This window comes from Vidua macroura, chromosome 5 (genome assembly GCF_024509145.1).
Source record: "Vidua macroura isolate BioBank_ID:100142 chromosome 5, ASM2450914v1, whole genome shotgun sequence".
Taxonomy (NCBI): Eukaryota; Metazoa; Chordata; class Aves; order Passeriformes; family Viduidae; genus Vidua; species Vidua macroura.
The window spans coordinates 65,663,901-65,735,989 of record NC_071575.1 but is presented as its reverse complement, the minus strand read 5'-3'; the positions used below and the strand labels follow the sequence as shown (position 1 = coordinate 65,735,989).

The 72,089-nt window shown below is 37.6% G+C and overlaps 1 long non-coding RNA gene across 1 annotated transcript; it reads left to right on the top strand.

The window, feature by feature from the left end:
* The first annotated feature begins 25,233 nt into the window (after positions 1-25,233).
* LOC128808225 (uncharacterized) lies at positions 25,234-31,773 on the top strand. The gene is made up of 3 exons (XR_008437412.1): positions 25,234-25,309; positions 28,685-28,801; positions 31,641-31,773. It is a non-coding gene; the product is annotated as an uncharacterized LOC128808225 (long non-coding RNA).
* Positions 31,774-72,089: the final 40,316 nt, after the last annotated feature.

Below are 72,089 nucleotides of genomic sequence, written 5' to 3'. Positions count from 1 at the left end.
GGATCTGTTTCATCATTTGGAAATGAAAACTTTTAAAGTTTAACCTCATTTAAGTTCTGCATCTTCTTCAGGTAATATTAAGAATGCACAAAGGAAAAGCAATGTTGTCTTTGTGTAAACAACATACAGATGAATAATCTGGTCCTCCAGGTGAACAGGATGTGAGACCGGGAATTTATCAACAACAAATAGCATCTTTTTATTTAAGGCAAATTTATGCTTAAAAGCTTGATCTGTAGAAAGCAAATGACAATGAAACTGTTGCTGTCTGGAAACTGAAATGGGTGCAAGAAACTCGCACAATTGAAAGAACAAGTGTAATAAAACTAGTTTGCATGACAGGCACAAATATCAATTCATCTGCCTGTGCAGGCAGCAGCATTTTCTTGGTCTCCCAGTGTGAAAAGCAATTTTTATCAGAAAACATCAAACTATTACCCAGATAATAATCAGTTAAGGTATTTGACACATCTGGGAAGCATCACAATTGTTATTTTCTGTATATGGCAACTCAAGTAGAGAGACCTATAATGAACAAGGAAGTTATGGGTTCTTTAAACTGCAGTCATTAGTCCAGTCTTTGGGTCACCTTTTCTCATCCTGAAGGCTAAAATAAAGGATGGAGAATTTTCTCATTCAAAATAAGTCTGGAATTGTGACAGAGCAGTGATGAAAGTCTGTTCCATGGTCAGCTTTCTGTCTGTTTCTGAATGAGGATGGTAGGGCACCAGCTAGGGGTGGTAGGTAGAATTAAGCCTAGACTTTACAGCCTCTGGAGGAAAACAGACATTTACACACACAGTGTGCACAACACATTAATCTCATTCTAAAGCAGGTTTCTAAATTGATCAGATGAATCATGCATTATTTTGCATATTTCCTTTATGGTCTATAAAAGGTAGCCGTGGTAATAAACTCAGATATAAATATTGAAGCTGCTGCAGGCTAAAATTAGCGAGCTGAAACACACCCAGGAAGACATATGTGCTCTCAAAGACCTAGAAATGCCCTATTTAAAACAAAACCAAAATAAAATCCGTGTTTGTTTCTACTCAGAGCTTATAGTAATGGCATAAAACAAGGGTACCCATATCCTTTCAGTATCCTTGAAGCATTTTTAAAATATGTGCTGTGAATATTTTAATATATTCATCTTCAGTTGAATAGTGAGTTCAGATTTCTTTTTCAAGTTTCAATGTTTTTGTCACCCTTACCACCCCTATGACTTTTCTAGTTATTTTCAAATACCATTGCTTCTATCTTCAAATATATAAAAACCATGGAAACATAAATCTTGACAGGATCTCAAGAGTGCATGTATTAATCTGTCCCCTAGATATGAGATAAGATGGGTATATCTTAACCATTTCTGTCAGATGCTTTTCGGAAAACATTTTCTTAAAAATATCCAGGGGGGTAGGTTTTACAGCTTCCTTAGGTAATCTGTCCCAGTGTTTTACTCCCTGGTAATCTGAATGTGTTTCTTCTTACACTTTTGCCAGTTGAACTAATTTGTTTTTCCCTTATCCCCTGTGGATGTAGAAGAAAGCAATTAATCATCACCTTTTTTATGATACAATTTAACATATTAAAGATAGCCAACCTGTCTCAGTCTCTGCTTTTCCTTCTGTAGACAAAAGGAGTCAAATAAACCTTTTTCTCCTATTGTTCCTCCTTCAAACTTTTTGGGCTATGTCTATCTTTGACTACAGTGAAACTTAAAATTTTACAATGGAACAGTGGTAGGTGAGCTTTAATCATTATTTCCCATATCTTACCTCTCACATGGTGTTAATGAATCCCAGAATGAGATTCACCAGTTTTGAATTTTCATCTCTCTGTTGACTTTCTCCTCAGAATGTGCTATCATTCCCAGGTCTCACGTGGCACATTGCTGCCTTGTGAGCTCCCCTCATTTTGTAGTTACACATATGAGTTCTTCTTCAGGGTGCAGTGCCTTTTACTTCTCATTATTGAATTTCATCTTGTTAGATTTCATCTTATTTCCCCAGTTTCTCAAGATAATTTTGAATTTTAATGTTGCCTTGTAGGTTGCTTGTGACCTCCCTCCTGGCCCTGCTTGAATTCATCGGTGCCTCACAGATTAGAAAGGAAACTGATAATATTACTGAGTTAATCAGTGTGTGAAATGGAAAGTTTAAAGCAACAGTAGAGAATGAAAAACATGGCTGGAATTAGTTGGGAATAAATGCCTTGTGGGTAGCTGCCAGCTAGGAGATAGCAATGCTTACATGAAGCTTCTCTTGACACTGTGTATTTTGAGAATATTTAGTACCTACTTAAGAAAATGATTATTTGCAAACAAAGCATAACTTTAGTCTCTAATTCCTTAATCTTATGCATGCGTACTGCCTGTGTCAGCCTTCTACATGCCAAAATGATGGATCTGTCTCAATTGGGTGACTATCCTGCAATGGGAGGCCTCTTGGGATGTGTAAAAATGTGTGTTGGTGTCACACCAAAGGAAAACAAAAAAACCAGTAACACATTGTCTAGCACAAAGCTATGCAGGTCAGAAAGTGATGAAGGTTGACTATTTCAGCAGGACAACTGCTGCATCTGAGACATTGATAGCATTGGTGGGAGGCACATACACAACATACCAATGTCTGAAGCCCAAGATCTATGCAACACACCTCCCGTATTTTATCAAGGATTTTACACAGACTGCAAGCTTTCCCATTTTAAGATGTGGAACTTGGACACAGTGCAGCTAGGAACAAAGTTTCCATACAAGTTTAACATAAAGTAATCAACTAAAGAGTGCATGCTGCCTGACTGAAGGAGATAACCAAAAGGCAAAAGGATATTAAAAGGGATAAAGATTGTATTAATTATATGTAAATCTGTAGATTACATCTTTTAATTTGGAAATGGTCTTCTGTATTGGGAACAGTGGGTCAGGGATTCTGGAGCTTCTGAGAGCCTGTAGTCAGACAATGGGTCTGAGATAGTAAACGTCAACAGATAGGAGATGCAGACCATGGAAGGTGCATCCCAAAATTATTCCAAAAACCTAAAAATCAATATTCCTTTATATAAGTCATTAAAGGAAATACTGAACTGATCAGGAATCACCTTATGGGTATATAGGAAATATAAAGATATACCTGATATGTGGTAGATAGGGACAGGCGAACGGAAAATCTCGGGATGTGACGGAAAGCAAGACCCTTCCTCCCTCCTTCCTGCTATAAGTAATCAATCACCCCTGAAGCATGCAGCCCCTCCTAACTCAGTAGTTTTCCACTCCTTACTAACCCTAGCCAGACCCACCATCCCCTTTTGACGTAGTAAAGCCCTCTTGACTATTTAACCCCACGAGATGAGATAATAAACACCATTTGACCATCCACCACATTGGTGTCTGTGCATGTCAGTGGACCGAGTGACCCGGGGAGGCCGGGTCGCCGTGCTGTATCCTGAAACCAGGTCGCCCGCCTTCTCATCAGAAGGCGACACTGATATATAAAGATATTCCTTATAGCCTAGCAATGAATCACTAAGTCTGGTGTGAGGATTTTTTTTACTCAGCTGATAGTGACTCTATCTCATACTTTCAGACCAAATACCTAAGCAGCTCTTCTCTGCCTGTCAGAATTTAATCAGGAATGGTTCTTCAATAACTTCTTTCATCTTCTAGAGAAAAGGTTGGTCTTAATAAATTTTTAACGACATATTTCTGTTCTATCATATTATTTTTCAAAAAATATATGTAATTCAGTTTCTTCATTGCCATGATACACAGCTTTTTTTGATAATTGCTTAAAACCTTTCAATATTTCCCTCTTACTAGGTAGTCTGCAGCATACTTCATACATCTGTTTTTTCTCCTTTTCCATTTATTCAGAAATATGTCTTTTACGTTTTGCTATCACTTCTTCATGAATGAGAGCAAAAATAAACTCTTTTAATATGTAGAAAGAAATACATCTTAAATTTCCCTCATATATTAATTCTTTTTGTGTAAACATTGCAGTTCAATGACTCACTCTAATGTGTCTCTTCAAAAATAATGCACAATTTTTATGGTATTTTAAGACTTCAATTTTTTTCAATTTTCTCTGTTATATGGATATTCCTGTACAGACATCTCAACTGCTCATCAGGCAACTCTCATTTTCCTCCAGCAGTTTTCAGCTAGCATCCATGTTTTTAGCATCCTCATCAAATGTTGTGCATCAATCATTACCAGGATGATGAATGGTGATTCTCTTAGGTACTCTTCCCTTGTTTTGTCGCTGGACATCCCATGCTCCTTATAGACCTTCCTCAATGAGCACTGGCAAGGAAGATCTGGGTCAGAAACTTTCTGTGACTTCCATAAGAAAATCTTCCATAAGTAACTCTAAAAGGTTCTTACCTGACAGTATAAGCCTATACAATTGTATGAATTTGGGAGAAGAGATAGAAGCACCTCTTGCTATTCTGATGTCTTCACCTTTTTTCTCAGAATTTTGTAGCTATTTCTAATTGTATTAGGGTCACTAATAATACCAATGTGGATAAGCAGCTTTGAGTAGCACTGATGTTTTCAAGGTCTGTGCAAGATCTTGAAGGTCATCAAATTCAGATGCTTGGGCATGTCAAAGCAGATTCTATTTGCAATTAAAATAGTGAGAATAACAAGAAGATTAATTGCTTTCTGTGGAGGTATTAAAGATTCATATCAATGTAACTGAGCTCATAATCTGGACCGCTGACAGGTGAGTTCATTTATAAGGAGTGATTTCATTGTCATTGTTCTTGCCACAGTACTTTCAAAAAAATGTAGTCCTTGATATACTTTCACATTTCAAATACATTAAAAATATGCATAAAATAATATAATTCCTCCTAAAAGATATGCTTAGTTAATTTCCCTTCATCTCAAATAAAAAGATTGCTTCTCTCTCCTTCATTTTCCTGTCAATATGCAATGAATAGGTGGAAATAAATGTATTCTCACAGATGTCAGTGCTGATATTGGTAAGTATGGATGAGTCTCCTAGCACAGTGGTGAACCTGGGCAAACTGCTTGATTTCTGCAGCCAGGCTACATCTCGTACTGGATGCAGTTAGCTGTCAATATCTTGTACCATGAAGCCATGCTGTGGAGGAAAAAGTAAAGTCACACAGTGCAAGGATTTTCAGCCTCTGTGACCTTTCTGCCTGCACTGTTCAGTGTCAGAGGGCAGTAATGTGAGCACTCCTTGGTATCCCAGTGTGAGCCTCCAGAGTCACATATGGATCCACTGTTACACTGGGAAATCCATGGACTTTGCAGTTATTGGTTCAGCTCTGGCAGCAAGAGAGGTAAACGAAAGAGTTAAAGCTTGTGTTAAATTTTACCTGTATCAGCAATATCATAACTTCAGAGAAAACTGTAATTCTACAAAATAGCAGTATTCAATATCAAAATTGCTGACCCAGAGTGTAGTCTTATATGAGGGGTTCTTACTTGTGCCCATTCCCAGTCATTAGGGTCTTCACTGTTGTGAACTGTGCATGGAGTAAGTCCAAGAGTCCTGGTAAGGATTTGGTAGGTAAAATTATATCAGCTTGAATTCAGCCACCACTGAAGAAATCATCTCACTTTCAGATTAAGGTTGCAGCAAAACACACAAATACTGTTGGTACAGAACAGTAATACATAATATCAAACATAAAAGAAGGTTGTTCCCAGGTGCTGGAAAATATTTGCTTTAATTACTGTCTTTTACAAAATCCCTTAAAACTGATTGCTTTAATTGAAAATTGTAGAAATAACATACATTTGGCAGGAAAAAAGATTGTTTTGTTTACCACCTCTGTTGTGTCTAAAATAACCACAATTACACAATCTATTGGTGAATGAATTATTCTTTTGTTGAATATTAGAGAACAGAGAGTATGCAGTTAAAACAAAACCAAATGTAAACCCACTCTTTATTATGCATAAAGGTTTTTAAAAACTAAAATGTATTTCTCCTATTCCCCCCAAAAAGCGCACTGCCAGCAATTTCACTTTATAGCAAAGTACATCAGAGATAAAGTCATTACGCAAAGAAGCAAATCTCCAACTATAAAGACTTTAGATGATAGTGGTATCAAGACTAAACTATTTGCATAAGCCTGAATCTTGGCCAGCAGATGAAAAATCTAACTCCAAGCTATTGAAGGCTCCTAGCCTTTACTGCAATTACAATATTTATATCATATTCTTTGGAAAATATTTGGAAAATATCCTTCATTCTTTCAAAAATCCTGTTTTGTATATCTGCATATTCTCTCACTCCCAGCTAGCTCCTAACTGAATGCTTGCATAAAAATTTAGGAATCCAGAAAAATATTAGGAGCATAGATATTAATTGCATCTGATCTTTTATGCTATTGATGTACTGTCTAAAATAGCTGACATAGGTATTTTGTGACATTTGAGGTGTCCTAGGATATTTCCTACAGCTGCTGCTCTAAAAGGTGTGGTCTTCCATAGGTGCCTATAACATTTTCAAAGACTGTAAAAATATTTCATGACACCATGAAGGGGTTTTTAGAAGATACCTTAGGTGGATGGCTGAAGTGTTACTTTAAAAAGTCAAGAAGGCTAAAAGAACAACTCCATTTTCTCTAAACTAGATATATTTGGCCACTTACATTTCTTAACAGACTCCACTCATCGTACTAAGAGATCTTCTTTATCTATAATGAGATCCTAAGCACTTAAATCACACTTGGACAACTACAGAGAGGCACTTAAATGTGTGTGACTTAATCTGGGTCTCACTCTAACTGTCAGATGCTGAGTTCAGTAAGGTTTCTGATTTTTTTCTCCCACTAGTCTCAAAAGCCAGCTATTGAAATTTGGCCAGTTTAAAAATACTGTATTTCAGTTTGGGACCAAAACCAACTGTATGGCTTAGCTTTATGTGTGATGATCCCCTATGAGTAAACATTGAGTTTATGATAGGTTCATTACTAAAGTGTTTTTAGGAACAGAATGTATAGAAATGTAATAGAAATAGTGGTGATGTAGCAGTCCCACTGTAGAACCAAGTTTTCTAGGGAGAGGTAACATTCTGCTTTAGACCTAAATGTCTTTCATGGTTAGAAAACTGGAAGTCTTGGGAAGACCTAAAATGTTAATGTGTTTCTAGATGAAAAGCATTGCGACAACAATGTGTAAGATGGTGTGGCTTGGGAGTTTTTGTTAACTTCGTTTTTTTTACAAAGTTCCAACTAAAGAACTACTTGTGGTGCCTCCAAGGGCCGTTTTTTCAAGACTTGCAATAAGTCTAGAGATCTGGTGGCTAAGAAAAATGTTTTGTTTGTTTTACCATCAAACTGTGGTTTTATAGATTGCTTGAGGTAATCCAACAATGCATACTTTAGGAACATAATTTCTGCCTAGGCTTTACTGAGAGCATGTAAATACTGGTTTTGAACTTGCCTTTAGCTTATTATGCATTCTAATGCAAATTTGCAATGGAGAAGGTTTTGTTTCTTCTTAATTAGGTTTATAGAACTTCAGTCTGATTTAAACCTATCCTAAAATAAATGACATAGCACCCAAGTGATTTAAACCAATCATTTAATTCACTGTATAAATGCTATACTTAGATGAGCTACCCACAGGAATTCCATAAGAAGGAGTAACTCATGGAATTGAAGAAATAGAAAAGCTGAGTTTGAGAGGCTTTCATGCATTCCTATTTATAAGTGCTATTTACATTGTTATGGAGTCAGCTTTTGCAGTTTGTACAGTGTGATCCACCGCAGTCTGGGAAACTGCAAAGGCGGGATCTGACCTCAAGCCCATATGCCCAAACCTTTATCCTTTCTCTACAGCATGGCTAAAGAAACTTCACTCTTTCCTCCCCAGCCTTCACCCTCCCAGTAGAGCAGGAGGTTTTCACTTCCTTTGTCCTTCTCTCTTTAAACAGAACTGCATGTATCCTCACCTACAGACATCTGCCCAGCAGCTAAATGAGGTGCCAGTTACTGAAATTTCCCCCATGGCAGCAGCCTATCTTCCTCTTCTGCCTTTCCCACAACCATCCTGTTCATGAATCTCCCAATTACTCTCTTATATCAGGAGCAATACTTTGTGCCCTTAAATGCAAGGAAGAACGTACAACCACTTCAGTCAAATATGGGAACCAGATGAGGAGGAAGGGAACAGGGGATATGACAGATGCCAGCCCAGTAGGAGTGACCACAGCAGCCACTGCTGATAACAAGGTCATCGCTCACCAGCAGAAGCTGTCATCTCCCATTCTTTCTCCTGAGATTAGCTCAGCTGGTCAGAGCATGGTGCTAACATAATCAAGGTAGTGGGTTCAATCCATGTATGGGACACTCCACTAAAAAGTGGACTTGATGTTCCTTGTAGGTTGCTTCCAACTTGGAATCTTCTGTGATTATCACACCAGCAACAGCAGTAGTTGGCTGTTTCTGGATAGATAAAAAAAATATACAGGAGATTAATTTCTGTCCTATTTGGACAAAAATTGTTGTTGCAATACTCACCACCCTATGCTTATAAAGGAAAAAGCTTTGGGCTCTCCAGAAACATTTTGTAGGCCAAGTCTACCTGTAGAGTGGTATTTGGATTGCACTTTCTTTCTGTATTACTTTCCCTAGAGAGTTGCATGAGTTGCTTGTCCTCATTTTCTGTCTTGATTAATATCCAAATAAAACATATCAGTATAGACAGAGATGGCTGAGTTAATGACAACCACTCCCTGGCTCCATGGTCAGGTACTTCAGAAGGGATGACATTGTAGGAAAGCTAACAAAAGCACAAGAATGAACTGGTGGTTGCTAAAGAAGTGGTCAGATACTGAATACCTTAGGGAAGGAATAATTTCTTTGGTTTTCCCCTTAAGAAAACATTCTGTTAGCAGACACCAGATCCTCTTGTCACACTTACATGGGTGTATGCTAAGCCTCAGGGTGTCAAAGAATGGGATACATTCACAGGAGTGTGTCCTGCTCTTAGTCCTGCATTCTACCAGGTGTCCACTGAAGTCATTCTGCCTGCTTAGCTATTTGTGTTTTACTGAATTTTTACTGACTGGAATTATTATGATGCTGGTTATTGTCTGTGAGAGATGTGTGTGTCCTGACTCTCACCTGCAGCTGCCATAATCTCTTCCTTTTCTTAAGTGCTGAAGTGATCCAGGACTGTTTGCTGTGATGAACACTGTCCACTTGACACCATGAATTATCATTATCCATAGAAGCAAGAGATTGTATTGATCAAACACGGCTTCTGTGCCTCAAGTTGTAAAATCTTATTTATCACCTCACCCTTGACAATATCTTACTTAAAATCCCTTGCCAGTCTGACATTTAATATCCTTTAAATGAAAGAGTGCTTAACCTGAAGAAGATGCATTGAACCACAAATTTATGAAAGAGACAAAACTGGAAATTGCAAGATGTGTGCTTGCTGGCTGATTTCTTACCAGAGTCTGGAGAAGCCAGTACTACATGGTCTCCATATGTAAATATTTCTGCCTCATTTTTTTTCTTTCAGGAAAACAGCTATATATGAGCTCACAGGGCATGCTAAGGTGGCATTACATTTCTCATCCATATAACTTTTTAGAAGGAATGATTTTGGGGCAACCCAGCCTCTGGGTGAGAAGTCATGAGCATGTTTTCTTCCTTCACTAATGTATGCTCTCAGCTTCCTATTCTATCAATTATCACATCAGTTCTGGGACATCAAGCAGAAAAGGTTTTCCTGAGAGGGTTTGGTTCAATTCATCAGTGTTCATGCCAAGACTGTCCAGGATTGTGTGATAACATTTATTCTAGTGTGTTTTCTGGGTCTACTATGTCTTTCAAAATATCAGAAGGATTGATCTGGGAGGAGTGCAGTAGCCCAAACACTTTTGCTACAAAATACTCTCTACATTTGTGATTTCACCAGGATTATGCCCCAAAGCAGAAAAAAGAGCCTCACTCTTAGAGAGTGAAAAGGCGAATTCTACTGAGGGCAAACACCAATACAAGGTTTACATGCTTAAATATTTCATGGCTCCTAAAATATATGTTTCTTTTCTTGTGGGATAGACCTTTCTTTTTAGCTTGAACCAACTTTGAACCAACCAAAATAAGCTGCAAAGGAGAACAATTAGCTTGAGATCCTCTCCCCAAGTGATAATAAAATAATTTGGAATTTGCTTAGCACTTTAGGCACATTCATTTATTTGTCTCTGCAGCAGCTGTCTCCAAGCAGGACAGCAGCCCTGTTACCTTCAAAGGGCAGCAAGTGTTTACTGCAGTCATTATATCCACCCTGTGCTCTTTCAGGTGAAGCTGTCCCTTCCTAGCCTGTAAAATGCAGTATCCCTACTGTGCCAGCCATCCTGTTAGGAGTACTGCAAGTGCTATTTGTAGTTGACAGGAGTGTTTATTTTTCAGTAAAAGTCAAATTTCTATAGATAGGTTTCCCCTGCCCTGAATACAGGTTTCTTACTTCCTATACAAATTAGTTATCATGCACAGTCTGTTCTTCAAGGCCTTTCTTGAAATGTGTCAGAGGTCTTTGGGGGTCTTTGGTGTTTTGTTTTCCCCTACAGTCCATGACCACTTCTTGGCCTCATTCCCACACTTGTGCTGTACTGTGTTGTGCTTATCTCCAGGAACTAGAACAGGGATGTTTGTCTCAGAAAAGTGCTACCCTATCTCCACGAGGCCCTCTTCTCCAGCCAAACCTTGTTCTTTCCTACAGCATGTTATTACCAGCGATCCTTGGTTATTACCAACAGCCCTTGTTCATTATTGCCTGCAATCCTTGGCTGGCTCCTCAGCCATCCAGACATCAGTGTTTGAGACACACCTATTAGCCCCTTATCTTTTGGGATTCTACATCCCTACAACTGAAAGTCCTGGAAGAGTTCTGCTGGAACAGACAAGCCTCATACCAAATCAGAGCTCCCCTGATGAGGAGAGAGTTTTGAGCAGGTCTGCTTTTATTTCTCATGGAAATGCAGAACAGCCTGCAGGGAAGAGCCTGGCATGGGAAGAGCAGAGAAGATTTTTAGCTTTTGAAGGCTATGTTAAAAGCAATCAGCTCCTCAAAGTGAAATGATTCAGTTATTCAGGTAGTGCTGTTCTCCTGGGTAACAAGCTGAACCAGCTCGTTATCTGGTGGGCAGCACCAATTCACACACTGAGACAAGGCATTTCTATTTTTTATTCTAGATTGCACAAAGTAGGGATCCAGGTTACCCACAGAAAGCTGGCTCCCCAATCATCAACATTTTACACTATTTAAACATTTTAACAAACAAAAGCATTAGCATTCGCTGGTTACACATTGCATAACTTTTTCATTACTTAATACTCAAACCCCTGTTTGTTAGCTATACCTCTTGCTAGTCAACATGTGCAGCTCTTCCTTCTACTTGAATCTGGGGTCTGGGTTAAATAGGTGGCCAAAGAGTCGGTGGTCATGGTCACTGCTGGAATTACCTTTCCCCCAGTTACTGTTCAGTTCTGCTGACTGCACTCCATGTGGCTATTGTCCAGACAAACCATTCATCTTGGGATTGTCTTCTTTTTTCCTTCAAGCAAAAGATTAGCCAATGTTACAATGTGCACAGTGCAATTGCTTAATCCTAGCTGTCCAGCTACAGCTACTGATTAACATCTAAAAAGAAATTGCAAAGTTTGATTCCAATCTTGAGAGGCTCAAATCTTAAAGGGCTTGATATCAGTGTCACTGAGATGCAGAGAGCACAGGCCACTTGAAATCCTTTATAATCATGTAAGTTGTCTCTTTTCCTCTAAGGTAGATCAAGACTATAAATAGCTTAAGCAACTTTTTCACCAGTTTTGGTTATGCACTTTAATCAAGTAGAAATTGCTCCTGATCTCTACAGTTTTGTTTTTAAAGCATACAAAGCAGTACCTATAAATACTTGACTATGGAATATTTCACAGACAATTCAGGCTGGCTAGAATGCACTCTTAGGTCACATATATTTTGTGCTGAGTGCTGTTTTTGATGCATTTTTGTCATCAAAATGGCGAGTGCCATTTTGTGATCATTATCACAATTTAAGCAAAGCGGTCTCTAAGTTAATCTTTCTAAGACAACTCTACGGACAAGAAAACAAGTCAAAATAAAGGGGGAGTGAAAAGATGAACAGCACACCAAACCACAAGTTGATGCAAAAGGTTACTATATTCCCAGGGCTGCAGATGCCCCAGGGACTGTCTCTCAGCCACAGCCTCTGGGAGAAGGCTTGTGCTGAGCCCCCCCCTTTAGCTGTGGGGACACCAGGACCAGATAGTGGCACCTGGTGGGAGCCAGAAGGCTGTGCTGGGTGACCCCCACTATGACCCCAGCTGCTTCTTCACATGAAGCAACACAAAAGACTGCAGCTGCAGGCACTTAACCTAAATACTCCTTTTCCCCCTTTTTTTCCTCTAGAGGACACTGCTCTCTGCTGCTTTCACATGGAGACTGGGCTTTCCCAGCTTCCCCCAACTGTTCCAAAAAGCTCCTGGCTGTCACCAGTTCTGCTCCTTCCAGATGCTGCAGAACTGTACCTCCTCAATCAGGACATCCATGGCTCCTGACTTATCTCTTCTTAGAGTAGCCTTCTTCCTGCTTTTCCTGACACCTGACATGATGGTACACCTGCCCTAATAAGACCTTTTAAATTACTGTATTCTTCAGTTAGGCACTCTTTAGTTGCCTAGAGTAAGACAAATCTTCATGCAGCATCTGAAGAATTCTACCTCAAATATGCTCCAGCAGCCTGGCTCTAGCAGACATTTCTTTTGTTCAAACCTTTTCACTTAACAAAAACCCATCAAACAAATTAACAACTAAACTAAAACTCTTATATGTTACTTAGTATGAATCGAAGCAATACATTATTATAATTATTATTATTATTATTATACATGCTTTACTGAGATTCATAAAGAATAAAGCCCAAACAGAAAAACATTTATTTAATGAGGGAATGAAAGCCAACAGAGCTCTTTAAGTGCCACAAACATCAACAAACTTAAATTGCTAAACTGAAGGGAAAACACATTTGATGGATGATTCTAGCTAAGTATTTACTTCTACAGAATTCTGACACAGAATTCCTAATATCCAACCTAAACCTTCCCTGACACAACTTCATGCCCATTTCCTTAGGTCCTGTCACTGCTCACCAGTGAGACCAGTTTTTCCTTAAGTTTGTGATATTGTTCACTCCTGAGACAAATACTGTGCTGGGGAATTCCTGACTAGGAAGCCCTTTCATCTACTCTGCAAGAGGCAGAGAATAACAGAAAAATTAAATATGAGATGAATGGAGAAAATCCTTGAGTAATTATTGCATCAGAACCAGGGAATTAACAGATAGCTAAAGGTAATGAAATAAACATGTGGATGTTTAACTATTAAGTCACAAAGAAATTTAAATACTTAGAAAAGGCCAGGAAAAAAAAACTTCAGAGGTGCCAGGAGGATCAAATCCTAGTTTGCTACTTTAAATGCAACTTCATTCCACCTCTAGTTTTCAGCCCATTATTAACTACTACTATTCAAGAAGCAAGAGACTTGAAATTACAAACAGTGGAAATCTAAATGTTCTAAGCATGTTTATACTTTTCTCACAGGGAACAACAAACCCATGAAAATCATTGTCCAAAACAGCAGAGTTCAAACAAGCCTGGACAATCATGTGGATAATGAGAACTAAATGACCTGAGATGGCCATAAGACAATCACTAATGGAAAATGTTATCAAGGAATTTTCCTCATGGGCCTTCTTTTATATCTCTTTGAAACACATAAAAGTGCTACTGGCTGAGAAAAAATATTCACCTAGCCCAGTATGACAATTCCTAAGTTCCTAGTAGTCATAAAGATGACACTTCATGAGAGTTTTATTGACCCAATGTGTGGCTTGTTTTTCAAGCCTTCCCTTGCTTTTATTATCCCTGACAATGTAGCTTTTTTTTTTTTTAAATCCAAATGAAAGATGAGAAATTCACACATCTGACATGTTCTTCACACTCTTTCAACTTCATAGTTTTTCTTTTCTGAAGAATGTCAGTATAAGCGTCTTTAGGTGGAGGATTTCAACGCATGTTCTGATTTCAGTCACTCAGCGAGAATACAAAAACTTCTATATGAACATGACTCTAATTAATAGAAGGACATCAGGACTTTAAATCTAGGGCTCCATTCCTCACATATTCTTTCTTTTCTGTCAGCTCCAGAGCATTATTCTTTTCATTTTCTTCCCTTATTTCTCTCTATATTTATGCTCATTTTGAGTACTTAAGCCTTATTCTCAATTACTTAAGTTTACCTTTACCTTTTGTAAACTTTGCTTTAATGACAATAGCAATGATCAACTACTCATTCTGCACATGGGGCTTGCAGAGCTATAGCGCAGCTTTTTTCCACTCTGTCCTTTCCATGCACTTCTGTTTGTAGACCAAGTGTCTAAGGATTGGTATTGTTACTCATTTGTTTGGTCACTCAGGTTTGAACTCCTTTCGTGAGCTCAAATGTGTTCTACAGGGAATCATTAATTGTGCATCAAAGACATCCACAGTTTCTTGCTTCCTTAAACCTTTGTTCCTTACAGGATGTAATTAAATTCCTTCAAAAATAGCAAAGTCAAAGAGAATTAGAAATAGTTCAAAACAGGTAAGTCTTCTCTGATTTTACAGATGCAAACCACCCTGGTGGTTTGCTCAGATAGAAGAAGGAAAGGAGGGACTGCAGTTCACGCAGACAGAACAGATAAAATAAGCAAGGAACAAGAACAGTCTGAGTGCACCTATTAGTTGGCATATAGGTGGCATCTCTTATTTTTTTCAGCCCAGTACAAGGTTTTTAATTATGAAGAGGTTTATAGTTTATCATTTATCATTATCATCATGTTTTTTGTATCATATACACATTAGAACAGCACATCCTGAATTAAGTTTCTGATGTATTCCTGCCTCCCAGCAGAGAGATAAGCAAAGAGTATTCCTGCTCCTTGATAAGTAGATTGGGAGTCAACACAAGGTGATGCCAATATGAACTCAAAAGTCAGACTGAGGCCAGACACTGTCATATGTTATAAACCTACATTATGCCATAACTGGAAGAATTGTCAGAAATGTAATTGCTAAAAATTATTAATGAATAACTTCTGGCTTATAACCCATTTCTGATGCAGATGCTGTTTGCAGTGGAAGACAGCCAGGGACTGAAAACCAAATTCAGAGGGGAGTATAAATATGTCTTCTTTGATCTGCTACACCTGGCCAGTCCTTATAATGAAAAGATTCATTGCAATTTGAAAATTGATTCTTAGGAAAATATAAATAAGCAGTAAAGGTCTTTTTCCCTTTGCTTTCCAATCTCAATGATTTATTGCTAAAACCTCTTCCATTTTTCAGAGTGATTTAATTGTTCTCTTTTTGATATGGACTTGGAAAGATATCTTTAAAAGAAACTTAAAACTTTCAAGAAACTTCCTCTTTCAAAAAAAATAATAAGAAGAAACTACAGTGTATAAATAAAAGGAAGCAAATAAATATTTTAAATGGCGTTGCTCAACAAAAGTGATGATTTCCTGGAAACAGCAAAACAGCTTTTGTCTTGCAGGCACAAATTCTGAGTTATCTTTTCATAGTTAGTGTTTCTATTGTGGGCTGTTTTGTGACTGGAGGAATTAATGTCTACACGAGAAATAAGGAATTAATTCTACACGAGAATTTCCTTAAATATGCACACATTCAGGTCCTGAAGAAGGTCCTTGAATCATCAGTATGAAGGGTCTTCATGAAGAATGCGGTTTGTATCTGGTGTTTTGTGCTTGTCTTGATCCAAATTGAGATGTCACAGCATGAGCTGTCAGGTGGTTTTGGTATTGATCAATAAAGAACAGGAAACCACATGACGTTCCCAAGAACAAAAAGAAACTGGGTATATCAGATTTAAGAATTACATTTGGTTCTGGACTTTCCTTAGCTGTAGAAACTCCATTTTACTCTATAGTGGGTTTTCATTCCCAGATCTCATTTGGCTCATATTAACACAAACTCTGTATTGCAAAATAGTGTGGCTAGGCATTCCCTGGGGTTTTTTTTATTATTTGTTTGGGTTTTTGTTTGTTTGCTTGTCTGCATTTTTGTTTGTTTGTTTCACTGTACCGGGCATGCATCTGCAGCAGTAACATTTTCCTATATCACTCTTTTATCCTGGTGATCATTTTCTTCCTATTAATTGTGATAATTTTGTTAGCCAGTGCTTCTTCTCTTACCATCTCTATATGCAGCTCTTTCCTATCTGCCTCTAATGTTATTAATTTCATTTCTTGTCTTGATAGGAAAAATTGATCTGATAAACAATGCAAGCTGTTCCTAAAAACTTAAAGTGATTACACTTGAGTCCGTGAATAACAGTCCCATTTAACAAAAATGCCTTAACTGTGGATGTTAACAATTGAAGAGTAAACTTCAAGGAGCAGATTGCAAGTAGTACTGGAAATTATATCTTAGAAAGAATTACTTTAAAACTTTTAAATGTCCTTTAAAAAAACGTTGGGCCTCTTTTGTGATTATGATTATTATTTTTGTATTAACTTATAAATAACTGGAAAATAAACATATTTCATTAAATTCTATACAGTAATATCCTTTGCTGATGGCCTGTAAGATTTGATTTTGTTTAGTAAGCACAGTGACAAACCCCATTTATGCATATTTCATGCTGCCTAATTCATGTGGGTGCAGCTTTAAAACACTAAACCCTTCACACCAAACCTCTGCTTCAGGAACACAGAGTGAAACAAAAGAATTCCAGCTTTTAGCATCTCCCAAGCTAGAAGGCAACTACCACTTTACCTGTGCTTTGCAGTTATTCATGCTAACACCTAACAGGTTTTCAAATTACTTAATATTTTAGTGGTGGTTGTGGTGGTGTTTCAAACACACAGAATCCTAAACTCAGTTGTGGTATAAACTGATGTAATTCAATTATTCACCTGCATGGTCCATAAACTCTGTCTGGAAATGGGATTGACTCTTTGCCCAAACTCACACACAAAAGGAAACATACAAGGGTGGAAGCAAGGATGAAGTTAGCAAAGTTAAAGCCCAAACCAAATTAACCTGGCCAGGGATATAAGAGACAAGAAGGGCTTCCGTAAGTGCACAGATAATAAAAGGAAGGCTGATTAAAGGTGCAGAACATCTCACCTATGAGGAAAGGCTGAGAGAGCTGCACTGTTTGGCTGGGAGAAGTGAAGCCTCAGGGGGAATCCTATAATGTATATAAATAACAAATGGGAGGGAGCAAGTAGGGTGGAGCCAGCTCTTTTTGATACTGCCCAGTGACAGGACCAGTCACTGTAAGGGTGACTGAGGCAGAATTCTGACCTCACTGAAATCAGCAGAGCCTTGGTCTGCTTGACCAAACATAAGTTTGGTCAGATCAAAATCTGGCCCTTAAAAATTCTGATCTAAAGCCCTTTTAAGTCAGTGGGCAGACTCTTATTGACTTCTGTAGATCCATAACAAATCTGTAGACAAAGAGCTGTGCTTAACACTCAAATATTTTAATCAGAAAAAAAACGGGAACTTGACTAGGTGACCTGAAAAAAAAAGTCTCTCTCAAGTAAAAGCAGCTTTCATAATTTCTCCAGCTCCTTGTACTTGAGAATTTTATGGGGACAAAAATCTCTTTCCCTGACACTCTACAGATGGGCATACAGATGTGGATTAGAATGAAGTTACATTTGTGTAGTTCTGTAAAGCAGGCTCTGCATGAGAAATGGTTTCAGTGTAGTGATTTAGGTGCAATCCTTTTTTAATTGTATAGCCTTTTAATTACATCTGTGCTACACCTTGGGGAAATGCACTGGGGACTTATAAAGAATCTTGTTTCCAAAGTCAGAGGAGGATAAAAAAAAAAAAAAAAGCGGTTTGCATCAAGCAAAGAGCTCTGCAGATGCAATTAATTGGTAGATAAGAAACCTGTGGCTGTTTCCTTCTTAAGCTAAATAACACTAGGTTTTTAGAAGTTTCTTTTTTGTGTGAATAATCTGTATCCTTTATAAATCTCATGGCCCCCTCCATACCCACAAATATTTATTCTCAGCTTTGATTATTTGATCTTGAGGTCAATGATGTTGAAATATTTTTTCTCATTATTACATCAATAAAATATTTAGGAATACTGATAAAGGCCATTTTCTTGTGTGTTTGGAGGTCCTAACTTGTATTTCCAGGTGCAAATTTAGTGGAATCTACTGTAAACTCCCATCTTTCAAGTTATCCTGGTTTGTAACTAATGATTTTTACAAATTGTACCAGACTCCAAAGTGGAATTTTCTTTTCCACATACAAGCTCCTCTGTTCCTCCTGTCAATTTTTTGTTGTATGCTTTGGGGTCTTTTTTTTTCCTCTTTGAATAGATTATCTTCAAACTATCCTTTCAGACTTATGCCAAGTTTCATTTATATTCTGTTTCATTGCAAGAGATAAATGGAGGTCTCTGTTCCTGTTTGGTTGCCTCTAATCCACCTCTTCTGTTCCTGGTGTGGATGCACAAAGTGTTGGCTTTTATCTTTGAACCTGTTTGTGCTTCTTGTGGACACCTTTCAGAATCATTCCTTTCAAAATTTAATGCTGTGGGGAAAGTGCTTTTTTCTTTCTTCATGTTTGCTTTTACAACACGTGAATATTTGGGAATGGATGGTGTACTTCCTGTTCTCTATCAGATCAGAAGCAATGAACTGGACTTTAATTTAGGACAAATTTAACTGAAATTTGTTATTCCTTTGAAATACATCTATAATGTTAGATGTGAAAAGAGATCTGTTATACACCTGAAGAAAATACCCAGGGGAGACTGTGGAAGTAAAGTAGCTAAGGGAGATTTTGCAATGCTTGTTACCTGAAGTTCATCTCACAAACTGAAGCTGTTTCTCTTACTTTTAATTGACTGTGGAAATTGGGAACTACCACAGGAGCCACAAGCAAGATTTGTGGATCATTTACAAAATCTCCCCAGTACTTGTTTCAATTTTCTTCCCTTTAAGAAGCTTTATTTTTCATACTATCTCACAGAGGGGGTTGGAAACCTGAGGTCAGTCAGGAATCATAAAGCTATTTTCAACAGATCACACTGTGATGTCCCTGGAGCAACACAAAATCTTCCTCTGGCTCTGCCAGTGCCTCAGTAGCTGTTAGAGTGGTTGGGAAAAAGTCAAGTGGCCTTAATTTGCCTCATGAGTTTTCTGGCTTAAGTATTTTGTCACATTCCATTAGCATTTCAACAATGACATTTCCCTGGAACAGATGAATGAAAGATCGGGTGAATGTTTCAGCTTAATATTTGCGTACAATTTCTGTGAGCATCAAATGACATTTCAGAGACTGTTATTAATATTGTCAGGAGATACAGTTTAGCTCAGAATATCACTCCCAAGGGTCTGTGCTTTTGTCCTCAGATGAACAAAAGGAAAGCATCATTGAAAAGCTGACCTTGAGCATTGCTGCCCAAGCACACCAAATCAAAAGAGTGCGGGTTTGAAGGAGAATGACAGTACTTCTCAATAGTTTGTACTTAGTTCTTATCAGTTCTGGTCATGGGACTGCAATGATTTGCTGACCCTGTTTACAGCATCCTTCCCAGACTTCAGCAGTGCTTGAGGTGGCAAGGACCTGACATCCCAGCTGCTTGTATTAACAAACTTTCCATTAGGCAAGCATGGAACATACACGTGCAAAAGTCATTTTGCAGTGTCTAATGGATAATGATTTCCCCTAGTTTGATTTTTGTTTATTCATCTACCTCTCACATTCATTATTGGCACATATGATGACATTTCTTTCATGAGGAATTAAAATTATTTTCTTAAATATGAATTTGAAGATCAGAGATTCGTAGAATATCCTGAGTTGGAAGGGACCCACAAAGATCATCAAGTCCAACTCCTATCCCTGTACAGGAAAACCTCAAGTATCACACCACGTGCCCAAGAGCATTGTCCAAACACTTCTTGAACTCTGTCAGGCTGGTGCTGTGAGCACATGCCTGGGGACTCTATTCCAGTGGCCAGCCACCCTCTGGGTGAAGAATTTTTTTCTGATATCCAGCCTGAACATCCCCTGACACAGCTTCAGGCCATTTCCTCGACTCCTGTCACTGGTCACCAGAGAGATCAGTGCCTGCTACTCCCCTTCCCTTTATGCAGAGCAGACCACAATGAGGTGTCCCCTCAGCCTCCTCCAGGCCAAACAAACTAAGTGAGCTCAGCCACTCCTCACATGGCTTCTTTTTAGACCCTTCATCATCTTTGTAGCTCTCTTTTGGATGAGCTCTCTAATGGCTTTATATCCCTCTCATATTGAGACGTTCAAAACTGCACCCAGGGCTCGAGGAGAGGCCGCACCAGTGCAGAGCAGAAAGGGACAATCAGGTCCTTTCACCAGCTGGCATCCCTGCTGCCTGAGGCACCCCAGGACACGGCTGGATTTTCATTTAAAAAACATCCAAACAGAATATTAGATGGGAGGGATTTTTTGGTCTCGTTTCTAATGATTTATTTAAACTAAACTCCCTTAGAGGTTTTCCAGGGAAATTTTCCACAGCTTGTCCTGGCGTGAGGGCAGCTGGCAGCGGGCTTTGCCGAAGCGCCCTGGCACACGGCAGGGCGCAGCGGTGTGGCGGGGCAGGGGCGGCGCCCTGGGTGTCCTCGGTGTCCCCGTGTGCCCGGGTGTCCCCCAGGGTCCCCGTGTGCCCGGGGTGTTCCCCAGGGTCCCCGTGTGCCCGGGGTGTCCCCCCGGGGCCCATCGCGGCTGCGGAGGCCCAGGCCGGGCGCGCCCCGCCGTCCCGAGGGGCGGCGGCGCCACCTGGCGGCGGCGGGAGCGGCGGCTGTTCCAGGCGGGAATGCTGCTGGAACGGCGCTGCCTCAGCTGCGGCCATCGCCCCTGTCCGAGCGCCTGCTCTGCCCCCCGAGCGCCCGCTGCCCTCCACGCATGCAGATGATGTTCCATCCTAGAAGTATTCAAGGATAGCTTGGAGGCGGTTCTGAGCTCTACTGGAGGGTATTTCTGCCCGTGGCGGGCAGGTTGGATTCGGTGATCTTTAAGGTCCTTCCAAACCCAAACCATTCTGTGATCTGAAGCTCTCAACTGGTTTTTTTTTTGGTTTGGTTTTTTTTTTTTTTTTTTTTTTTTTTTTTTTGATATATATCCTGGATGCTAATTGCTGCTGCTTGTCCCTTGAAGGAACCTAGAGGGTCAATGGAGCAGTATTCCACTTCTGGATGCTGTACATAAGGGCACAAAGCCAGCCAGCCTATGTCTCTCCCAGCCTGAAAGCACCTGCCAGCCAGGCTGAAAATGGGTTGTCAAACACTGTGTGGGCTGTCCACTCTGCACTTACTCAACAGTTTTGAGAGACTGCTAGGCTTCTTTCTGCTCTGGGCTTAAAAAAGAAAGAAGAAGAACAAAAAAAAAAAAAAAAAAAAAAAAAAAGAGTGAAGAAGTATTATTGTGTAGAGGAGAGACTGTAGCAAAGACCTATTGGAGTTTGCCCACACTCATGAGGGAGATCTGTTCTAACAGCAGGAATTGAACAACTGTGTATCAGTTGAATTCAGTGCATAAGCACCGTAGTGTTTGTCCTTCATTGATGTAAGTTCTTAGGACTTGAATCTGCTCTGGGTTAGAAAAGTGGAGTTAAGAACAAGACTCGCTCAATAGCCACTTATTACAGCCATTCTTCACTTCCCTGAGAATTATCACCATTCAGCCTTTTGAGGATATTCTTAAAGAGGGGACTGAAGAGCAAAAATATCATCACCAACACAGTTGAACAAGTGTTTGATCTGCCATCCATGATAAAATACTTCAGGGTCACTGGCTGATAGCTTTTCTTTGGGAAGTGAAGGACTGTAGGAATAAATGTCTCAAGAGGAGAAATTCTGGATCTGTCTGAAAAGTCTTTTGTATGTGATTAACCATTTACAACCAGTATAATGCATGGTCACTCTTAGTTAGCAACAAGATTGCTGCTCAGTTTTGGTAAAATTCACTTCAGAGTTCATAATTTTGAATTTAAAATTTATGTTAACACCAAACTCACATCCAGATGGATCTAAAGCCTTGACACTGCTGATAATCCAGAGTCAATGAAGAATATTACTGTTCAATTAATCAAGAGATTTGCACACAAAACTTTAAATCCAGACTAACTGTGGTTTTTAGAATAACAAAACTATAGAAAATAAATTACTCTGTGGACTGTTTTATTGAAGAGCTTGTGGGAAGTAGTCTGTTAGTGTCAAGACAAAATTAGACAAGATTTTTTTAACACTAGTAAATTGGGATATATTAAATACTTTGAATAAAGTTAAGATGACAGCAAAAGCCATAATAATTTCACTGTCAGTTAAAGGTGCAATTGCCAGAAAATTGAAAAATGTAGGGAAATTCTCTTCAGTGCTTGAAGAATCAATGTTGGCCATATGTGGCAGTACAAAGCTGCTGCGGAGAAGATAGACCTGACTGATTTTTCAGTGCAGTCTCTGATGCATGAAAGTCATTCTGAAGTTTAATTGAAGTTGGGAGAAGCCTGTTTCTGACAGAAGATATTTGTTTTAACTGTTTTGTGAGAAATGAAATCTTTAATTTTCAGCATGCAAAACACTCAGACATTCATAGATAAAAGTGGTCTATTAAACTATCATCTTCTTAAACTTTGGGATCAGCAATTATTCAACCAAGGAAATATTTCAAGCTGTAAATATTATTTCATTTTTTTACTCAGGAAGCAAGCAATGAGTTATCTTATAAATATAATTGAATAAGGAAATTTTAACATCACCTCTGTCATCATGCCTTTCAAAAAAGATGCTTAAAATTGACTTGAATATGAGTGCACTACAGTTAGTGTTCAAATCAGTTATTGCAAGCTCAATAATGTTTTGCTACTGCCTCATTCTGTGCAATCAGAGTACAAGATCTTCTGGTCAGGGGTCTTCTTTTCATGGTGCATGTGGATAATCTTCCTGGATGGACACATAAACAGAGTAGCTGCTGCAGTAGCACTAGTAGTAAAGCATTTCTGTTCTGGCCTCCTAAAATCCCTTTGCAATGCCTCTTGTGCCAATCATTAATTTTCAAGCATAATTTTGGTCCCACCAAACTTCTATGGAAGTGGACAAACGGAAGCTATATTTTCCAGAAACTGAAATCCTGACTGGGATTCAGTGACTGAATTTTGTTTGTCTGGCAGGAAGCCATCATCAGGGACCCCAATCTCCTCCTCCATAAACAGGGACAATGCTATTGATCCCAGGTGGTATCTCCTCTGAGATCTGCAGTTGCAAAGTGTTGAGCATTTATCATCATGGTATCATTTTTAAGGGATCAGACCTTACCAGGGCTGTTTTCATACTCTCATTCATAATCCCCAAGACAACTGATTTGCACTCCCAGTCTAGGCACCAACACAGATTTGTTTTGTTCTGCTTTGTAATTGATATATACTGCTGAACTTGAAGGTAGGGATATATACATAAAGCTAATAATAAGCTTATGAAAGGAATATAATTTTAGGACACACAGTCATGTAGAGATCCTTTATAATTTTTTCAGTGTAGGGATCAATTTTTGTTTTAAAGGCATATCTTTGCCTTTAAATGCCTTTAAATGCCTGCAAATGTTTATTTTGTGCAGTATTATAGAGAAAAATTTTAAACTAACCATTTCAGAATAAATAAGTGACTGGTTTACAAAGATAAATTATTATTTTATTATATTAAAAAATAAATCTTTCTCTAATACTAAATTAAAGTTTATGAATTCTGTGACATTATGATATCTTTGACAATATTAAAAGGTGAAAACACCTAAATTTGAGACAGGTTTAAAGAATATAGACATTTAAGAACCACAGTGTTACAATGCACAATCTGAGCTCTACTGAAACACTCCTTTTACCAAGAAATACAGCTGTTAACAAAATGTCACCTTATCTATTCAGTGATTGTAGAAATGGGGGGAAAATGAATTGATTTTAAAGGGTTATCTGAAGATTCAAATAAAATAATCAGTGAGCAAAAAATAGTGACAAGATAGTAATCACAGCCTTATCCTGTTTTGAACTGCTGAATGACACTGAACAGGCTCTTAATAGCACTTATGTGCTGCATTCAAGGAAGAAGCCTTTTGAAATTTAAAAGAAAAAAAGAGTACACGCATGCTTGTTTAGCTAGATATTAATTGCTAAAGAGATTGTTATTTAAATAAACATGTTTATACTTTTCAAAATATAAATGTATTTATAAAAATATATACACAGAACATCATCAGAATTCCCAAAATAACTTTCATGTTGTAAGGGCAAATTAAGGGTAGGTAATGCTGTTTTCAGTTCTTACACCTTGGATTTCACTGAAGAATTTTGTTGTCTTCATTGGCTAGGTCAGTCTTGACTGCTGGTATTTTAGAATCTGGTGGTTCCTCATTTTGAGGACCTGCAGGCCTAGTTATTCTTATATTTCCTACTGCTGCCAGTAGTTGCTATTTCAACAACAGCTCTGAATTTCTGCAGTAATTAACTCATTACCACAACTACATGAGAAGCCATGGAACCCATGTTTAACTGTTACTTTTTGGCTACAAAGGCTTCCACAAATATAATTCCCTATCATGGTATATTTTCTGTTTCATTAAATCTCCTTGCAGGCATTTGCAGTACCTTTGTTGTGAGCTTTGGGTTGATACCATCTAGGCTGTTTTTAAGCTTTGTATTGAACAATATTTTAGAAGTTAGAGTTTCAAGTTAGCAGTTTCAAAGTTGCTACTCTAGTTTTGCTTGCTCCATCATGCTGATGTTTTCCTCAGAGGAACCAAGAGTAGTTTGTGACACAACATGGAAGGACCTGCTCAGATTTAAGGTGCCTGCTCTTCATAGCTCACTTCTGCTGCTAATCCATAAATTTGCCCTGTTGATCATATTTTATCTGTCAACCCCACAGAAATATCTAGGAACATCTGGGTACACTTAAGTGGTCTTCTGTGCTAATCATTTGGAAAATGAAGTCACTGCTGAGACACCTGGCTCCCACAACCTCACTTGTCAGCAGAGAACTGTTGACGTTCTATACCACAGGCTTCTGCCATGTCATAAAAGCTGGCATAAACTCACATTGTCAGCAACAGAAAATAGCAGAACTCACTGTGTCATTCTGTCCTCTGACTGTCACTCAGAAGACCCTGTAGGTGTCCCATAGATACCCCATAGCTCCTGTGCTGAATCTGCCAGCCAGGTAGACATAATAAGGTATTTTATCTTGTTTCAGGGGATCCCTTTGCTTGGGTAACTGAATCAAGTTACTAATGTCAGATGGATCTTGCATTTCCTTACACTTGTAAATTTATCTTTCCAAGACATATTGATTTTTGCATCTAGCTCTGAGTATTCACAGTAGAAATAGTCTTGCCATGACGTAAACTGACCTTTACCTATGTCTCACATGACCAAGTTTTCTTTTCACATTCTTGACTATATTTTCACCTATTGCAGTGATTTGTGCAGGGTTTAAACTTATAATTAGAAAGAAACATTCCTGATGTTTAAAGTAGTAGTTCAGTCACAGTGAGTAGCTACTCTTGAGCAAATCCCACCAGGATGTTCTCTAAAGTAGTTGTTAGTGTTGCAGACACCTCTGTGTTGACTACAGAGGGATAGTGTTCTATAAAACACATGTACTATACTTCATGGATAATTTCTGTCCTTCTCTGCAGTCCTTTGGAAAATGGGTTTGAATCTTGCAGATCTGACAGTCCTATCGGATGTTGGGACATTGCCAACATCTGCCAGTTTCCCCATGTGCTCTTCCCCACTTCTTGCCTATCTTCAGACTCTTTGAGTTTTACTTTTGTTTTGCCTCTTATACTTCTGTGGACCCATGTTCTCAAAAATTCAGCTACAACTTTTCTCTTCTGAATACGTAATCTTCTCTGACTACATTCTGGAAAATAACAGGATTGTTTTTCTTTTAAGATTGAGTTGGGATGTTGTATCTCAGGTCTCTGAGCATCGTCATAATCTGTTCTCAAATTAGGGATTCCACAAAACCTTCAAAATTGCATGTCTGGTTTAGTAGCCTCAGAGGTGGTATAAATGCTTCAAAAATTTCTCCCAGTTTTTTATCTGTTATGAAACTGATATAGTTCTTTATTTTCTCTGAAAGTACAATATTATTTCAAATCTCTTTAGAACAGTTAGATAACAGTTCATTCTTCTTTCTGTAAGTGCAGGCTGCTAAACAAATGCAGCACTTCACACACAGCAAAATGGGGAAAACAGAAAACTTTTGCTCTTGTTATTTCTCAGTACTTCTGCATCCTATCTTGAAAAACAATGCATTTTCTCTTTGTGTATGTATCGTTTTTCTGGACAATTGCAGATGCAAAGGAATAACACTATATACTCATCTAATTGCAAAGGGATGCTGCCCTATTTTGCCATATTTTTCTTCTCTTCAAGCACATGTTTTCATATCTTATATCTACTTGTAATCCCATTGAATGCTTAGGGTTTCTGCGTAGAGTTTATAGGCTTGAATATAACAGCAGAGAAGTAAATTAAAAACTGTATAAAAAAGCGTAAGAGGGAGAGGAAGACAGAGAGAAGTGCTTATCATAAAGCTGACTTTTCAGTTTAAAAGCTGTCAAAGCAGAATGTTCCAGGGTGTTGGATTTCAGCTTTAGCAGCAAAAGTCAAAATAATTTTAAAAACAACTATTCACAGAACTAGCATATGTTTGAAGATATACACTGGGTAATTGCTTTGGGGGAAGAGCTTAAGGGAATGGAAAGATTATAGGATGTCTTTCCATTATGATTTTATTTTCTTTTTATGTATCTATATCTATATCCTTATTTGTGTTTGCGTGCATGAATGTGGATGATTAAATGAGACATCTTATTGATATATTTGCATACAAATGCTAACACACACATATATATATTATGAATATATATGCATATTTATGCATATTATGCATATATATGCATATTTATGAAGAAAGTCAAGAAGAAAGTTAATTTATCTGTGTATCTCTTACTGACCAAAGCAGACTTCTCTTAATCTACACACGATGATACACAGAATTAAGTAACATGAGAGGAGCACACTCTGTGTTTATTGCACAGAAGATAAATCCATATGCATAAGTTTGCTAATGTAGTAAGTAAACTATATGAAAGAGGGGTTCCAGAAATTAAGGAAAAAAAAAAAGCAGAAAATATTTATTTAATCAAAACATCTTTATCTGGAACATTTTAGAAAAAACAAAAATTCTTCCACAATCATCTTCTCTACCTCAGTCTTTCCAGTTGCATAAGAACAAAAGTTGACAGCTCTTTGTTCCTGAATTCTGCAGGAAATGTATGAATTTTTAAAACAAACCCACACCCCTTTCTTTTTATTGCATCTTTCCCACTGTGTCTTTTTCTGTTTAAAAATATCACATCTTGGTGTTTTCTGTCTACATAAGTATAGAGATATAGGGGATATATATTTTTTTACAGAAAATATGGAGCTTTTTTTTCCCCCAGCACTGATTGTCTGCATGCTCAATGTGGTGACACTCACAAGAGGGATAAATGTGGGATATTTGCCCTTTTAGAGTCTCCTTAGGATCTTTTTCATAAAAATGGATTATCTGTTTTCCATTTTCTTTTCTCATTATAACCTTTGTCATGTGTGTGGCCTCCCTGGGCTTTAATGTCTCTTTCTTCATGAATTAAAGGGGGAATTCTCCTTTTCTTTGACCTTTTCAGTATTCTGCACTTCAGTGAGGTGGCATTTCCACTCCTTAAAGACTACAACCTGTGCTGACTAATCAGCCAATCAAATGACAATTACAAAAGTAAAATCAATTACTGTTGCTGTTAAAGCCAAACCTCATCTGACATATTTTGGCCTCCTCTGCCATCATCCACTGGGAGGGTTAAAGCTCTAATGACAGGGCTATATATGGAAACAGGCCAGATCCTTTGACACATACTGCAAAACCTTTTACTTGACTAACACAAAGAGGAATTGAACTTCTGTAATGAGGAATTCAGGGGTTAAATTCAGTATTGCCTTAAGTCTTGTCATTTTGTGACTATCAGCAAGACATTACATGCAATTCCATACCCTCCCCAAAGAAAATATTTAAAACCATAATTGTTGAATTAATGTCTTCCTGTCTCCTGGAAGAGGATGCTGGAGCTGAGCACTTGATCTGCACAGGTCTTGCCTCTGACCCCTTTCAGATGATTTCCCATCAGAAATCTTTGTTTACCACAGTGTTGGCTACTTTCAGAAGTGGGCACAGTGTCTGGAATTTTAAATATGCTCTTGAGCCTCATATTTCCTATTAATCAACTGTTGGCAACTTCCTTTTCAGCAGACAAGAAAATGAAATCATCTTAGCGGCTTATAGGTATTACATACAGTAAACAGGGCAATAAGGGTGTCTCACCTGGGCAGCTGTTATAAATACCTGTTATCTTTGTTGACCTGAAAGACATTTAAGTGCGTGAAGAAAACTCTTTGAATTAGTCTTCCAGATATCCCTGTAGGCTTCACAATGTAAGGTATCTTCTGTTTGGTTGCTGGACTATTAGAAGTGCAGTCTAATTTTCCAACTTTCCTCTGCAGGCATCCAGGAAAGAGCATGTGGGAGGAAGAGTGAATTTCACTTATAATAGACTGGTTCTGAAGTTGGCTCCTGTTGCAGGAATTATTGTGCTGCTTTAAAATCTTGCTGGAATGGAGGTGATGACAGTGAAGACATTTCAGGGGAGGATGAGGATTTTGTTAACTAAATATTCATGTCAGTTGTTTTAGACTTGCTATTCTGTTGACCTGTTACAATCTTTATTTTTTACATGTGATCCTCCCTTATGTCTAAAATGGTTCTGTAAAGTCTTTACTGGAAGATGAAGTGTTACTTCATTGTGCTGATTTCCAGATATATTTTTGTTATAACCCCCAACAGCATTTAGAAAACTTTTCTTTAAGTCACGGATAATAATAATTTAGAAGACGTGAGTTGAACTGTTTCCTGGAAATCCCATTGGAGATCTGCAAGCAGTTGCAATCAGATTTCCTGGATATCATAGAAGAGATCTCATGGTCAAAAGACTGAGTTTTTCTTTGTATTATTTCCCTTTTTCCTCACTTCTAAATGAAGAGGTAATTAATTATCCCAGCATGTTATTATCATTCCTCGTGTGTAGCAAATACTCTCATAAATTGGATAGTATTTTGAGACAAAAGGCAAGATTCATCTCAACTATCTTGAAATAGCTAGAAGTTAGGGAGTTACTTTTAGGGTGAAATTCAGATTATTAAATTTAGTTGTCTGAAACCATCACCTGAATCTCAATCTGAACCACATGTCTGTCTTAGATCAGAGTAATCCCACCACAGCTTTCTGGTCTAAAACATGAATATCTTTCCCTGTAAATAAATTGCTAAAATGAGACACCTAGCTTTTAGATGAGACACCTCAGTTTTACAGATCATGTATGTCTCACCCCAAAAGCCAACATGATTTTGGGGTGATGTTTTCAAATATCGCTTATGGCAATCATCCTGCAAAACTTACACACAATGAAAATTCCTTCAGAATGTCCAAGTGTGATCCAAAGCCCTTTACAATCAGTGGGAGACTTGTTGATCCATTCTGGAAAGGCAGCTGTTTAAGAAGAAACAAACTTTGCTGACAGAATCCCCCTCTGCAGTAAAAAGAGAAGCCTGAAGGGAATGATCATGCAACAAGATCTATTTTGTCTGTTTGAGGAGTGCATGTCACTTATGCACTAGTATATTTTAGCAAACAGAGCATGTATTTTAGCTGGTTAAGCAGAACAAGCATCGCTGACATTCAGACAGCTCTCCCTTAGGGCTGCTAAGGACAGTTCATCTATCTATTGAAAATATATTTTCCCTCCACAGAAGATTTTAATAACTTGGAGTGAAGTCTGCATTGCACAGGGGTTGAGAACCCAACATTTGCATCACAGGGGTTGAGAACCCAACATTTGCATCATTCAGACTCATTGAGGTTTCCAGTGCAACTAAGTAACTCATAAAATTCCTTGAGAAAGGGCAATGTTATACTTCAGCATGCAAGATTGTTAACATGTCATGTTTTGTTTGCATAATTTGAGTGGTCTGTAACAGCATGGAGTTTTGAAACTTAATTTTTCTGTCAAAAATAAACATGATCTCTCCTCTCTGGTGGGCAGTGACAGAACCTGAGGGAAGAACACAACACACGAAGTTGTGTTGGGGGCAGTTTAGGTGAGATATTAGAAAAAGGTTCTCTCACCCAGAGGGTGGTTGGGCACTGGAAGAGGCTCCCCAGGGAAGTGGTCACAGCACCAAGCTTGGCAGAGTTCAAGAAGTGTTTGGACAATACTCTCAGGCACAGGGTGTGACTCTTGGGAATGGTGCTGTGCAGGGCCAGGAGCTGGACTGGATGGTCCCAGATCAGACATGCCAGCATGTAGCTGAAGCAGCTGCTGTCTCTTTGCTCCTTCTCTCCACACAGTTGTCACAGAGCCTTAGCACCCAGATATCATTTTTGGAGCCCAGGAAAGCACCAGCCCCCCTGCCATGGGCAGGGACACCTTTCACTAGAGCAGTATGTTCAGAGCTCCATCCAGCCTGGCCTTGAACATTTCCAAGGATGGGACGTTCCCTTCTCTGGACAACCTGTTCCGGGGCCTCCTGAACTTCACAGTAAAAAAATTTCTTCATAACATCCCATCTAAACCTACTCTCTTTTAATTTGAATCCAATCCCCCTTGTCGTGTCACTACAGGCTCTTGTAAATAATCTCTCTCCATCTTTCTTGTAAGCTCCCTTCAGGTACTGGGAGGCTGCAATTAGGTCACCTCAAAGCCTTTTCTTCTTCAGGCTGAACAATTCCAATTCTTTCATTGGAGAGGTCCTCCATCATTCTCATCATCTTGGTGCTTCCTCTGGACTTGCTGCAACAGATGGATGTCATTTGGGCTTAAGATAGAATGTATGCAAGCTAAAAATATATCTATGCCTAGAAATAGGATATTATGGAATAGCATTCCTAGCCAGTGGAATGAAATAAGTAACTTCAGAAGGCAAATCTTCCCACTTTCCTTCATTAATTTTATTAGGATGAGGTTGATCAGTGTCAGGGGGTGCATGTTTTATCACAAGATACATATACACTGCTAAAATTTGATGCAGCTTGGACTTTGATAAATAGCTAAAAGTGGCTTAGATCCAAAATATGAATAGTGTGGGAAAATTGGTTAATTAAATATTAAATATTAATTATTAATATTAATAATATATTTTTCTCAAATGGAAACCTCCAGAAATATATTAAAGAATAATCTATTTTAAGATCTATCAGGCTGGTTTTTTTGATGAGAGAAAAATATTTCCTCAACTAATACATTTTGTTCATCATTAGTGTAAGATAAGAGAGAGAGGAGGAGCAAGGGGATAAATGACTGGAGTACAAGGCTGTGCAGACTATATATATCTAATTTAGATATTTCAGACTATTATTTAAACTAGAACAAAAACTAGATCTCAGTCACTCTCTTATACCTTCCAGGCAGATGTATTTTTACGCCCATTCAGGACTTCTACGGGATATGGAAATCTTGTGAATACAGGAGCAGGGAGAATTGGAGAAACAGCTTGCTGGTCAGACACTAGGCCTATATGAAAATAGAAGACATAGTAGATGAGGTGATGAATCTCCTCATTGTGGAATAAATTCTGAAATCTATTCATTTTACAACTATGCAAGTTATACCACAAATGGACACAAAGAACTTTCTCCATATCATGAGGAAGAAGTTGCAGAGTGATTTTCTCTATAATTTGTTGCCTGTCCATTGTTTTGGGGCTCACTACACTAGAGATTAAAGCAAATTAACATACAGTCATTATCTTTCACGTCAGAGGAATGGTTAATACACTTCCAACATGGTGAGTATAAAACATAGACATATCTTTTGGAGGAAGAGCAAATAACAGAGCTCCCACATCACAGTCCTCCTCATCATTTTTCCCTAGGAAAAAAAGCCAGGGATTGTTCCTACAGAGAATCTAGAAGAAACATTTCTGGCATCAAATAATTCACCTCTTATTAAATTATATATTGTCAGTTATAAAATTACATAAATAACTGTAGAGCAGCCAAGTGAAAAGGCAGATAAAACCCAGTAAAAAGTGCATGAGAAAGATCTGTTTCCAAGAGTAGATTGACCAAACTTCCAGCTTCCATTTATGGTTTTCAAATAAATAAAAATAGTTAAAATTGTTTTTTCATTCAGATTTCTTCAGCACTTGGGAAATTACAGGACACAGAAAAGCTAAATTTATACAACTTCCACTTAATCTAAGCTTACTTAATTTTATCCAAGATAACTCCATTATTCTTTAGAATCAGAAGTATCACAATCAACACAATTGACTTCACATTAAGAATTTCTACAGATTTTTTTTTTTCCCCAGAATTGTTAAAAGATAAAGACAGGTATTTTATCAAAGCACTTCTGAGAAAGGGACAAAAAACATATTTTGATCTCTGGTCCAATTCATACAGAATAACCCTTTCCTTCTAATCCCATGTGGTTTCTTGGACCTTTACACCTGATTTTTTCTAATCTGCTGATGTTACATCTGGAAACGTCAAAGGATTAAGGGTATTTGGTTTGTATATCAGCATTTCTGATCTTTAATTTCGTTTCCGCAGCATTAGATAATGAAATGTATTTATACATTTCTTCTGGCTTGAAGCTCATTCTGTTCTTCACGGTTATCTTCTCTTGTGCACTTTCCTCTCTGCAGATCCACACTGCAGAACACTGCCCTTAGCAACTGCTCTTTCAGGAAGTAGGTACTATCCATTCTAATCTCTTGAATTCCAGGGAATTTTGGAAAACCCATGACCCTTGTAGCATTCTGCCAGGGAAAATGGGCCAAAGTTTGAGAGCAGATCTATTACGTCCATCAACCAAATTTATATCAGCTAGTTAGTAAATGCTTTTGGAATATGTACATCATGGTTAGTGCGGCGGCTACCTGCCACGACCTCAAGCAGTCGAGAAGCGCCGGCGAGCACTGTCTGTGTGAGGCCGAGTGGCCACCACGTGTGTGGGCACTCCAGGGGAACGGCGCCTGCCACCCTGGTAGTGCTGAGTGCTGCGAGTGGGTAACGCAGCTTTGGTAGCTTCACACGCTGAGAGGAGATGAAGAGATGAGAGGACACTTTGTTTGCGAGCCCAAAGAGTCTTTATTCCCCCAGGCATGGCAGGAACAAAGTTGCTCTCAGAGTGGGTGCAGTGACAAATGCTGGAGAAACACAAGATGGCAGCAGGTTAAAGAGGGGGCGGGCAGACAGGGGTGTAAATCTGTCTCGCCCAATGGGGACAAATGAGAGAGGGATGACATAGATTATAACAACCAATGGTAATATAACAGAGGTGGGCACAAAGTCCGGGGACAAATAGAAAGGCTAAGGTGGGGTGATTGATACAGAACTTTCTTGAAGAAGCTGTGGGTGGTTACAGGATTGACACCCATCAGGGAGTGACAAACCCTGACTGATGGGCCCAAATAAGGAGAAAACAGGGAGAGGTGAGGAGATTGACAGGTAATTGGGGATCCGAGTGGCAGGAACTCTCAGGGTAAACAACTTGGAACAAACCACTATGAGGGGAAAAATAGGGAAGTACAAGGAACAAGCCTAACTAACATTAATAAAACAACTGACTAAATAAAATCAAACCACAACAGGTTAGCCATCTTAGGCTGGTACAAAAAAAAAAAAAAAAAAAATATATATCATATTAAAAGAATGACATAAAGCATAGAATTTTCCATAGTAATTTTTGCAGTCTTGCTAGCACACATACACACATGAAGCAAAACAAACAAACAAACAAAAAAAAAGGCTTTATAACTAGTTAGAAATATTTTTCTTTATGATTTTTAAAAAATCATTTATCCTTTAAAGGTGTTATACCATTAGAATGCATTTCACAACCCAGCAGGTTTATGGCCGCAAAGCAGTAGCTACAATTTGTGTGGAAATAGCGGTGTACTAATGTGCTGGATAATATTCAGCATGAATAAGATTATTCAGGCTTCTGGGAGATGAAAAGCTTGATAGGCTGTGAGATATTAATAATGCTGCATTTGTTTTGGTGGCTGTGCCAGATTGCAACAAACTAATTTCAAACCATCTCAGGTCATAAAACAGTCTATAAATAAAGATTTAATTACGTAGTTCCTGAACTGTGCATTGCCTTTAAAATGTAGACTGACCAGCCTTAAGATAAAATGCTTTTAAAAAATGCTACTTTTAAATTTTTTAAAAACTTTTTCTTTATGAGAAAAACAGTGTAAAATATTGGTTCAGCTTCCTTGTTGCCTTTTTTGAGGAGAGATTCCAAGGAATGAACAACTAGATCTGTCCATTAATATGTTTTCTTGGTTCTGTGTTCTCTAAAATTGTGGATCTATGCTCCATAAGTTCAATTTTTAAGCATTTTAGGAGAGGGGAGGCTAAGATCTAGAGGACTGCATGAAGTTGTCCTTCTGTCCGTCCATGGTTTCTAGTGGACAGGCTTCTCCTTTTAAAGTGCCGTGTATAAAGTAGAAATCCATTTCTTATTTCTTATGCAGTCACCTCATTGCACTGAAGAACTAATAATACAGGATATTAGAAAACAATTTCCAGTTTTCTGTGATATTAAATCGCATGCTGGCTATGCCTGAATCAGAATGTCCTTTTGTTCTGTATGCCCTTATTATCTAGTATAATTTCTGTCTCCAAATAAATTAAACTTTGCTGGAAAAATCACTGAATGTCTCTTTCAGTCTCCATTGCACAGTATTTGTAATAGAAAAGTCTTTCCTGTCCTTATCAATAGCTTCCTCCTGAGTGCCTTTGTTCCAGGGTTATAAGGTTTAATGAAAGCTAATGCTTCAGGCAACCATTTACATCTCTCTTGAACACTACAGATTTTGGAGGCAGCCTTTTAAAAGAAGACGCTTTGTGCTGTAGTGACTAAATGAACAAAAGGAATTTCCTTTACAGATTATTAACTACTGCAGCATAGGGAAGATTACATCAGGTCTGAGCAGTTTAACAGTCGTGTGCTATGCTATGGGGTTGATAGGAAAACAAGATTAAATGGGGGAATAATCCAATTTAGAATTAACTCAAGTCTACAATATTCAGTTTCAGATAGCCTATTGGGGGGAAAAATAAAAACAAAAAAAACCCTAAATAAACAAAAACTCCATGCCAAATAGAAAGCAACCCCAACACAAAAAACCCCAAACCCAAACAGTAATATACTGCCTTCTTCAAAACATGTACAGAATACCCTTTAGGTGGCCTATTGGCATGGGAATTTTCAGTCTAGCACCAATCAGTTTTGGTTAGTTTTTTCAATCCTTGTATCACAACACAAAGGCATGTTATATCCCCCTCTTTTATGGACCTCATTTAATTTTTTTAAGATGACAACGGATCTGCCAAGTTTCTCGCAGTTTTGTTGTACAGGGAGGAGCATATTTCAGAAATTCACTTTTTGATCTTATCTTGTGTAGCCTAGTAGGGAGGAATAGGAAGAGGCAGGACATAAGGGGGTTGAGGATCCCTTATCCATCTTTTAGTAGGCATTAACCCAGAATGTCATTATGAGGAAGGTCTTATTAATTAAACATCAGTTGAATATCTGCAGAGTTATTTGCACTGGAGGAGAAAAATCCAATTTCTTACAACAGCATGAGAAAAGCAATTGACTGTGGTGCTAATATCTGTTGATCTCTTTGTCTCATCAAGAAGATACATTCTTCACTGAAGAAGATAATAAAAGTTGCCCAGCCAGACACTGAGATGTGATTATCAGTGTTAAATTGCAGATTTGTGCTATTACGAAATGCAATAGCACAAATGAGGAAGGAGTAACCATCTGTTGATGTTGTTCCTAATAGAAAACTGAGAAGGAAGAATTCATAGGAACTGTTGGGAAAAAACAGGGTGAGAGATAAATATGAGTGAAACAGTTCTATGATTTGGGACCCATTGATTCACACCTTCATGAGAAAAGCCTTGAACATGGCTGTGGTATGGAGAGTGGGAACAAAGGGCTGGAGTATCCTAAGGAATGGCCTTCTGGGTGAATGTAGTTATCCTCTCAAGCAGAGAGAGAAATTTTGAATTGAGTAATTTAATTGTTAAGATGCTCCAGTATCAGTGTTGTTCTGCTTGACAGTTCCTGTGTGTGGTTCAAGGAATTCTATGTGTCAGGGCCTTTTTTAGAAGAGAAAAGATTGCACAACATTTGTCTCAGTTAACTTCAAGTTATTCCTCCAAATATCTTAGCAAGATTTGTACCACCCACAGAACATGCAAAACATGTCCCCAGTTTCCAGGTTTCCAGTCCCTGAAGCTACAAGACTTTCTACCATTATTTCAGACTCTTTACAATATGTTTATTTTTCTTTTTAAATCATGCAACAAATATTAATTGTCCATTGTAACAATGGGAATGTGATTTAAGGTCTACAGTGGACTGAATAATTATGGACAAAACTGACTCTTTCCTTTTCTCATTTACCTAAAGATGGATTTTTTTTTTCTCTGACTTTTCATAAATAGTAGAGTCTTAGCTGGTTACTGGTACTATCACTACATTGTTTAAATTTAACTAATAACCTGCATTAAGGTCAGCAATTATAGTGTTTTAAATGTCTGACTGGGAAAGGTCATTGTGGAAAATTGCATTTTAAAAAGGTTTTCTGTGATGTATAGAAGTCCATGCTGGAGCTGTTCTCTTAAAATTCTTAAAAAAAATGTCTTGTCTATCCCAAATCTCCTCAGAGGGGTTTATAAACACCAAATTGAACTCAGATATTCATTGTGTTGATAGAAACACCAAGGTCAAAACTCAGTGGAAAAACAAGCAAAAAAAAAAAAAAACCCAAAAAGGACCATTCAGTAAAATCTCTACTGCAGTTACCTCAATGTTGTTAGGATCAAGCATGACAGAGTAAATTGATTCCCTCAACCCCTGATATGGTGAAAAGCCAGCTTTATAAATAACAGTAGTGCGAAGGTCAACATTTATATCCAATGTTCATTCACATTTACGTCTAAGAAATAAAGAATTTATTGAAAGAGCAGTTGGATATAAATTCCTAATCTCTGACATATTGCTATTATTCCATCTTCAAAAAAAAAAAAAAAAAAAAGTATAAAACTTCATGACTCCTGCTCTTGGTAAAAGACAGCTGGAAAGCCAAAAGCCCAGAGCTAACGAAGAAACCACCTTTGCCATCATAATTGATTGAGGTGGTTTTTTTTTTTTAATGTGACCACTTGCCAACTCCATCGCAGAAGTGCATCTGTCTAATAAACCTGGGTGTTATTAGACCAGGTTTTATTGGACCAAGTTTTATTTGAAAGAATTATTTTTTGTCTTTCCCAAGGTCCTTGAAAGCTTTACCATGTAGACCAGAAATGTGTCAAAATTACTTGTTTGTGGATGATAATTTTTAAATTTTATTCCTTCCTTCTCTTCTTCTGGTCACTCTCAATGCAAACTACTTTCAAAATCACTCTCAGTGCAAACTACACTACCAAAAAATAATATTAAATATTCTGGCATCTACAAAGCCACTTATTTCAGTTCACAAACTTTCATCAAAATACTCTATTCACTTCTAAATGTTGTCTCGAATTGAATGCCAAACACAGAAGATTTGCCAATGTCTTGAATAAAAACAGAATGAGGGAAGGATGTCACAAGTTTCTCCCCCTTTTCCCCCATGGTAACTGAAAGTTCTTTATAGTTTGGGAAGAAACAACACTTTTAGTAGCTCAAATACCTTTTGCCAATTTACTCGCGATGTCATGTCAGGGGACTTCTGTCTCTCTCCTCTTCCACAGAAACTGCTAAAAAGCCACTATACAGAGAATCCCTTTAGTTTCTCAATATCTTGAAAATAACAAGATTGGCAGACAATTGACCCCTCATAGATGAACCCAAATTTAAGGTTAAAAAGCAATTCCCTGTACTCTGAAAAATGTAGTTTATCAAATCTAAGACATACAACTGGCATTTCAGCTGCCAACCTGATAGCTCTTTTCAAGATGATCTTTGTGAAATATAATGGAAAAATCCTTTAGGATGGTGCAAGGTAGATCTACTATGGTTTACTCTCATTGCCTCAAACTAATTGACTTGGTACAGAAAATAAAATCCATTTTTCTGTCATTCTGTCTTGTATCTTGAAAAGCTAAATCAGAACACGATAGATGGAGGCTTTTTGACATTCCTGACAGCACAGTTTGTATTCCTTTCAGTCTCTTAATAATGCCATCAAATAGCTCTAGGCCACCTAAGCTCTAGCCATAGGAGGGTCTAATAGATAATTTTTTCTTCAGCAGCTAAATCAACTTGGGACTTCACAGCCACAAGAACCACAGCCTTACAGCAGCTTATCATGCTGTGGGAGTCTGATCAAAGTTGCTGTAGCTTAAGTCCATTTTCTTGATCATAGCCTTCAAAGGAGCCCCTCCTGAGCAGCTGGATTATGAACACTCCTTTCACATGACAGCCTGAAAATCAAATGAAAGAGCAATGTCAGTTGAAAGAAGACATTCTAGTAGACTATGCCATTAAATCTGAAAGCATTTCTTTAAATAAGAGGCATTGGTGTATTAAAAATCCCTGAGCAATTTCAGCTTTGCTTTTTCTATCAGTTTTATATAGTTTTTTCCAACTTGACAATTAGGCTCATTGTGAACAAGAATGACACAAAAAACAAGTTATAAGGACATTTTGGTATAAATTGTCAATAGTCCTGCATTTTGAAGTCTAGTTTTTGGTGGTGTTTTTTTTGTTTTGTTTTGTTTTTTTTTTTTTTTTTTGTTTTTTTTTTTTTTTTTTTGGTTTTTTTTTTTGTTTTTTTTGTTTGTTTGTTTTTGTTTGTTTGGTTTTTTTTTTGTTTTTTTTTTTCCCAACAGATCTGTGAAGCCAACACATTAGAAAATATTAGGAATATAAGCAGAGATGTGAGACCATTAAGATATCGGGGTCAAACTCCTAAGATTACCTGAGCAGGCAGTTTTTAACTCTGCACATCATGGAGTAGAATCATGAAATGTATTTCCTACCCGCAGTTGTATACAAATATCCATATTCTTTATGTACTAAAAGAGTAATCAAGACCACATATAATTCCTTTGTGCCACAACTGCACATAAATCTTCAAAAGCCCTTTAAAGATTATTTTATTTAGCATTTATGCAAAAGAATTAATGTAAATGTACTGATGAAAAGCCTGGGTTTCTCTGCTCTTTGGTATGTCAGAAGAGTGGTCACTGCTCTGCAGCAATGTGCAGAGTCCAGAAAGGAGAACAAAGACAGTGGAGCCTCTTCAAGTTTTTCTAAAAAAGGTGATGTTGATCCAAATAAAATGCCAGCTGCAACATAGTTTGAAATGTATCTCTGCAAAGTCTGTTCATTCTGTGAGCCGTGCTGTTTTGCTGGTCTTTCCTGGACTGCAGAGCTCAAGCTTTTCCATCCTTTTAAAATTCACTAAATTTTTCAAGCTTGGAGAATGCCACTTTTATTGTCTGCATCCATCAAGTGTTTAGAAAAGGAAAGCTCCTCTTCTACGTGGCTGTGAAATGAAGAAATAATTTCCTGTTTTAATCTACCCTAATTATTTTGTGGTATGGATGGAAAATATTCCTCTAAAAAGGGCAGAGACACCTTCCTGAAATGGGGGTGAGAACTATACATCTCTGGGACTACTTTTGGTTTGCCCTGGATCCAGCTGTAAACACTTTGCAGCAAAACCTTCCTCTCCTCCTCATTTGAATGAGATGTGGGACTGGGAATAGGTCCTAGAGCCAGTGATGCACAACTTGGGGATGAAAGGTGGGAAGCTGAGTTCAGTCTTGTAGAAATGTCCTTAACCTCACTGAGATTACCTGACCAAACCTGCTGTGTGACCTTGGCTTCTGTGTGACCTTCAGGCCACAGACCCTGAATAGATGTGCAAGAGCTTAGACTCAAACAAAAAAATAATACTACTATAGGGCCACTGTTGAGGAGCACAGGTAAAGTGAAGGAGAAGGACACCCACTGCAACCCTTTTCTGAGCAGACATACCTCTATGATAAAACTATTCTAAATTATTTTTTCTGATGTGCTGCAGCACAGTCCTGGGCTCTGATGTGTCAGGCTTGTGAAAGTCCCAGTATTACATGAGACTCTCAGGGTGCAGCCCACAGTATAACAAATTAGCATGGCTTCTACCAAACTGTCAGTGACTGACAGGCGATGAGTTGGTGCTGACAGCACAGGGTAGCTGAAGCTGCCGCTCCACTGCCTTAACAGCTGAGCTCAGTTTTTCCCTACCTTAAAGAAAAGTGAATGCAGTCCACATTTCCCTTCTTGTTGGGTTATTGATCGTTCTCAGCACAGGGTGTGCCATGGAGGCATTCTCTCCATTTTAAGTGGAATATGGCTGGACTATTAAAACAAATGTGAGAACTTTGCTCTGGAAACATCAGAGTTTGGTTAATGGACATTGAATGAACATGTGGCTCTAATTAAGAGTAGTAGAAACATGAGATCTCAGCAGGTTATGATGAGGGTGGGTAAGAAAAGGCTCTCTCAAGTCTGAGGCAGAAGAGCATCAGAGCAGCATCCCTACTGCTCTAGGGGATGGGGAGGGGAGAGGAGAGGAGAGGAGAGGAGAGGAGAGGAGAGGAGAGGAGAGGAGAGGAGAGGAGAGGAGAGGAGAGGAGAGGAGAGGAGAGGAGAGGAGAGGAGAGGAGAGGAGAGGAGAGGAGAGGAGAGGAGAGGAGAGGAGAGGAGAGGAGAGGAGAGGAGAGGAGAGGAGAGGAGAGGAGAGGATACTCTATATCTGTTTCAGGACCGGTGAAATAAACTAGTAAATAAAAAAGTTTACACTAAGAAAACACACAGCTGTGTCAAAAAATCAATTACTTTTATTTTATGTTTTCTACAATTGAGAACCAATGTGTTGGGCCCTCATACATGGCTCAACCAAATAGTGTGACCAATAATCAAAGGCTACTCCAGTGGTCCCTACCATTGATCTGACCTGAACCGATTTTGTTATTGAAAGTTTGAGTGAAAACAATATCTACATCAACAAAAGTGACAACTGATAAAATGCTGTTTATTTGTTCAACTGTGGGACACGAGAGATGGAGGAACTCAAGGAAACATTTTATTATCTTCTCAGCCATGCTCTGAAATGCCATGTCACCCTACTTACACATTAAATCGCAGTTAGTAAAAATAGTTGCCAAAAATCCTGGCAGCACACAATTGCACTTAAATGTTTTAGACAGATTAGAATTCTATACACTCATTACTCACCATTTCCTAATTTAAAAACCAAAAAAATCTGTTGTCTGTCCCATCTCAAGCACAAGGCTTTACAGCTGCATGCTCTTGTCACTTCCAGCTTTCCCATCTGTTGCTGCAGAGAAATGATAAATGAAATTTCAATGGGATCATAAAAGCAGGCTTATCATTTTGACACAAAACAAGACTTAGATAACAAAAAATAATTATAATGTGCTCTTGGTTTTAGAATGAAGAATTTTCATGACTTCAAAAGCATGAAAAAATTATGTCAAAATTCAGAAAAATAGCAATGAAAATTGAATTCCTTAGAACACATAAAGGAACAAATTTTTTGAAGGCAAAAAGCTTCTATAATTTCTACAAAACGTAGATTTGGGATTTTGTCATTTGACATTGAAATAGGATGTCAGGTACCATAATGCATCTCAAGTTTGCATTTCTCACTTGATATAACAGATTCCAGATTCATTCTGTTTGATAAATAAGCTGTGAATATGTAATAATAGCAACAAAACAGTGCTTTCCATGATGGAGAGAATTGAGAGGATAATAAACATGTGAAATATCTTGAATGATACTCATTAACGGATGACATTTCTGCTCAATGCCATGTGACAGAGGAGTAACAAAAAGCTGGTCAGGAAACCCTACAATTTAATCCCAGACTTGACCAACTTGTCTAAGTTACTGCAACATCCTTCCAAAGATACCTACAGCTTTCACTACGTTCACTTCATATTTTGCACTGGTACTAAGGCATACAATTCGAAAAGATAAACAAAATCTGGTGTAAAATCTTCTTGTGATGGAAGTGTACCACATTAGCCAGCATATAGCTGGCCTTTTTTTCTCTCGAGGGGAGGGGAAGATAAAGTTAAATGATAAGAAAATGGTCAGAAATTATAATTTTAACTGCTATGCAGACTCCATAGATGAAGTCAATTTATTTCTAACAGTAAGTTAAAGAGCTCCTGCTTCAGACTTAGATTTTTCAAAGCTATTTTTAAAATATAGATTTAATTGTTTTGAAAAAAATATATTTATTCAGTCTTTCAGTTTTTGTGGAGTGTCACCTTTCCTCCTTCTCAAGGCAGTTTATGCCAACGATTCATTACTTCTTTTTTGAAAGCATGATTTGTTTCTGGTCCCCATCCAGCCTCATCTGTTAGATCAGACAGTTCCACCAAGAGAAACATTCCTCTTCTGTGGACATCTGCAGAATATCATCAGATCTGTTCTTTTCACTTTCGCATTACTGAAACAGATTGCCTCTCTCCCTCCGTCAGGCTTCCCGGATTTAAGCACCTCGTCGTGCAGTCCATTCCAGGCATGAGTCATTTACAAAAGCAGAGATGTGCAGAAGCAATCCTCCTGGCCACGGCCAGTGACTGTACCCGTGCAGCAGAACTGCATCTGTTCCGTCTCATTTCAGCCCACACAGGACTCGTAAAGTTTAGCAAGCATTTGTCCTTAGGATGTGAGCACAGAAATAGTGGGGCACGCAGTGGGACAGGAGCTGTTTGAGCCAAGGGAACTACAAGCCTGAGGACCACACGTGTTGGATCCTGGGTTTGGAGAACACTCATCCCTCATGATGAGAGGCTACAATGCTGAAATTGGCTTTGTGATATCGCAGGTGCTATTTTCAGTAAATTATGCTAAAAAATTTTTATTGTGCCAATTGAGAAGAAATCAGTTTTAAACAGAGATGTAGTCAAATAGAGGGGATAACTGGACTCAAGAAACCTGGTATTTTAGATTAATAAAAGAGACTATCACTTAAGTGTACTGCTTTTCATCTTCAAGAAATCACAATCATTTTGCAGGACCAATAAGCTGATATGAGCTGCAGACAAAATTTCATGCGCTACTAACATGCAGCAGTCTCTGAATGACATCTGGCACATGACAAACTATAGCCAGCAAATGCACAGAACAATAAACCAAAAGGTTAACAGACCTAACAAAATCTTTCCCAGGAATCTGCTCAGTGTTTTGAATGAATATGTGCATTATTCAACAGAGCTGGCAAACACCATCCAACAGGGAGCTGGATTTAAAGGCAGGAACTGTTCAATGATGCGTCCCAAAAAGTATTTCAATCCCTTATGTACATGTAGATGACTATCTCAATATTAAAAAAAAAAAAAAAATCCTGATTATATTTATTTTAACTACACTTTTTGGCTAAAACATGGATTGTATTCTTCTTCCTGCCCCCCACCATGTGCCTCATCTCATCCCACCCCTTTTAAGTTCTTTCTGAGATTTATTTTCTTTTCACAGAAAAAGAAAAACTCCTTAGTAGGAACAACTGAGCAGAAGGAATTTTATTCAAACTTCAGCTTTCTGCAGCTTTCTTCTTATGGTTTGTGCAGAGTTTCTACATGGTTGTGAAATATGTTTGTGCTCCAAATTTAAAACAGATTGATGTGCTAATCGTGATCTTAATTATCCAAGGTTATAATGCAAATTCTGGATATTACACCAAACTGTGCCAGAAATACTAAATTTCTTGTTCTGCATTACTAAATTAGGTAATCTAAATTGGTTAAAAAAAAAAAAAGGTGATAAAAATCAATTTATATATAATGGCACTTTCAAGCTGTGTTTTATCATTGAAAATAGCTGTATGATTCCAGTGTATTAAGCTAGAATGTACTGCCAAGATGTCTCTTGTCAATCATCTAATTCAGATATTCTTTTATCTTTAAAAGTAATGGCTTTTATACTTTCATCAGAAGTTTGGAGTTGATTCTATTGTTCATTCATTGCACTGTTGTTGCCAGAAACAAATGGCTGTCACTTCCAATTTTGCTGGGTCCTATACAAATCCTGTAGCTATTGCCTAACTGAACTGAGAGGCTTCTGGTGGAATCTACAGGCTTATTTTCTTATATCATTAATGCTATTCAGTTGTGAAATCCAGCAAGGACTGGCTTCTTAAGCTCTGAGCAAACCAGTATTTATAATCAGTGGATTAATAAAAATATAAACTCGAGAAGAATGATTTGAGGAAAAAACAAGTGTGGAGAACACTTGTCACTACTTTCCATTCCCCAGCAATATCTTTCATTTAACTTCTCTACTTGTCGTGTGTGTTTTTCTAAGTTATGGTTATGTTTCAAGTTTCTTGCTTCCTTTGGCATCATCTGAGGGTCTTGGTGCCCTGCCACCTCCCCTCAGCCTCATCTCACCTATTGGTGACACAACACTGCTGGAACTGTGGCTTACACCTTAGAGGACACTGCTAAAGAGTTCAAAGAGCCTTGAGGAACTTCACAGGCCAGAGCCTGCTAAAGGAGAATACTGTGAGACAGAGAAAACTGGCACCTAAGGGATTTAAGGTTTAAAAATCACACCAAGAGAAAGCATTAAATAAAAATAGAAAAAAAAAATTAAAAATTAAAAAATACAGAGAGTTGCTATGGGAATAAATCACATGGACTCCATTTTCTTCATGGTGGAAAAAGCTTCCTCTTTATTCACGTAACTCATTTTTTATGCAGTTTTACAGACCTCACGTGTCTCCAGTTGGTCAGTAGCTTTCTTGCCAATTGCTTTATTGGTCAGGAACAAATTGTTATTCTGTATTTATTGGTCATTCAAATTCTCGGTGTCTACATGCAGGGAAAGTTGTTTGTGAGAAATAGTTTTCATTTTTATATCTAATGGTGTAAAAACAATTTATACAGGTGTTAGTTGTTTTTACCCAGGAATAGATGGTTATGTTAACAAACTGCTCACATCAGGATTGCTTTCACAGGGAAATTGCAAAGGGCTAGCCTGACAAAGCCAGACACTGATTTTAGGAGCAGGTCTGACTTTAGAGGCTTTTCTTATAATTTTTCTACCTTACTGCAGCAAGTTGCAACATGGCAACTACGCACTGGCAGGATGTGCAGGATGTGACCAGAGAGTGGCGTAGCTCAGATATCCCTTCTGCATTCTCTACATTTCTCATGAGTTACAACTCAGAGATGATCAGCTGAACAAGAGGTGATAGCATTTTATTTCTGCTTTCACTTTTTAAACATTTGAAATTCAGCAGGTCATGGGTTTGTCTCCAAGGTTCAGGAGAAATTAATGGGATTGTCTGCAGCTGCAAAATAGAAATAATAATTTGTTAATGATTCTGTAATAGAACAACTTACAGCTTGTCAGAATTTAAAATGCATTAAAACAAAGCAAAAAAACTGGTGATGTTTGAGAAGCTGTCAAAGGAGTGCCAACATGAAAATATTCTTTGATCAACCTTCTTCACTGACTTGGGTGTAGCTAATGAGTCAAAACTAAGGGGTAGTTGATTTAGGAAGCTGAGGCTTCTCCAGATATTGCTATGATTCTAATTTACCCAGGAGCTGTTTCAGTGCAGTTTTTTCACAGAGTCATGATCCAAAGCTCTTTCAGGTCTTTTCACATCCAGTAAGATGTAGACTGGGCACTCACAGCTTCTACTGACAGCTTAGAATGTGCTAAATGCAAAGCAATGTGTAAATTTGCAGTGAATGCAGGAGATCTGAATGCCATGGAGGAAAATGGCAATGGGGAAGAGGCGATGGAATTAGGAAAATGAAAGGAGCATTAAGAGGAGTAAAGAAAGATAAATAAACAGTAGATGAGGAGGAAGCTGAGGGAAGTTCAGGTTCTGCTTTCAGCCAGAATTTGTATCTTGCGACCTGCTGTCTTTGTAGTGGTACTACAACCCAAAGGCTTCACTGAGAGCATAAGACTTGTACTGCTGGAAGGTTTATGCTGCAGTTGTGCAAATATTTTTTTTTTTTCAGTGAGGACAATTCTGTCAATTCAAAATAAGCAAAACCAGATTTTGATTCAAAGTTAAAAATAACCTTATTTTCAAAATATTTTAGAAATCAAATTAAAAGGTCTTTCGTTCCTATTTTCTAAGTGAAAGATTATAAATTTTAAAGTGAAATCTAATACATGTTGGAAAGATCCATTTTCTGTATAATATGTATATGGTATGTTTCAGTATTGCTGAATACATTTCTCTTCTGAAAGAAAAAAATATTAAACACTGCATCCATATCTAAAATTATTTCAGGAAAAGGTTCCTAGATCTAACCCTAAAGTAGTAAGATCTGCTTTGTACCAAGCTGAGAGAAAACAAGCTGAATATAGTCTATCCTAGAAAAAAAATTGTATTAGTACTATTTGAATTTTACAAACACTTCCCTTTCCTCTACAGTTCTCCATTGCCTCTCCAGAGCTACATATTCATGCAGTTAAACCTTTATTGGTCTTATTTTCCTTTTGGTTACTTCAAAGTAAATTATTTCTACTAGCAGATCAAGAGGCACCTTTATCCCTGTAAAGTTGCATCCAAATGAATTTACAAAGTAGAGTGACCACTCAATAAAACGTTCCACCCACCCTTTTAAGTAGCTACATTAGGTGAACCTTTTCAGTGTAGATAAGAATAAAGTATGTAATGAAAGTTTCCCTATTCAAGTAGTGTTTCACTTGCTGGTAACTTTCAAGGGAAAGTTACATTTTTAATGATTATTTAGAGCCTTAAACTTCAAGTATTGTATTAACATAGGAATGATACAGCAGTCTTGTATAAACTCTTAACAGTACATTCCAGAGGCACATGTAGGTCATGCTACATATTCAAACAGTAGGTTTAGTAATAATGATAACTACTTGAATATAGAGCATCACATTACAGCTATCCTTCTGTTTAAACTTCCTTCTCGTACTATATGCTATTCGATGCAAAAAGCTGGTTTTTATCTCTTTAGTGTCATTCTGAATAACATTAGTTGAAATCCCAGTCAAAGAAACCAAGTAGGTATTTTTTCAATGGATTAAATTTTCAAATCTTTGAAATCTGCATTAGAAGAAATACATAAAGTAATTCCCAGCCTCATTGGTTTATAATCTAAACAGACATAGAAAAGTACTCTTGCATAGTGGATAACATGATGTCTAACAAGCACTTTTACAGAAGATTATTTAAGGGAAGCATATTTGCTTTTCAAAATTTTCACAAAAAAAATATTCAGCAGTTAAGTAGATGCCTTAATACCTTCAACACTTGTGCAGGCATTGAAATAACAGGTGGAAAAAGAGTTCCAAAAATTAAATCACAAGCACCTGAAAATAAAAACAGCCCCAGTCTGAGCATCTTGCAAGCCAAACATGTGCCTTACACTGCTGGTGAACATTGTTCTTACAATATTGTAGTTTGCTTCTGCCACAAAATTGCATTTTTATTGCATGTTTCTTGGATAATTTCTTTGTATAGCAAAACATTCCATTGACATGTTACAGGATATTGTCAGCTGTAGCTATTAGAGGCTGTTCTCAAGCGATGTCTCCTTCAGAATCATTAAATTTATATTTTAGCACTTCTTAGAGAAATGAAGTGTCATAATATTTAATAATCAGTCATTATCATAATAGGCACAAAACATGGGATGGCTGATAACATATAGAGAACTGTGAGGCACTGCTGCCCATGTGATGGTTTAGAAACAGTGACTTGCTGAGATAATATGTGCCATTGGTACTTTTTTCTTTAAATAGACAGAATTCTCAAAAAACAAAGGCTGTATTTTATGGAAACTGAAGAACAGATGATCAGCTTTGTCCAAAGACAAGGGTAGGAACAAGATGCACAAGGAAAAAAAAAATAAAATTACAAAAGTCTAAAAATTTAGACTATCCTGAGAAGATAGATTTTAATTTCTCAATTATATGTTGTGACCAAAGTACAAGAAAAAACCTGCTGCCAAATTCAGTCCCGCGTGCCACATCCAGGGTCTCTGGTTGCTGCTCCTCACATGAATTCCAGGCATGAGTGGTCTATGAATAAGCTTGGCCAATGGTTTAACCAATTTTCAGATTGTTTTTTTAAACGGACTGATAATTTCAATTGGTTTCATCAAAAGCTTTTCCCAATCTTTGCTTTTGGTAGTGACAATTCAGAACAAACTGTGTTGAAGGGAAGGCTTCTGGGAGAAGTCAGAGGCACAAAGAAGCCCTAAAACATGGATAAGAGCTCTGTGGGATAGCTCCCATAAAGAAGAAAACAGAGTTATTTGTGCATCAATATTAAAAGGCAAGAGCTGACATATGGCAATCATCTACAGAAAAATATCGTAAATATTTGCTTGCCTAATAGTTGCATAAAGCAGACTATATAAAACAGATGAAGATTAGCATAGTGAGTGGATTCTCTATGAATTACTACCAGGATTTTAGCAACAGTTTTCAAAGTTCTCTAGGGATAACGTGCTATGAAATGTTATATCCTCAAATACCTAGGTAATTAGTATTTTAACTGGTAAACCAGTAGAAAATCTATAGTCTGAACTGTTAAAAATAACTTTTCATTCAAGTGCAACAGTCACAGACTAAACTTTTCCTGTAACAGTCACTGGCTGGATAAAAAAATTGCTTTAGTGCTGGTGGCATGGCAACAGATCTGCAAATACTGCAGTACAACTTTATTTATAAGGGAGCTTTTTCTCCAGATATTCCTGTTCAGTATATGCTGGATAAGTCACTGATGTGCTTTCTCCAGAGTAAACACTTAAGGCAAATAGGTCAAATGTCAGAGCTTAATCCAATTGAATGGATAGGCCATTAAGCTGGTATACACAAACATTTCATGTTTTTTATGCACTTGTCACACTCATTCAGACACAGCCATTGCTCTATCTGTAAACTGTCCAGAACTCCTTAATTTGCCACATTAAAGCAGGCACTAAATCTAAGACAACATGCCTTTGTGTGGTAGGAAATTATTAAATGGGAGAACATGAAGAATGTAAAATAAAGGTTAATGCTTGATATACCAAAACGTACAGTGTACACTTTGTTAATGTTTAGCCCTTTTGGTTTAAAAATTGATACAATACTATGCTGCTTTTGATTGCCTGTAAATGGGCAGAGGTAAGCTAGTGCAGAAACCTTGACCTACACAGGTAGTCCTGAACTGGATGCAGAAGAAAGGATGGGCTGTATCATCTTTACTCACTTGGCTCTGAGGGCAGGACTGTTCTAGTGATAGATAACCTTGAGTCTATGGCAATCCATTTGCAAATTATTATAAGGTATTCATTATATTGTAATTTATTATGTATTATATCCAAAATAATGTAGAAAAAAAAATTAAACCCAAGGTGATTGACTTTCTGTAGTCTCAGTAGCAAGACTCATTATGCTGACAAATTTTGTCACTGCCCATTTGCATGGTGATTAAATATTAAAAACAGCATCAGGCTGGGATAGATTATGTGGATCAGACAGTGACATTATACTGTCATGTCAAAGTGCCTCTATTGCAGTCACAGGAAAAGCTTACAAAAGCTCTTTTTGTTATCCACAGCTCTAGGAATTCACAGAAGTAACTACAATGTCGTTTTATCCAAACAAGTTTTGATTAGCCAGTGCTTCTGCAAAGAGCTGGTACTGCAGCAGTGGGGAGCTCAGTGTATTTCAGGTGACAATCCCTGTTTGAAAAGTTTGGTATCTACTTCCCTGGCTCCTAAACAGATCCAGAGAGCTGCAGCTGGAACAAAACCCGCATGATGCCGAGTTTAGTTGTGCTGTGCCGTAGACATAATAGAAATTGCAACTGAGAAACTGTGGTAAAATGATCTTGAAGACACTTATGTAAGTTTAATTAGGGTGTCTCAGAGTTGTTGGAGGCAGACACTGTAGCTGCTGATCTGCAGAGTGAAGCAGGCAAGTCTAGCCTGTTCTCTACCACGTATGAAGACAAGAACAGGATGGAGGAGGTGGTACAAATATCTCTCAGAAAGAATTCATGTCAGCAGATTTTGGGGTAGGCGTGGGAAGTTCATCATTTCAGCGGACAGCATGCTGGGACTGGAGGAAGCACTGCACCACACTTCTGTGAAATGTCATACTATGTTTAACAGTCTTTGCTGGTGAGAACCTGGGACAAGATGCAGCAAGAGCTGAGGAGATCTTCATTGTATGCACCAAGTGTGGTGCAAAGGTCTCTGCACAAGTGGAAAAGTAAACCACAATTCTTTGTGAGGACCCTGAAGTGCTACAAAGGGGTTCCAGTCTCCCTAACACACACATTTTTCAAAAATGAGGAGGATTTCACTTCTCATAGTGGTGTTTTCTAACATGGCAGTTGGACTTTGCAAAGCAATAATTTTGGGACAGGCTGTGTGTGTGTGAACATTCTCAGATGTCTTGTGACTTCGGGTTGATGTACCTCAAAAGAATGTGAAGCTCTTATTCACTGTTGCTTTCTTCACAATTCATTTCTCATTCTCAGAGTCTTTCTCTCTTTTCTTGAGGTTAAACATATAACAGCCAAGTTGTATAATATGCCCACAATAGTAATTCTTGACACATTTTGAGTGTGTCTGGATACAAGATATGTTAAACCATATGGAAAGAAGAGATTTTGCAAATTTTTAGGTTTAGGTTTTTTTTTTTGTTTCCTTTTTTTTTTTTATAAAATTGATTTTTTTTTTTTGATCACAGTACTTTGCTTTAATACCTCCATTTTGCTAGTGCCTAGGCACTTTAGTATCTTATTTATAAGCTATTTCTGAACTCTGCTACAACATCTTCCTTTCAAGGTATGAAAAGACTTTGTCAACAAGCAGAAATTTAATGAAAATGAGGTGATTTAGGTGTGAGCATTTTGGCTTAAGCAGTATACCTGGCAATATCAGTATGTTTGTAATGATGTTAACTGTACAGGGAGTACTTTCTATTAATGCCATTCATCACAATATGCATCATTTGTGAAACACATCTCTAGGTTGGTCTTCATTCCTCAGAGACCATGGTTCTTTATGAAGTAGAGACACAGTAAAAGCTCTGAAGTGCTGGAATTTGTTCAGGCACTGTCCTTGGAAAATGACCCTACTTTGAACAAAAATTATTTTTACCTTGAAAATCAAGAATGAAGATCTAAACATTCAGAATAAGTAGCTAGAAATTCTGCTTACAGATGTTTTCTCTGACCAGAGGTCTGTGGGACTGAGCTCCTGTCACATTCATTCCTCATATCCAAGTGGGAACTGAAGTCTGGTTTTCACTGCAAAGGCAGCAGAAATAGAAGGAACTGAGATGCTCTCATATGCTGTTTTTTTTCTTTTTTATGTGAGCTCTACAACTCATCAGTTTTTAATAAGCAGCTGAATCTTTACAGGTCTTCTCACATTTCTCACTTTTTACAAATTTATACAATTAAAGAGACACAAAGATCTTCAGTTAGGGCATCTCCTCAGCTTTCCTATATTTGGACCTGTTGTGTCTCACAGGCTTCCTAGTTAGAGGTAGAGGTGGTTATTTCTAAAATCCTGGAGTAGAGCATAGAGGTGCCTGAATTTGTGTATCAGAAGTGATTGAATATTTTCTTGGGTTTTGCCAACAAGGATAATGCAGAACAGGGAATAACTGTAGTGTAGTTGGTCCCATGGTAACATGCTTCCTGAGGGAAATGACACTAATCCACATGATCAATGGTGGCAGAATTTCGTTACACATGATTATCTTACTTATTTAAATTATTGTTATTAATTGCTTTAGTTTCAGCTATTAAAAATTGTTACTGACCTTATATGATATATCTTTTTAAATTAATTATTATTCCTGTGACTGAATAGCCTATAAAATCAATTAAGGAATAAATATTGAATATTTCCCTCTCTGCTATTTACTATAAAACTTAATGAAAATTACAATTAAAAGGTATGTCCTGTTCCTATTAACTTATGACAGCAAGCAGTTGTATGTTTGCAGCTTACTTTTGAAAGGACAGGAAAGAGACAGAAGGGCTTTGTAATAAAGAAGCTGGTTTTCAAAGTATTAATTACAGGTAACAGGAATATCTCACCATTCAAACAACAAGGGAAATGTTACTTGTAATTTAGTGATCCCTTTTGAAAAGTGTACATCAGAATCCTCCTCTCTCAAACTGAAAAGGGATGGGAAACTTTTCAAAGCTTGATGAACTTTCTTCTGTGGAAGTGCTCAAACCTAGTCCTGAAACCTGCACTCATGCTGAGTTTTTAATTTAGTCAGTGCAAGTCATGCATATGTGTAGTTTTCAGATGTTCACAGGGTAAGTGTGTGCAGATCACTACATCCTCAGATGCACAAGATCCACCAGAACAGTTATGGGATGTTAAAGCCCTCATAGAAATTACACTGCTTTTTAGTGGGCAGAACAGGGATTTTGGGTTTGTTTTCTTTCAAATGGCATGGAATTAGGGCAGGAAGTATTGAATCATATTTGAACCTTTATTTCTTGATCTGCTGTTCTCACCAGAAAACAGTCAGGAGTATCTGTCAGAGATCCAGATGAATGCATTGCTTTGCTTTCCTGAAATAAACTGAAACTGCAAAAGATCTGCATTATCTTAGGGAAAAACTTATCTCAAATATTTCAAAAATGTGAGGTAAATACATGCTACAGAAGAATTAAACCCTATGGAGTTAGGAATTGTAACACTAGAGTTCACAGCTTCCCTGGAGAGCTTGTCTCTTTTCTGGCCAGGCACAGGCAAAAACAGAGGGGAAAAGAGAAGAAATAAAGCTGAAACACAGCCTAAGATCTCTTTTTTCCCCACTTATGTGATCTATCTCAATTGCTTTCAGAATGTCTAAGCCAGAATGAGCATACTTTTCTGAAATGGAACACCAGAAAAATATATCCTGGCTCTGAGGCTGCTGTTTTTCTCTAATAAAAGCCAATGTCCCTTGGCATTCTCATCACTAAAATGTCACAGTGTAGAGCAGTGTATTAAAAGTACCTTCTCAATTTAAATGTAAAGGGTCAGTTCTAAAAGAGAAAAAAAAAAAACAAAACAAAAAAAAAACCACAAAAAATGCTGTAAAATTGCACAGGACTGGAGATAAATGTTTAAAAGGGCTCTCAGAAAGTTTAACTCGGTATTTGTGTGAAAGTTAAGGACCAAATCTGAAGTTTTGTTTAGGTACTGACACTTGAATTGAAATTGCTTTTGTAACTTAAAATGACTGAGATATTTTTCAATACAGTTAAATTTTGAAATATATGAAGTGTTCCTTCTTCTACAGGCAAACATGATTAGTACTTTGCTCTTCTGAATTAGAATATTAAATTTCCTTTTTTGCCTGCATCACCATGTCTGGCAGCTTTGGCTTTAGACTCCTGAGCGGGGGCTGGCTTCTGACTGTAAAACTCTCCCTGCTCATGTATTAACCTGTCCTCAGAAAACTCATTCTGTGGAAGGAACACCTCCAGCCCTTGGAATTTGTGCAGCCAGGAAAGGTCCTTCCCTCTAGCTACACAGTCAGTCCCAGGTTCCACAGGCACATTTAATAGTGATTTTTGAGGGAAAGATAATGCTGTTAACCATAATAACTTGAGTGACTGAATTGCCAATGTTCATCAGCCTATGAAGTCTACTGATATTTTTCAATTAAAAGAGAGACAGAAGGCTCAATGAATTTAAATTATTTGATCTGAATGACACAGCTTCCTTTTAAATAAAGTATCTACATTCCTGAGATTGGTATTTTTTCACTCCCATGCCAAACTGAACAAAGACAACTAGTTTTAAAAGGGACTCTACATCTCTCTGTAATTCTATTCCTTCTTATGTAGAATTGACCTACAGTTTGGATTTATTTTTGAACTTGTAATAGTTACTGCTGAAACAATATATCAGTGAAATGAGGATCCCTGGAAGGTCACTAGCTAACTATTTCAAAAAAATATAAAAAAAACTTGTTTTTCACTATTCCTACCTATTCCAAAGTAGCTGTGATTTAACACATTAATTAGTTTGGAAATTATACATAAATAGAAGCTGTGACTTAGAGAAGATGGAGGAGACACAAACAAATAAAACTTATAAACCCCTCTATTGAATCAAATAAGTAAACTAAGATTAGAACAAAAGGTGCTTTATATCACCTGTGAAACTGTGTGCATATCCTTGAGTTACATGGTTTTTACTGCAAATTTTAATATATCCCCAAGGTACCAAGCCCAGCTTTGGGAGGTTTTCTGAAGCCCTCAGAACCCAAATGAGAATGCAGTCCTTATGCTGCCCGTGTGCAGGAACCCCACAGTAGCCCAGCTTTGTGTCTGCCAGAAGCTGGGAGCCGGAGCTGTGCCTTGCACGGGGCCCCAGCTGGGGCTCAGCTGTGCAGAACGTTGCCTCCAGCCCTTTACCACCTGGCAGCTGAGCCACCAGGCAGCCCTGTGTCCCATCTTCTCCATGGCACCCAGGAGAACTCAGTGGAGCAGACAGAAGGTCCCTGGGAGTGGTCAAGGCCAGGTTGGATAGGGCCCTGGAGAAAGTGATGTACGAGGTGCCATCCCTGCTCAGGGCAAGGAGGTTGGAATGAGATGATCAAGGTCACTTCTGACCCAAAACTTTCCATGATTCTATGATTCTCAGATAATGGGTTTGGTGAGATACTGTGTCAGACAGCAACAATGCTATTTTTCTGCAAGTGTCCAAAATGTGTAGGTTTTCCTTAAATACAGAGGAACCCAGCCTGTGCAAGAAGCGCACTCTGTGTTGTCAGTTTGAACACCATACCCGTTTGAGTTGTGTCCTTGAGGAGATGACTCTCCCTACAGGAAACTGTGTGGTGAATATACAATTTCTTCTAAAGAATTTTACAGCATGATTCAGATTAACTGTTATACATCATTAATATTTGTCCAAACACACAGTTCTTGCCCTTCAGCAGAAGGACAGAGAGGCACCATGTAAGAGATCTGCCCAAGGTAGAAGATCAAGTTCTGGACTGTAAACTCTAAATTAAGAATAAACAATGTACTAGAGATGTGCTCAGCAGGGCCAAGGAAAATTCAGGAGCTGCAGGTACTGACCTCTCCTATCTCCTGTAAATTTTTAAGTTTAAATTGGGAAAGAAAATTATATTCTCACGTGTCACCCTTGCAAGACACAGTGGTTCTATTCTCTCCCATTTTACAGCATCTCTCAAAAAAAAAAAAAAAAAAAAAAAAAGGATATAGAATTTAAGTAATCTATTTGTGCTTATTCTGAATGATCTTTCAATCATTGCTCTGCTTTAGGAGAATTCTCTCTCAGGAAAGAAAGTGCTTTAAAAAAATACAGAAATCTTTATAACCTGCAAAATGTATAATATTTGTCTCTGCTCATTGAACTGTTACTGTAAGACTGATTTCTTTCTGCAGAAAGATGAACCTGCATATCAACTGAAATTCCATTTGACAGTGGAGGTAAGGAAATACCTGTCATCTGAACCACTCAGTTTGAGACATTGTTCCCATCATCTGGAAAACAATTCCAAAATTCTTAGTCTGTTGGTATTGGAGCAGCAAATTGCTTTTGTCCTAAGAAGCCATTAAGCTCCTGGGTATTTTCAGTATGGCTCCTTTTCTTGCTGTTGTGACAGTGCAGGACAATCAACAGAACAGTGTGACAAAGGGACAGGTGAACACAAAACTCAGGTCATGATGGGCTGGGAGTTTAAGGTCAGTTTGAAAGTTCAAAGATTTAGGAGCAAATTCAGGATATTTTTATATGTGACATTCCCACAGACCCCTCAGCTATGTGTCTGGTGAAGCTGACTGTCATTTTCATTATTACTGAGATTTGCTGGCTGACATTGTGAAAAGGGAGTCCATATGGATACAAAGAAGTAGGTCTTACACAAAAGAACAGGTAGAGTCATAATTAGGGTAAATTTTTGAATGTGAGTCTGCTTGATACAAGCTCCATTGCACAATCTGTAGACACAATGAAAGCTGCAGAAATGAGCGGCTCATGGACTGTGGAAAAACCTTTCTATTGAAAGGATGTTGGGAGAGAAAAATGGACAGAAAGAAAGGAATCTAAAAGAAATACTGAAACAAGAAAATGCTCATTGTCCTTACTTCCCTCCTGTCTTCAGTGATATAATAGTGAAAACATCAAGACCAATTTTAAAGCACTCCCCTATACCCCTATGGTCTTAATTTGATTTGCCCATCATATGTTTTTCTGTAGCCAAGGTTTCCAGTTTTCTTGCATTATATTAGCCAGAAATACATTTTGGATTTTAACTATTTAATAATTCCTGAAACAATGCTTTTGCCAGAATCTGTAAACAATGGAAGACATTTTCCCCAGTTTCCATTGATCTTAGGATCATCTGTAGATGTTAGAACTTCTTCACATACAGATTGTGTTTCTCGTTGTGCCCACATCATGTACAGGGATAAAAATGAGTTTTGACTCTCTTTGGGGTATACACAGGTTCAGAAAGACAATTATATTTTTTATGTCTATGCTAAAGAGTGACAATACTGATGATTTTAAAAACTTGTCTCTTTGGGGGTGGTAGAGAAATGAACTTACCAAGGATGTCATAGACACCTTTTGAAAACTTTTCTGTGCAGATGGAGATGGATAGCTTGAGTTTTGCTGGTTTTTTTTCTGTTGTTGTTGTTGTTGTTTATGGTTTGTCTTTGTCAGACATCATAAACTCGTTGCAAGATTTTGTATAACTTTCTGAAAAATCAATGGGCATTATATATATTTAGTAAAATGCAATTAGTAAATTTGAATGTCAAAAATAATACTTGTGCTTCATACAGAGCAATATTTGCTCTTAATACAGAACACATCAACACATCAAAATCTTAGAAAATCCATGAAAATCTGTCTCTTTCTGTAACAGCTGCTCTGACTACACAAGAGAAAACCTGTCAGGGTGTTCAGCAGACTGTACTGTATATAGATTGTATGCCTCTATATTTTCATGCTGGCACACTTCTGCTTATTTAAATGCTTAAATCTGTGGTATATTCTTATTAATATGAAGAGTTTGAAAAACATAGAAGATCTCGTATGTACAGTCCAACCTTCGGAACTGCAGACATGAGCATACAGCTGCCCCCAACATAAAACTAAAAGGAAAGGTGTTGGTAGGAAAAAAAAGGCTAGTGGTTGGGACACGTTTTCAGATACCTAAAGCAAAAGATAGATCATGCTCTGAAAAAAGAGATTGAATTTCTGTTCAGTAACGGGGAAACTATTTTCCGTGTTTCTGTAGAGGTTTCTCACTGGATCTGCAGCCATGAGATCACCATCAGATCAGCAAGGTGTGGGTTGCAGTGGATTTTATGGACAAGTGCAGTGCAGCAGCCAGGGTGCTGACATTAGTGCAGGGGGAGTTCCTCTCGGGCTTTTTTGACTACAGTAGAAGATATTAGGAGGTGTACAGATTACAGTGTGAATACTCAGATCCACTGTTCCATAAACTTAAATTCTAAAACTGAAAGATTTTCATGTTGTTTTATATCACAAAAAAAATAGTTTCTAAATAGGTTTTTGTAAATTTTTCCTAAATGAATACAAGAAATCCTCACAGCCGTTTAGTCATTTGGCTGGCAACTGCCCATTACTTTAAGAGATGTTAACAGACAGATAATTATTCCAATTGTCACAATTTGCTTTGGGGAATGTGCTTATTGAATGTGCTATTGAATTCAACAGGAACTCCATTTGAGACAAAAACCAGGAACTCCATTTGAGACATTTGAGCTTTTGTCATAGTGTGAAAATAGCCTAAAATTATTCCATGAAATTCCAGGCCTTCTTTAAAAACATTTTTCTGTAGACATTTAAAAAAAGATTTTCTTCCAACTAAACAGCACATACTAAAAGGCAGATTTCTTATAGGCAAGATTTTATCCTAAAGAAGTACAAAATGCCATTATCGCATTTCATGTATTTATATTTTATAAATCTCCTCTATATTTTCCAAAGTCACGCAATCTAATCAAGTCTAATCTTCCTTGTTCATGTCCTTCCATTACTCCTGGAATGAGAAAATACTTAGAAATTGCCTTTGCCTTTCAACCATGACATACTTCTTTGGTGAGTCGGGTTAGTTTATTTTTTAATACTGTCACTGTCTGCCACTTCCATTCTTCTCTGGTAGGGATTAATCAATCTCAGCTTAATAAAAATATATCTTTCCACATGGTTTCCCTAAAGCATTTATATAAAATACAATCACTTTTGAAAGAACTTTTTAAAAATTTGTATCTTTTCACAGATTAATGATATAAAGATTTTTCTTTACAGAGAAGAGATTAAATGTTCTGATAGAAACTCAGCCAAAGTCAGAAGATACTCCTTTCTGAGACAAAATGCAATTGATTACCTCAGTGATAATATCATACCTCACTGTGGGAAGGTGCAGGTCCTGTGTTAGATCTAGTTCAGTATTTAACTGAGTTAGAAGCTCTAAGCAGCACCTTCCCATATATACCTGTTTTCAGCACGTTAGACTTCCAGCTTTTGACCTGTGTACCATTTAACATCTGCTCACACAGATCTTTGGCATCTCTATTGTGTTTTTTTGATTTGTGGCTATATTGTGTCTATTCATCCCGACTATTTTCACAGTTTGTGAAAATTTGTGCCAAGAAATAAATTTAGCATTCTCCAAAAATGCCCCAAGCAAGCCAAAGACAATACCAGGATTATTTTCTCCCATGAATAAAATCTTGCTATGAACAATGATTGATCGTGTACCTCGTATTGAAAGATAAATTATTTGCAGCATAACTTGAGAAGCAACTTTGAAATCATTAGAATGAATAACAAAACAATCTTTGCTACAAATGACTGAATAACCCCCAGTATACAAGGAATCTTCTGGTTTCTGTAAAATTGTTCATGTAAGGGATCACTAGCCAAACAACGTCAAAGCTTAATAATGTAACGTGCTATTTAACACATGAAATCGTCCCGCTTTTATTATTCCCTTGAAGGTTAATTAAGTTAATTTTGTTTGTTATTTTATTTTGGCAATTCATTAATCTATCAGGGTTGATTTTTACTTCATGTTACATCTTTATCCATTCCATCAATTTTTTTTTTTTTGTGAGGTTAGCTTGTCAAATTGTAATTTAATTATTTAATCAGGACAACAATGTTATATCTAGCTAATACCAACAGTGCTAGAGTAAGCTGGGGTGATAAATACAACCTCCACAAGAAAGAGAAAAAAGGCTTCTTATCTTTCACTGTCTGCCACATTACTGGCAAAATATTTAAAAATGTTTAAGATTTGAGAATTTTTACTACGTTTGCATTAAATCCATCTTTGCCATCTAATCCTAAATAAATATTGTGTCTGGGTTTGGGGGGGTGTTTTTTGTACATTATATCTCTAGGACATATTTCATGAAGACAGTGGACAAGACAAAACCCTCTTTTCCTTGTTCATCCTCATCAAATCTATATGGCAAATTGTTAATAGGTTTCAGAGACCTCATAAAGCTCAGGAGTAAAATTTCACAATAAATGGAGTAATAGAAATTGGAAGAGCAGAAAAGTTCTCTAGAAATTATCTAGAAAAAAATGTTTAATGTTTGGGTCATTTAGATGACAGGATGGCTATTGAAAGAGGAGACTCCTTTGGACAAATTGTTATCTGACCTAATTTTGGCTTCTGGGGCTTGCACCACTAACAGAAACTCCTGTATACTGTGCAATGCTAAAATGCCTCTTCTGAGGCACCATTGTTGGAGCCCAATATCCCAAAGGGCCAGAACATGAACTCCTGGGTGAACTCTAACACTTTTTTGTCTGTGAATATATCACTTTGTAAATAATATTTTTTTTTAAATCTGCATGACTGATACTTGAAATTAAAATAACAGAATACAACTTATTTTGTATTCCAGTACAGGATGTTCCCCTCCAGTAAAATTGAGACTGGCTTTGCAAGCTGAGCACTTTTTTTGGGTTTCTGGCCATTGCAGAACAGCAAGGGATAGGGCTGAGTTTCATCCTCCCTCTTTCCATGCTGTCGCAGAGCACGTCTTCAACAGACCATCCAGATAAGTAACCTTAAGCATTTGCATTTGGGGGGAAGGTTTTGAAGCTCCCACAGCTCTAGTCAGTCACAGCTCATTGCTCCTAACCTTGTTTTCTCTTTCAGGATGGATTTTATCAAGCCTCCCGCTTATTTCACAGCCCACATGCTTTGCCAGCTGTCCTTGCATAATGCAAAACTCAAGGCTGCTACCTATTCAAAAATCAAAGCATCCTCTGAATACAGCCTTTAGAGAAGCCCCTTCTGCAAACTTTTAAGATGAGCATTAACCATAAACAGTAGATATAAGCTAAGATGCTTCTCTTTTTCAGCTTTTTTTTTCTTTTAATGCTCAAATCAGCCAAAGTATATGTATATAGCTTTGACGGCAAATCACCTTCTGTCAATGGCCTGTTTCAGTTGGAAGGACTCTTGCGACTTGTCATGCTTGGGGTCCCTAATAGTCTCTTCTGTCAGAAGAAAATTGGGTTCCTAGTAAAATGTTTGCTCTAAAACTGCATAAAAACTAATGACTGTATCAAGCTATGTACATTGCCGGAAGCCACAGTCTGCTAGGAGAATTGCTTTTATTTGGAGGTTTGATATCATCATGCTGTCAAGGGCCTCACGCTGGTGTTTGGCAGCCAGGACAATGAGTTCATTGCTCTTTTTATTGCAGGAAACCTTAAACCCAGCCTGCGGCTCCGTCCCCAGTGGAAGCTGGTAATTTTGACAATGATGCTCATCCTGAATTTTTCTAATCAAAAAAGTTTAGCTTCATCAAGTTGCTGAATGCCCTTCAAACTTGTGTATGACCATTCAGGACAGACAGAGCAGGTGGCTATTGCTTGTGTTGCTCCTGAGAGAGGGGGCATGTAGGGCAAGTTGGGACAAAAATGTAACAAAACTGCCTTATAAGTCAAACATTAGATGGGAGCTGGAGAAAATTCCCATAAAAAATAGAAATATAAGCCAAAATATAAATCAAATCCTCAGCAACAAATAAAAGACTAGTTAGCCATCCACTTCTTTTGTCCTAAAGAAAGGATCTTTTAGAAAAATGTTTATTTGAAAGGAGTGAAACCAAGGGAAAGCAATAATTTAAGTAGGGGTCTAGTCTCTTTTATATTCAAAATAAACTGAATAACTATACTTTTTGCTGGAATCATTAAGCTGTCTGTGTTCTGACACATGTAAATCAGAAATGTTTGCTTCTAGCTGACACATCTCTATTTCTACATCAATGCTACACCTTTCCATGGGCACATGGTGTCACGTCACTGCGGGGCTGGCAGGTCCCTGGGCTAGGGCATGCCAGGGGTTTTGGGGACAGCACAGTCAGGAGCAGGGCAGACCAGGGGGAGCCAGGACAGCTGCATCCTCAGGTTTCTCTGGGGATGAGGATAGGACATTGGTTGGGCTCATGGCTGGGCAGAGCAGGGCTGTGGCAAAGCTGGAGATGGTGCCCTGTGATCCTTCTACTATCCCAGGTTGCTCCAAAGCCTGTCCTTGAACACTTCCAGGTATGGGGAATCCACAACTTCTCTGGGCAGCCTGTGCCAGGGCTTCATCATCCTCACAATAGAGCATTTCATCCTAACATCTAATCTAAACCTACCCTCTCTCAGTTTAAAATCAGTCTTCTTTGTCCTGTCATTTAATGACCTTGTAAAAAGTCTTTGTCCTGCTCTCTTTAAGGCCTCCTAATGTATTTCAATTCTGATCAATACCTCATTGGATTTCAAACTGTACAGCTATGAATTGAAATGGTAAACATCTCTGATATTTGACACTAATACAAAAATCTGGAATCTTTTAGTCTAAGTCTGTTAATAAACATTACAGTTACACATTACGTATTGTACTATAAAGCTGTCCACGCTAAAGAAATATCTGGATTAACGGGAATGCACAAAGAATTTAAGTGCTCTACAAAGTTATCATCAAACCTTTTATTTAGATGTGAAAAATATTTGACATGTAAGAATACCTGCCTTAAAAAAAATGAAGTAGCTGAAATAATTTTAAAGGTAAAATCTGTTTTTCAAAAGATTTGTGTGAAGGCATATGAAATTCCTGTATTTCAAAGTCTGAGGCCCTAGCCTGGGATGCAGAAAATTAAAATATAAAATATCTTTTTTTTTGGTCTGAATTACCATTTTAGAAATAAAAATTTACATTTCTGTCCCCTGAATTGGTCTAGAGAGGCTCTTAAACTTGTTTGTCTTGCAGGCTAGGGCTGCACTGTCAATATTGATTGCAAAAGCCCTAATTCTATGTCTTCTCCCTCAAGGTTCAAGCCTTTGGAAATGTTTCTCCTTTTCCACTGGACTAATTCTAGGCAGAAAAATAATTCTCCTAAAATGGAAATTCAAGAGACTATTATAGTGCATGTCTGTAAAGAATAAACAAGTTATCTAGCCAATCCTGATTTAGTGAATAAAGTCCTGCATGCTGATGTGTTTGGGACTTCAAGAACATGGTGTTCTAAGAAATAGAGTAACAATAAAGCCTGATATTCCCTTCAGAGCCATCATTCTCTTAATAGAGGATTTCCCTGAGGTTTACAGCCATCTAGCAATATTGCTTCACTTCTCTGCATTGAATTAGGCAAGGACAACCTTATAAATGAAGCTGATGAAACAGAGTAAAGAAACTTTTCACGTGCCTTCATCTTTTCTAGTTTTTGTCCTATTTCTTGCTTTGCCCATTCAACAGATTACTGTTATTGATAAACTGCATAAAAACTGAGATTAGTGTTTGCGATGCATTAGGAAAAGGAAGAATTTATCCTGTGTTTTTAAGGCATCTTTCAAAACGTACCACACAAGCAAAAGTCTAATTTATGCCCATCAGCCTTGAACCACTGCATTACAAATGATATAACAACAATTCAAAGCCCAAGCTGATGGATTCTTGTCTATTACTCCATGGTGTTGCATGGGTAATTTTAATCTTATTGACCCAGTGGAAATTTTGTTATTGATTACAATGGGATTACTCTAAGATTACACTTTAGAGTTGACACCAAACCTGAACATCCTTGCACCAAGGTGGGATCCTTTGCTCCCACAACCACCTCGAGAGCTTTGTGGCCCCACCCCAGCTGGCCATGAGCCAGGTAACCAGTGGCATGTGGAGGTGTCTCAAGCATGGTTTGTGTTCCCGGCTCAGCCTCAGGCTGAGATTGCTGCCAAAGCGCAGAGCACGCATGTCATTCGTGTGTTTGGAATGGGAGAGGAGAGGGATCTGGCAGACAACTCAAGGCAATGCAGGTTCGAGCATAACATCATATCCTCAGGTCAGGGATGAGATCCAGACAGGCACTTACAGCCCTAATATGCAGCTTGGGTGGAATAGAGGCTCTTAAGTCTGAGTGGTTAGAACATGTCCCAGGGAAGGGAATCTAATGCTCAATGCAACCATTTCTACACTTTGTCTGGTGATGCTTTAACACAGAGTTTATGAATAGCATCTTAGTGTTCACATCGCTCCTCAGAGAGTGAATTCTGAGTTCAGCCTCTCTGTTATGATTTCTTGTGTTTGAACTTGGTGAGATTCTCAGCAGAGTTGTCCTACTCCAAGAAATATTCTTTAGGCTTTGGCTCTTACTTGCTGTTAGTAGAGTTTCTTGGGATGGAAAAGATTTAAGCTGGAAATTTTCCACATCAAACTTTTAGCAACTAGGTAAAAATCTAAAAAATATAAGACTATTATGTAAGTTTGTAGAGGTCATTGATTTGTTTGAAAAGTCTAACTCACACCTCTTATATAACTATAAAAAGCAATGCACACACAGAAGTGTTGACTGGTTTTCTACAGCGTGTCCTCTGGGCTGGCTCAGGTGTTTCTTGCTCAGAATATTGACTGTACCAATGCAGCACTCTTTCTGTTCAGTGTATAAGATATATAAATGCTCAAGTGAATTGCAAAAATGCTTCACAGTAAGCCAGGAACCTACAGTGGCACCATAGTGATGCTTAATCCTTTATCAGTATGAGCCCAAATCCCTGCAAGTTCTCCATCCAAACTCTTATATTTTAGCTGCATTTTCCAAATAATCTTCTCTTTTTTGAATAAAATTTTTTGCATAAATATCCACTAATCTGACATTCCTTTAACCAATGACCATGATCACTTTGAAGGACATATTGTTTCTTAGAACGTTGTCATATCCTGTCTATAGAATAGAAAAATCACTCTGTACTCAGATGAGTTATTGAGATTCAGCATTAATAATTTTGATATGAAGGTCAATAATTAGAACATCATATTCTGCCCATGATCCAATGTTACATGCCAGAAACAAGCAACTGGATTTTCTCAAATCAAAATGATGCACTTGCCATATTCTAAGCACTACCATAACACTGTATTTTTGTTGTTCACAAAACATATGCTTAGTATATGATCAAAACATGCAAAACTTGAATGATTCCCTTACTTTAACAAGCATAAGAAGGTATGAAAAAAAAAAAAAGCAGATGTCCTTTTTTATTATGGTATCAGATTTAGAAAAACAGGAAAGCTATGCCTGGAGAACAAGATCAAAAGTGAAGCTTTCAGACTCTAGATATCCTTGTTTAATGAATTAATATTTCATAACCTGAAAGTTCATTCATTATTAAGAATCGTATTGGGTAAATAAGTTTAGAAATCTAAAGTGTCAATATTATTTCATTTTTCTGAATAAAAGGGACATTGGTATTCTGTCTTGAAACACAGGACCAGATTTTTACAATCTGGGAGTCTCTGTCGTACAGTTTGACTTTCTATCCCTGTAGCTTTTATGCTCCACTCTTGAATTTGTTTCTACTACTTGAATTTGACAAATTACATGTTGTGTATTCAAACAATCTAGGATTGCTAAATAAATGAGAAGAAAGAAAAGAAAAAAAAAGGAAAAAAAAAGAAAAGAAAAAAGAAAATAAAAAAGAAAAGAAGAAAAGAGAAAAGAAAAGAAAGAAAAGAAAAAAGAAAAGAAAAGAAAAGAAAAGAAAAGAAAAGAAAAGAAAAGAAAAGAAAAGAAAAGAAAAGAAAAGAAAAGAAAAGAAAAGAAAAGAAAAGAAAAGAAAAGAAAAGAAAAGAAAAGAAAAGAAGTCTAAAGCTAGGTCTTTAGTGTTTAACTAAAATTGTTTCATTAATTAATTGTTTAATAATTTAAAACAGTTTTGTCCATACATATTTAAGAAGGAAGATCCAAGCATGGGTTAACATGTGAGTCATCATCCTGTCTTTAACAAAATAGGTAAAAGACATCTGCAACTATTCCTATGTAACTGAAAAGGACTTTACATATGGCACTTGCACCTGTGCTTGGGACTCTCTTCTGGAAGCACACACAGGGTTGAGATCTTTGGACTTTGGATCCATTCTGTTGTGATTTAAGGAAACAGGTGAGACAGGATTTGCTATAAGAGCTCCTGTACTTCTGTGGGCAAAGAAATGCTCAATTCCAAGTTCTAAAAGAGTTACATTGACTTTTGCCAAGTGTCACTATGGATCAAAGCATTTGTTATTTGCATCATTTTCAACACTATGGATTTCTGTGTTCTGTCACTTTAAGTTATCACTATTTTTAGTCATGAATCCTCACATTTTCTTTCCAAGGAAGACACTCTGGATTAAGTTCTGCATTTTTCACAACAATATATATATTTTCTGTTAGACAAGAAGACAGACTTAACTTCAGAATATGGTGATTCATTTGTAAGCTTAATGTAGCATAATCTACAAACAACACTTAGATTTTGTGTTTCATTATTCTTGGATCATGGCATTGTGTAGTCTCTTCTATGGGCAATCATTATCCCATTACTCCTAGATAGATTAAAATAATGTAGCTGATGTTTATCAGCAAGGTATCTGGTTTTCCAGGTTTCCAACAGTTTAATTGAGACTAGTTTGACTTGTCTAGTGGAATTATTTCCCAATAAAATGCATTTTGAAGAAAAACTGGACAACTGACTTTCATGCTGTCATCTTTCACAATCCTTTCCCCTGAGATTCCAGCCATGAAGATCAGTCACTACTTGAAGGTTAAATATGACACATAACTTTCTTGTGAAACCTGATAGGCTCCAGATGCAAAACGAGCTCAGTGCATGCCTGCTAATGAAAATTTTCTCCTTTACTGACAAACTTGGATGCTTTTGTGCTTGTAACAACTGCTTGCACAGCACATCCTCTGCAGCAAAATATGGTGTGGATCTGCATTTGGCAGAGAGTTTCTTCCCTGTCTCTTCTCTCCCACCAAACTTGGCAACCATTTCCTCCATGATTTCCTATGCAAGTCCTGCATTTCTTCCCTAGGAGCAGCTCTGCTGAGGTTTCACCGACAGCACAGTGAGATCTGCCACCAGCTGCCCTGTGCCTTTGCTTTTACACACTCAGCCTACAGATCACACTGGATGCTTACAAACCTCTTACTGGGAATCAGTCCTGATTTGTGTTAAATTTCAGTTTCTGCTCACTCTGGGCAAGAACATAATTTTAATATTTTAGATCTATAGGCAGAGATGTCCCCTTGGCCTAAATCGTACAAATCCAGCAATAATTCCTGACTGCAGAGCCATGCTTTCAATAGAAATTGCCTGTGAAGCTAGAGCAACAGGATAAGAGCAAGTACAAATGAATTCAAATAAAGGCAAAGTTAATGAAGATGCGATTTTTTAAAAGTATAAATAAGTAACAGGTATTTCACAAATAATGGTTTGTCTATTTGTTGGAAACAAATGTTTCTTAATAGGAATTAGGTTGCATTTGGGCAGGATGTAATTAAGTTTTGAATTTTCTGTGGCATTTTCTACAGTTGCTTCTATGCTTAAGACTTAAAAATAATCCTTTTACTGCTTTTGTCCTTCTTGTAAGACATCAAAACCAGATCTATTTACACTGCATTTATAACAAAGGATAAATACTCCTACAAGGTCTAATCCTGTAACATTCACTTGGATGAGCTGGCCCATTAACTCATGTTGATGTTGGATCAGGATTCAAGTTGAGTAAGAAGAAACTTTTCTATTAATTTCCACGGGTTTTAAATGAGATTCTTGAGTGACAGCAATTCTTTTTTGAGTGAGTTATCCAAAGGCACATTAGAGACTTAGGTATGTTTCTGTGTTTGGAGTACTTCTCATCATGAAGTGAGAAAAGCCTCCTCATTGTCAGTGAAAAGCAGTAAAGGCTTTCTGTTCCTTGCCAAAATCAGTGTCTGCCATGACAGTTCAATAAACTCAAACTCCTATGGATTAGACCAAGTACATCCAAATCTACATCAAACATTTGTCTGGGAGACAGATTTTGGATTCTAGCCCTTACAACAAACTCCAGCATACTGCAGAAATAAAAAAAGTATTTAGTCTATGAGCAAAGTTAAAAAGAATGGGGAAAAAAGAAAGAAAAACAAGGGGGGAAAACCATTGCAATTACCTTTAGAAGAGAAGATAAATTTCTAGAGTATAATTCTTGGAATTCTCCAGCTTTACATGGGGATTTAGCTGGGGTTTGGGTTTTTGTCTAGACTTTCATTCTAATCAGTCAAAGCCTTATCTTCCTACTGTAAGCTTCATTCAAGCTTTTCAGCACATATTGGGCCCTTTTAAAGAACACAAGTTTTAGCCACTCAACACACAGTTTAGAAAACATATATAATAAAGTTAAAAAAAAAAAAGAAAAAGAGAAATTTTCATAATTTGAACACCTTTCTTGAACAGCAAAGAACTGGCACAGTTAACATTTTAATGTATATATGATTACATTAACTCTATCCTTCCCATGGCATAAGTTTTGCCATGCACCTTCCAACATATAATTTCTCAAACTTCTGCAGCATTGACAACAGCTTCACATTTCACAGCTCTTTGTCTTCATTCTTAACTCTTCAAGGCAGTTCAGCATCTGACAGTGAAATGCCTTGCATGGAAATAAGTATTAGTAGGAAAAAGTATAATGTGTTCTCTGTGCAAGCCAGCATCTGGATATTCAAAATGTCGACATTCTGAAACTATTGATGTCTCAGCAAAACACCAAAAATTGTTCAGATTTGCTAGTGAATGACAGTCAGGCAGTAGTGATCCAGCTCTTTGTCCTGTTCTCTTTGATTTGATGATTAAAAATTAATGCTGAGATCAGCCATTTGAAGGCACAGATTTTACCAACCATGCAAACATAAAGACCTCTGTTACACACTTTTGAGTTCCTGATGTTTAACTATTTGCAGATTACAGTTAATGCCAGTGGCACAGTTTAACAATTTGCCTTATGTTTTCTAGTTTAAAATTCTATCTTCAGTCATGTTACCTGTCCAAACTGTAACTGGACACTTGCAATTGGAACACCAGGTGTCTGCCTCAGGCTGAATTTCTCCAAAAAGTTTCATCAAATCTGTTTGCTGACAACAGTGTCAGGGGGCAATGAAGTTTCCATGGAAAAGTGCTGAATTAAATAAAACTGTTTTTCTTCAAACTTTCAGTTAAAAGCTTTTGCTTTGTGAGTCAGCTCTCTTGGACACCACATCCTGCCAGACTGGGAGAACAATTTTTCAAGTATTTCCTGTGTCACAGATGAAAAATGATTTTTAGCAATCATTTTGGTTGAAAGATGTGACAATTTTTCTATATAGAAGAAGTTAACGTTTTGAGATTTTTTTAAATGTGGTGGAATTAATAAAAACATTTGACTGGTGACTATGCTTGAGATTTCTCCTCACACACAAAAATTCAAATGCTTATGCAAATCACTTAAATTATATTAATAACATAACATAGCATTATTTCCCTTAGTTTTAAACATATTTTGGGTGTATTAAAACCAGAATTATTTACAATCTACCTCTTTGGGGAACATTATAGACATATACCTCCACTGCAAAATTCTGATTTCTCCACAACAATTTTTTTTTTTTTAAGTCAGTGGCTGTCATCTGTGCAAACATACCTCTGGTCTACTCTGTCAGTACCACAGGAGTTGTGCTTTTCTGGCTATATCTTGGAATTTAGAACTACTAAATTGTAGTAGTTCTAAATTCTATCAACATCTACTACATGTTGTTAAAAGTTGTATGAATTGGATGCTCACTTTGCTAAATGGACACTTTTAAGCTATTAAGAATTATGTGAGGTTGAATGTTGTACTAAACACAGATGATACAGAGGAGATGTTTTCCTACTGAAAATCTGGTCTGTAGCTTGCACACAAGCTCCTCCCAGAGGAGCTGAGAATTATTACAGCATAAATAAATCACCCTATTTTAAATCTGCATTGTATTTACCACATTGTGCCTATGCCAACAGACAGCTCACAATTCTTTCATCTTAGCTACTCCTACTATCCCTGAACCTTTGGTATTGGCCCAAAATGCCAAAATATTTTGTGTGATTTTTCAGTAATAGCATCATTCATGGAATTATAGAATCATAGAAACATTAAGGTTGGAAAAGACCTCCAACATGATCAGGTCCAACCTTTGACCAAATACCACCACTGAAACACATGGTAAATTGCCACCTCTACTTGTTTGTTGAACACTTCCAGTGATGGTGACTCCACCACTTCCCTGGGCAGCCTGTTCCAATGATTTTCAGTACATTTATTTCAGTGAATAAATTTTTCTTAATATCCAATCTGAACCTCTCCTGGTGAAACTTGAGGCCATTTCCTCCTGTCCTATTGCTAGTTGGCTGGGACAAACCACAGCCTCCTCTCAGGAGATGCTTGGATGAGAAAGTGTCATTCAAAATGCTTTGGGGTGAGCTGTGTATACACAGAGCCAAATTCTATTCTCAAATAGCTTCTAGGTCACCCCTAGGTCCAAGGTGAAGAAAGCTGAGAAAGTGAAGGATTAGTGTATCTGTACCTCTTTCATCATCCAACGTCATATGCAGTGTTTGGCCTGGGCAAAGCAGACAAAATTAAAACAGAAAAGGAAGTGCAGAGAATTGCACTTCATTGGCATGGGTCTATATTTCTGCTGTCCATCTGAAGAGAGACACTACAAGGAATCTAGCTTTTTTGTAGCTTAAATAACTATTTCATTATTTTAAAATTATTCCAAATTTATAAGAAAAAAAAATGGAAAATCAGACAAAGCTCTGTTCCTTAGCAAAGACAAGCTTACTTTATACTTTCCTTCATATTGGTTCAGTATGCTCTTACCAGACTGTGAAGATGCTGCCAATCATAAAATTAGCAGAACAAAAGGAAGGTAACTTTTCTGGAAGACACCCAGAGCCACACCCTTCTACCCAACAGGAACTGAATTACATGGTACAAAGGAGAGGCTTTTTTTAGCAAGGTGTTTGAGGTATTGATGTTTGGGGGCAGTAGAACTGGAGTATGTCTGACAGCCAGATAAAAATGGATTTTTCTGAGCCTTGGGAGTCTTATGGGAAAAAATCCCTTTCAGCTGCAACCTCCTTTATGATATCAAGGGGAGTCTAAAATCAATATTTCTGCTAATTTATCCACACAGCAGACTGCCACGTATGAAAAACAAAATAGATAAAACTGATAGTGTGTGAGAGAATCTGGCATGGGGATGAGTGGGATGGGAGGCATGAGAAGTCCCCAGACTCAGAGAGGAGTGAAGACAGTGCTGGACTGGCTTTATAAAACTAGGCTGAGACCAGGATGTGTGTGTGTGTGTGGTGGGGGTTGGGGCATAAGGGAAATTCTGTTCAGTTTTGTGAAATGACCCTGTTAAAAACATTCATGTGTGTGAGTGCACAAATGAAAGGTCAGGGTGTGAGGGGAGGATTTTTAATCCATCTGGAATTTTAAATACTGTTACTGAAAGATACATGTTTATTTAAAAAGAATCTATGATATGGAAATCATTCTTTATCAAATTTAAATTGAATTTCTAGAATTTTTCCAAGTGGCTTATGTCAATCTGTGTTTCCATAGCCGTCTGCAGAAAGAGAAGTTATGATTAATTTTTAACACAGAGATTTTTTTTTCTCTTCGAATTTTATAATCTGAAATATTTCATAATTGGGCAAGGTGGATGACACTGTAAAGTAAATTCAGGTAGAACTGAATATTTTTACAGAATTTTTCATTGTTTATTTTCTCCTGTTATTGTTGATTAGTCTGAAAACTCTTTCTGGCAGAAACATAGAAAATGCACATATTAAGAAGATCTTAAAGAAAAAAAATTAAATACTGATTTTACATTTGTAATACTTCTAAAAGGAATCAACTACTTACCTGTTCAGAACAAACAGTGCCACATGGTCTGTTCTCAGTCACAACATACATGCTGTCTAATAATTACAAATATTTTTTTTTAAAAGAAAACATTAGATAAGGATTCACTGTTAATGCTGTTAACACTCATTTGTTTGTAATATATCCCCACACTGCTTTATGCAATAGGATAAAAGGATGGAAATGCAGCATCCAAGGGAGAAAATAATAAACAGAAGAAAATCCCCTATAGCAGTTACAATGGCACAATGCAGAATTCTGAGTGAAAGTTGCCATGGCAGCTACAACCCAATTTCACTGCAGCTGGCATTGACTTCTCTAACCAGGCAGATGAAGTGTGGGTCTCAGAGTAAGGACTACGCCATAGTATTCAGGCAAGGCAGGATGTGTTACATGTTTCACAATATCAGTAGTCTCCATTTCTCACTTTCCAATGCTTTCCTTGCCCTTTACTCAAGAAGGCCTGAAAAAGGGGGTTTGTACCTCCAATGTCAGCCTACCATTATCTGCAAGAGAACCTAATGCCAAACATTTTCCTTTAAATGCCAGGCAGCAGTGGCAGCACTTGGCCATACTTCTCTTCAGTT